Source organism: Marmota flaviventris, chromosome 17 (assembly GCF_047511675.1).
Source record: "Marmota flaviventris isolate mMarFla1 chromosome 17, mMarFla1.hap1, whole genome shotgun sequence".
NCBI classification, from domain to species: Eukaryota; Metazoa; Chordata; class Mammalia; order Rodentia; family Sciuridae; genus Marmota; species Marmota flaviventris.
The window spans coordinates 19,293,915-19,366,003 of NC_092514.1; the positions used below are offsets into that span (position 1 = coordinate 19,293,915).

At 38.8% G+C, this 72,089-nt stretch overlaps 1 protein-coding gene across 1 annotated transcript; it reads left to right on the forward strand.

Moving 5' to 3' along the window:
* The first annotated feature begins 8,914 nt into the window (after nt 1-8,914).
* LOC139702482 (uncharacterized protein C12orf71-like) lies at nt 8,915-43,111 on the forward strand. The gene is made up of 4 exons (XM_071603816.1): nt 8,915-9,106; nt 40,553-40,626; nt 41,767-42,382; nt 42,905-43,111. The coding sequence occupies exons 1-4, from the start codon at nt 8,915-8,917 to the stop codon at nt 43,109-43,111; spliced, it is 1,089 nt and encodes a 362-aa protein (XP_071459917.1).
* The last annotated feature ends 28,978 nt before the right edge of the window (nt 43,112-72,089 follow it).

Here is a 72,089-nt window from a genome sequence, read left to right on the forward strand (position 1 = left end):
TCATGGTAATTAGCTTATCTCCCACCATTCAGCATTTATCATTTCTTTGTGGTGAGAACATTGGAAATCCTCTTCTGGCTATTTTAAATACATAAAACATTGTTGTTAATTATAGTTATCCTATAGAGCAATAGAAGACAGGAACCTATTTATCTTAACTGTGATATTGCACCTGTTGATCAATCTCCTCCATCTCACCATCCCTACGCCCCTCCCCAGCCTCTCTTAGACACGATTCTACTTTCAACTTCTGTGAGATCAGATGCTTTAGATTCCACGTGTGAGTGAGATCATGTGGCATTCGTCTTTCTGTGCCTGGCTTATTCAAAAATAATGCCTGGCTTTGTTTAACACAGTACCCTCCAGGTTCATCCCAGTTGTTGCAAATACAGTATTTCAATCTTTTTGTGACTGAGTAGTATTCCATTGTGTATACAGAATATACCACATTTTCTTTATGCATTCATTCATTGATGGACACTGACATTGGGCCCTTTTCTTAGATATTCGAACAGTGTTGCAATAAACATGGAAATGCAGAAGTCTTTTTGACATACTAACTCTATTTTCTTGAATACACATCCAGTAGTGGGATTGTTGGATGATATGGAAGCTTCATTTCTGACACTCTGAGTATCCTCATGTTGTTTTCCACAGTGGCTGTCCCAGGATATGGTCTCATCAACGGTGTAGGAGAGCCCTACATAATAATATATTTTCTACTAATATTTTTTTTCTTTTTTAATTGATATTTTAAAAATAAATGACAGCAGAATGTATTACAATTCTTATTACACATATACAGCACATTTTTTTCATATCTCTGGTTGTATATAAAGTAGGTTGACCCCAATTTGTGTCTTCATACATGTACTTTGGATAATGATGTCTATCACATTCCACCATCCTTGCTAATCTCCTGCCTCTTCCCTTTCTCTCCCACCCTTCTGTGCTTTCTATAATTCATTTATCCCTCCCATGCTCCCCCTCCCTACCCCACTATGAGTCAGCTTCCTTATATCAGAGAAAACATTCGACATTTGTTTTTTGGGGATTGGATAACTTCACTTATCTTCTCCAATGTCATCCATCTATCTGCAAATGCCATGATTTTATTCTCTTTTATTGTGGAGTAATATTCCATTGTGTATATATGCCACATTTTTTATCCATTCATCTACTGAAGGGGATCTAGGTTGGTTCCACAGTTTAGCTATTGTGAATTGTGTTGCTATAAACATTGATGTGGCTGTGTCCCTGTAGTATGCTGTTTTTAAGTCCTTTGGTTATAGTCCAAGGAGAGGGATAGCTGGGTTAAATGGTGGTTCCATTCCCAGATTTCCAAGGAATCTCCATACTGCTTTCCATATTGGCTGCACCAATTTGCAGTCCCACCAGCAATGTATGAGTGTGCCTTTTCCCCCACATCCTCGCCAACACTTATTGTTGTTTGTCTTCATAATAGCTGCCATTCTGACTGGAATGAGATGAAATCTTAGAGTACTTTTGATTTGCATTTCGTGATTGCTAGAGATGATGAACATTTTTTCATATATTTGTTGATTGATTGTATATTATATTCTGAGACGTGTCTGTTCAGGTCCTTGGCCCATTTGTTGATTGGGTTATTTCTTTTTTTGTGTGCTTTTTGAGTTCTTTATATACCCTAGGGATTATTGCTCTATCTGATGTGTGAGGGGTAAAAATTTGCTCCTAGGATGTAGGCTCTCCGTTCACCTCACTGATTGTTTCTTTTGCTGAGAAGAAACACTTTAGTTTGATTCCATCCCATTTATTGACTCTTGGTTTTTAATTCTTGCGCTATAGGAATCTTATTAAGGAAGTTGGGGGCCTAATCCCACACGATGAAGATTAGGGCCTACTTTTTCTTCTATTAGATGCAGAGTCTCTGATTTAATTCCTAGGTCCTTGAACCACTTTGAGTTGAGTTTTGTGCATGGTGGGAGATAGGGGTTTAGCTCAGTTGGTAAAAAAAAAAAAAAAAAAAAAAAGATTGCAGGATACAACCCACTAGTATCTTCATAGTTAAGATTTTCAAACTGGTGCTTCTGGTGCCTTCTGTGTGGCCCAGAGTTGTGACCTGTTTTCCCTGAATTATGATTCTTAAAAAGCTAAGCCAGCTTTTAAGGGAGAGATTTCTAGGTTCTCTTAGAAAATGAGAAGATGTGACCAAACTGGCCCCACTGTCCCCTCACAGTGATCTGTGGGCTCTTTGGAAGGAACATGCTCCTGTTCTCCCTGAGTCCCCGGTGACTCCTGCTCTGAAGCTGCATTGGTCACCATCATTACCGTCGAGCTGATTTTTTTCTCCGGGGTAGACAGATATTTCTCTACACCTGCGTCTTCATAGACACTAGAAAGCTGACCCCAGCTGAGCGTCAACTGACTGTCTGTAGCATCCACCTAACACACTCAGGTGCCCTACCTGCAGTTACAGGCTTCTGAGCTCTTCCCCTGCCTCAGGACCTTCACCTCCACACTTCTCCTACAACTGGTTTCTCTAAATCATTTTTTTCTTCCATCTTTTTCCCTTTCATTTTACTGTTTCCCCTTATACCCTTTAAATGATGCCCTAAAACCTAGAATTGCCTCCACCGTGTCTTTCATTGTTTTCTCCCCACAGTTTCAAGCACAAAAATTCTTTGATTTGTTTCTCTTGATGTTTCACCTTGTCCCAGCTCTCTGGTGGGGAATTACCAGTGTGTAATTTGTCTGCAAATGTTATGAAGGGAATTTTCAAAATCTGGAAGTGTGCTGGGTCCTCAAATGGCATCATGTGCCCCTCGATTACTGAAGCAAAGGAATTGCACTTTTCCTAGTATTCTCAGTGCAGAACCAAGGAAGAAAGAGAATTGTAACTTAGGAAATGTTGCCTGAATGAAGATTCCTGACCCTGCTTAGATTAGGGGTCTGTAAACATCTTCTTCAAAAGAATATATGGATAGGGGAGGTGAGCAGAAGGCCTCTTATGGGAGTATACATGAACAATTGCTATTGTAGCATAAAAGGAGCCCTGGAGTATACATGAACAATAGGGCATTGTTCACGTATACTCCCATAAGACTTTATTTACAAAAAGAGGCATTGGCAGGCTGGGGCTGTAGCTCAGTGGTAGAGCGCCTGCCTCGCATGTGTAAGGCACTGGGTTCGATCCTCAGCATCACATAAAGATAAATAAAGATATTGTGTCCAACTACAACTAAAAAAATATTTTAAAAAAAGAGGCATTGGCCCGGATCTGGCCTGCAGCTCTGTAGTTCGCTTAGAAGCTGATGTATTCTAAAGCATTTGGAGAAAATTAGCAGAAACAATCATTCTTTCACTCACTTTCCTTCCTCTGTAAAAGCTAAGAACTTAAAAAAAAAAAAAAAGGATCCATCCAGTTGCTATTGTAATCCAGGTATTCAGTGATATTTATGGAGCCCTTACTGTCATCTAGACCCCATGATAGGTCTAGAAAATATGGCTGTAAGAAGGAAAAAGTCTCTTCCTTGAAGCAGTTTTCAATTAGGGAATAAAAACTTGTTCTAGACCATCTTAGATTCCTATTTGGGGAACTGCAAATTAGACAGATCAGTAGAAAAGAAAAAGAAAACTAAATCTGAAGAAACAAATTTAATTATGCATGCACACAAATGGAATTCAGGTAGGTGTCCACAGTTGGTGGCTTATATGCCATCTAAATAATGGGAAGGGAAGGACAGAGGGCCCCATCAGAAGAACAAATGACTTGTCCTTAGGATTAATACATGGCAGATCTGGTAGTTCTATTAAAACGTCTCTTTAGGTACTTGTGGTCTGCACTGACTCATCTTGTTTTCAGTGATAAGAGTCAGTCTTCACCGGTGGAGTGATGCCTGCACAGGAGATGTATGACAATTAAAATTCTTTGCAGAGGCTTGGCTTAGGAATATAAAGGGGGTTCAATAGAAGTTTCTTCCTGCAGCTATTGATTTTCAGATATCTTCAGCTCAAAATAAGTCTTACACCACAGTGGCACATTTTTTTTGGGGGGGGGGAGAGTGGTACTGGGGATTGAACTCAGGGGCACTCGACCACTGAGCCACATCCCCAACCCTATTTTGTATTTTATTTAGAGACAGGGTCTCACTGAGTTGCTTAGTGCGCCTTTGCTGAGGCTGGCTTTGAACTCGCGATCCTCCTGCTTTGACCTCCTGGGCCGCTGGATACAGGCGTGTGCCACTGTACCCATTTCAGTGGCACACTTTGAACTCATTCAAGAGCCTCCTGTGAAAAATGTGATATTATAGGGAGTGGCCAGGTAGCATGAGTCCCACTGTGATGGCAGAGAGACTGGGGGGATGCAGTGCCCAATGTCACAGTGGACTCACACTTGGGGCAAGCAAGACTGGGCAAGTGGGAGCTGTTGGGGGGGGTGGTCATGAAGATGAGACAGGAGACTCCTGCACCCAAAGAACACACTGGAGCCCATGAAAAGGCACAGAGGAAGAATGTGGAGGTGTAGGTGGAAAAATGCAGTACTTACCTGTATTTGAGAGGGTAATTGCTGAGCATTAGTGCTGAATAAACATCAGGCTCCTTGCTTTACTTAGCACACACACAATCACTTAACTTTGTGTTTTCTGTCTGCTGAAGTCAGGAACCATGTTTGTGTGGTTCGTCACAGCACCCTGTGCCAGACACATTTGGGGGGATGCCCAATAAATACTTAACCGCCTAACCTTTGAGCACTAGGCTTAATCAGAAAGGAGAGAAGGTGTCACCAGACACGTTTTGTGATTTTTTGCAGGATTTTCCAGAGGCCTTTGCCACAACTGGCTTCACATGCCATTTGGGACTCTAAAGGAACCCACCCATTCAACTTTTGGGCCCACTACAACACAACAACACCAGCCACAAAAAACATTCAAATTCACGTTAGAGCTTTGGTAAGTCTTATGAAGGCCCAGTATAGTGCATTGACTGCAGTCAGGGAAACAATCCATCACCTCCTCCCCAAGTCCATGTCCCTTGTAATGTGACTTCATAGCTCCTCCCATGAGGATGTGGAATTTATATACCCACCCTCCAGTCTGGCCTGGCCTATGACTCACTTTTGCCAATAGCATGCAGCAGAAATGAAGGCATGCCAGGTCTCAGCTGTAGGGCTGGAAAGACTGCTGTTCTCACCCCTCACTGGATCTACGGCTGAGTTATCGCTAACAGAAGACAGATTAACAAGAGAGAAGAATAAAAATGCATTTCAGATAAGTTTGACATGACAGGAGAGCCTTCCGAAATGAAGACCCAAGAAAGCAGGGAAATCTGTGTATTTTTTATTGCTTAGGTTTGATGAGGAGGGGACAAAGTTGATGAAATAGGATTGCACCAAGGGTGTATGATCTGGTGGTAATAAACTGGGAGATTTTAGCAAGGTCTGTCTGTTCAGACTCTTTTTGGTGTCTTCGAGGTTGACATTGTTCTTTTCTTTTAGATATAGGGAGGGCATCTCTAGAATGAGGGATTTAGCATCTGCTTCAAGGGAAGTTCCGTCTGGTGGCTTACTGTGAGAGAGAAGTGGTGACAGAAAGGTGAGGGTGACTTTCCTGCTTCTGTTTCATTCTCAAAGGCCAAGGTGCCATATTTTGGGGGAGCACACCCTGAACCCCATTGCAGTATAGAACTCCAAGTACTTTGTGTGCTTGGAAGCATGATGCATCTTGTGTGTAAGCCTGCGTGAGCTTGTTGGGTGTTGGGAGACACGTGGCCCCATCAACCTTCTGCCCTGGAACAGCCAACCAACTACAGACATGTGAGTGAGGTCCCCTTACCATTGTTCCCCACTGACCTAAAACTGAGCCTAGCACAAATCAGCAGGTCCATACAGCTGACCTGCAGAGTAGAAGCAAAGTCACTGGGGTTCTGATGATTTGTTATGTGGCAATAGCTAACTGATACAGGAAGGAAAGGGGATTCATCTGGTCTGCTTTTCCTCATAATCTATAGCCTTTTCCCCCCATAGGATGGCTTCTATTTTGCCTCTCTTTAAAGCTACCCTTCCAAAAGGCTCTCTCCGCTGTTATTCATCTTTTAAGAATCATGGTCATACTATGGAGCAAAGTTTTGGATCACTGCTGAAATTTGAAAATGGAATCTAATATGATTGAAAAGAGAATTTTTAATTTAATATTATTTCTTTTTTGGGGGGGGTGTTTACTTGGAATTGAACCCCCATTTCTTTTACTTTTTTACTTTGAAACAGGAGCTCACTAAGATGCTGAGGTTGGTTTGGAGAGCCAGGTGCATGTCATGCAGCAGCTAATTGTGTGTGCAGGGTTGAGTGACTGAACACGGCCTGGAGAAGTTTCTCAGCATTCCATCATACCTTGCCCATGAAGGAAGAAGCACAGAGCTGGTGTGTGCAGCCTGGCATGCACAGGGTGAGCTCAGGTGAGTTTCTTTCCAGTTTGCTGTTCACAGAGAAGGGGCAGAATGCTGTCCACCTTTTCCAAGTGGACACAGATTGCTCTTTGGGCATGCATCTCGTCTTGATCCAGATGAGCAAGCAGTGATCTTGTGAAGGGATCAGAAATAGGAGCAATGGGAGTTTTGGTGTCAGAAGAAAAGTTTTTTTTTTTTTTCTTTTAATGGTCAATGCATAACAACTGTACATATTTCTGGCATAAAACAAGATTCTTTGCAGGATTGATATGCAGGAACATGGTGGCATGATCAAATCGTATCTGTGGACTTAAATATTTGTCATTTCTTTGTGATAAGAACATTCAAATATCTCTTCTCACTATTTTGAAACACATGACACGAGAATGCTTTGTTAAACCCAGTTGCATTTCTGTGTCCTGAACAACCATTTCCCCCTTGAACTTCAGGACCCTTGGGTCTATGTCACTTGGCATTCCACAAAAATCTCACACCAATATTGTCACTGTGGTTGGTATGTAGATTGAATGGTGAACTCATAAGTAGTAAAGAGAAGAAATATGCGGTTGTTGCATCTTTTAGTACAGATAAAGAACTGATCTTCCCATTTCTGCAAAAACTACCATTCTATTCACAACTTAATATTTTGAAAACATTTTCTGAATATTTATAACATATCAAGAGACAAATAACAGGCTCTGACCAACCACCCAAATCATAACCAATTTAAGGCTAAGTGCCTAATTGCCGGATTATTTCATTTCTTTAATTTTATTTATTTACGAAATATTTATTGAGCATTTCCTGTTTTTTCTTCAACTATTAAGACTTATAATACATACATAAAATTTAAATTACTAATTAATAAAAACAATTGTTGGTCAGTTATATATTTATGATAATATCAGCCAAAAAAGCAGAATATGCCAAGAAACAATATATTATATTAAAATATTATTGCCGTTGTTAGCTAAGTAGGATAAATGTGGAGAGGAAAATATAATATTTCTACAGGTAGACCTTGTTAAGCATCTATAAAAAAATGACAGGCACTGCAAAAATCATTAGGAAGCTGGTCCAAATCTGTTTTTATAAACCACAGAAATTAATTAAAATAAAAGCTTGAGTTGAAACTTTGAAAGAAAGAAATGGTCAAGGGCTCTATATATGAATGGAAGGCAATGAAAGGAATTTTCATTTGCTAAGGCAGACAGACTTGAAAAGGTAGCATCTAAATATTTGCCTAGAGCTTTGTAAGATCTGTCACAGCAGGCTAGCCTAAGTCCTAGTGAACTTGTTCACTCTGTGACCTTCACTCACAGTGCCCACCCTTTCTACTCACTACCTGCTGAGTGGCTCACCTGGCTTTGTTGTCCAACCTGCTTGGATCTTGCGTCTTGTTTGCTGGAGCCCACCATCAGAGACCTCCCTCATTGGATGACCAGTCCTGCCCTCTAATGAGAGTGCTTGTACCCATAGTTTAATTGGGCTAATCCCCTCCACTTCAGACCCTGCTCCTCAATACAAGACCCAAGTTAGATCCCTGAGAGAAGGTCAGGAGAAGGAGGGCAGCAGCCAGCAAAGCCGTGAGGTACCTCAGTTGGATGGCTTTGTGAGTTAGGCATCCTTGAATTCAACCAACCTTAGATCAGAAGTATCTGTCTGCACTCAACCTGTACAGACTTTTTCTTGCCATCGTCCGTAAACAATGCAGTTGAACAATATTTACATTGCCTTTGCAGTGTGTGAGATATTAATGGTGTTTTATAAGTCATCTAGAAATGGATTAAGTCTGCGGGAAGATGTGTGAAAGTTATATGCAAATACTATACGATTTTATAGGAGAGAATTGGGTATCCTTGAATTGGTGTCTTTGGTAGGTCCCAGATCCAATCCCCCTCAACTTTGGAGAAATTACAGCACTTGAATTTTTAACTCAGTTTTGCAAAAGAGGAACTTAAGATGACCTACTCATCCTCCAAAGGCAACAGCCTGAGAAAGAACAGACTATGAAAATCCAGAGGATGAAAATTTCCATTCATTGTGCTCTGTGAGATTTAATTTAAAACTTTGGCTTCTCCTTCGAGTACCGGAAGGGGGGTCATTGTCAATCATACCCAAAGGTTTGTATTTAAAGAAAACTTCTGCCATTGAATTGTTTGGATATCTTTGGTGTTCTTTGTACCCATTTCATAACACTGTCAAGTGATGTCAGATACACTGCATTAGATAACATGGCTAAGAACAATACATTCATGGAACATAAAACAATTGCCTTTAGGGTTGGTTTTATTAGTTCTCATTGAACGTCACTTAGTTGCATCTTCAGCATTAGCTCATCAACGGGGAGTGTTGCCTTCTTTACTGTATTCTCTTTCTGGAAGGAATATTTTTTCCTTTGTAATTTTGTAATCTTAAAATTTCACACAACAAGATCCACTGAATAGTGCCTAATAAACCACGTGAAGAACCTGGAGAGAGTGGGACAATGATGGGTGCAGAGAAAGCTCTTGAACCCAGTGGATTTGATGGGTCCGTGTTGAGGGTGATGAATACAAGCAGCAATGAGGCCGATGGTAGTGGTGGTGACAGACACAGCTGGGAAAATAGGATTCAGCTGGAAAAACAGTCAAATGAACCGTCAGCTGGAAACACAGACACACTGTTTGCTGGTGGCGGATCGGTATTTCCAGCATCTGACCAGGAACGTCCCCTCCCACTCTTTATGCCCCCCCCCCTTTTTCCCCCATCATTTATTACACAGGAGTCATAGGCTTTGGACTTACCTGCCGGGCTTCATCCACCTGAATGCATGGGGAGGGGTGAGCCCTCAGCTTTGTGCTTTCCCCGCAGGCAAATGGAGATTGGGTGGAGGGGAATTTTGGCAGAATTTCACATAATATGTGCAGAGTGCTTTCTTTATAATATTTTTATTGGCCCGACCGCTCAGGAGTTACCTTTAAATTTACTTTATGTGAAACCAGAGAAACCTCACCCCCAAATAACCATTTCAGGTGTTGTTCAAGCCCAAACATTTTGGATTATCTAATGACCTTTTCACCAAAACTCATGGTCAAGGTGACATTGTGTTTCTGATCCCTTGAAGTTTCCTTCTCCCCCCCCCCGGCCAATACATACCCAATACATGTAATAAATAGGGCGGTGTGCTTGAATAGAAGGAGATTGGTTGTCTAGTTTTCCAATGAGACTATCAGAGAAAATAAAATGTTGGTCCATTAAACTGTTAATGATCATGGTGAAAAAAAAAATATGTATGCCCACTAGTGAACTAATTAGGTAATATGATATTTGAAAGTGCATGCTATGTAAAGCAACCCTTTGATTTAGAAGTTTTGGTCTTTCACCTTCACAACAAATGAGGAATGCTATGCAAACATTTCCCTTGTGTCAATGTCTTCCCCGTCATTAAACCACTTTCCTTGAGTCATCAAACACAGTTTCCCAGAAAACAGCATCTCTGCTTCCGTTTTGAGATAAAGTCCTCTTGGGAGCTGAAAATAATGATGACACCAAGGTTTTTGTCCCAGACCACTAGCTCCCATTTTTATAACATAAGTGCAGTTTTTTCTTTGGTTTTTTTTTTTTTTCATTCATCTTTGAGGGGGTTGATGATGTGTGACCTTTGCAACATACCTACTGTTTGTTTTTAAAAATAATATTTAAATGCTGGGGTTTCTTTTTAATATTTTTAAGTCTCATACCACCAGGAATAATTATTGGATCTGTTTAAATTTCTTTGCCTCTTTTCTTTTTAATAGATTTTGTCAGGTGCCCATTATTAAGATCCAAAGTAAGCTGTTGCAGGCTAATATGTGTCTTTCCCAAATCATATGTTGTTCAATTGAACGTGATTGAGAAAACAAACACAATGTCAGAGAATTTGTAAGGATTTGAAAACAACACACCATCTTTTCTAACTGACCTCTTTTGTGGGGGGAAAAAGAAAACCGGTGCTTCATATTCACATATATATATATATATATATATATATATGTAAATTTTATTTCTTATATAAAACCCAAGTCATGTATGTTACAAGAGAATTAACTTGTGTTTAGTCGGGACCCTTGGCTTCAAAGATAGAAACTTAACTCACACTAAGAAAACATATAAAGAGTCTTGGTGGGTTATATAAATAGGGAGGGTCTGGGAGAGGGGGCTCCCAACCGATTGGATCCAAAGGCTAAAAGAATGTGGTATTTCACTTTTGCTTTCCTTCTCACTCTTGAGTAATCAGTTCCTCAAACCATCTCTCTCACCTCTACTCGTCAGTATACTGGGGTCATTTTTCTCTTCCTCTGTAAAGTTCTTTTCCACCTGGCAAAACAGACAGAGCAGGCAGCTGTGTCCTGAGTGAGCAACTGGCTTCGCCATACCCAGCATATCCCAAGCCCAGAGGAGGATCTGAGGTCTCTTGTTCATGTTTCGGACTCTTCATGGTGTTCAGTCTTGTGAGTTATTTTAATTGACATAGATAAGACTATGCTTATTCCCCTGACAACTGTCTTCTGTGACTGCCAGATCCCCTAGAAGTGGGAGGTAGGGTCCCCAGAGAAAGAAGAAGAATGTTTTTGGAAAAAAAAAATGGACAGGGAATTATGGGCGTACGAAAACCACAGAGTTCATTGTAAACATTTTCATTCTTTTAAAAGCAAGCTAAGTAAAAAAAAATCTTTTAAATAAAATATTCAGAGACTGCTTTATCTTTTAAATAATTAACAAGCCATTTAATGCAACTTTCTTGCTGTGAGTTTGCATTCTAATTGTGTTGACCAAAAGTCCAAAATTTCATCAGGAACTGATTTCTGCTCTATAAATATGATTAACTTAATAACATTATATGTCTGTTTCTGTCTTAGCTTGAAAACAGGAAAGATCTAGTAATAAATTCATTCATCTTGCTCCTACTTAACTATTTTTTTTTACCATCAGACATGATTTTTTTTGAAAGCTTCTATGCTTCTATTATTCTTTAGAACCTTGTAAAAGAAATAAAACCTACCCTTCCTTACAATTTCAGGCAGGAACTAAAGTCCTAATCAATATTTCACCATATCTGTAATCAAAGCTTTGGACATTCCTTAATCTATAGACGGTTGTGTTTCACAACAAAATATAATTCTTTTCCGTTGCTCTTTGCAAAAGAATTCTTGCAACCTCCTCCATCTACCTTAGACTGCTTTTCCCAGCTGCAGGGGATTAAACAAGTTATGAGATTTTCCTAGCAGTAAACTTTCTGAAAAAATAAAACCCTACCTAACAGTTTTCCATTGTGGTGTTAGGGAATTTTTCAAAGCTTTAATTTTTTTTTCTTAGTTCTATTCCATTAGGTTTTAATTGGCAAAGTTTTATAAGTGAAATTAAGCAGGAGATTCAGATTTTCATTTACAAAAAGTTTCCAATTAGAAAGTCTTAATTAAACAATCCAGCTCTTACCTCCTTTCCCTTTACGTGGTCTGAATATAGGTATTCCTAAAAGGAAGGGGAAAATTTGAACTACCAGAATAAGATTTCAGACTTCAACATACACAGTAGTTCTAATGGTATAAAGTGGATATGATGATGTGCTAGTCATCTTCCTGTCACTATGACGAAAAATACATGAGATAATTCAAAAGAAGGGAAGGTTTATTTTGGCTCATGGTTTCAGAGATTGCAATCCATGGGCACCTGGCCTTATTGCTCTGGGCCTGTGGCAGCAGAGTACATCATGGTAGGAGCATATGGTAGAAAGGGACTTTAACCTCATGGATGCCAGGAAGGAGAGAGAGTCACAAATCCCAATATCCCCTTCAAGGGTACACATCCAATGACCTAAGTTCCTCCTACTATGCCCCGCTTCCTACACGTTCCACCATTTCCTAATATCACCACTTTCTGGAATTAAAAAAAAATATATTTGCCATCTGTGGTTGGTTAAATCTGTGGATTCAGAATTTGCAGATACAAAAGACTGACTATAATAAATAGCAAAATAAATCAAAGACTCTGATAATCCTCCATTTACAAATGTGTGAGGGTCAATAGGATTTATAAGTTATCACAGAATCTGAACCACCATAAAATACTAGGAAAATAAACAAGAATCACCCTTGCCCTCCAGCAGTCACCCACAAACTATATTTCCAGAATTTGGTACATAGTTCTAGTAGAACCTTAATAACCTATTGGAAAAGGAGTGTAAGACAGAGAAAAATGTGAGAGAAAAGAATGAAAAATGTTTAGATCTCAGTCTCCGGGATGCCAGTCCCATTCTTATGCTGGTAGTACATAGTCCAAAGCCTGAGAACATAACCTAGTTTCTGGGAAATCTCCCATCAAGTAATTCTGGCCCCTTTACACAGCATTTTAGAAGGTGATAAAAGAGACATGTCTGTCTTGCAAACTCGGTCATGCTGCCAATCTGAGTCACCATCTCTCATCTCTCCTGTAGGCCCCAAGGTGTTCATTGTGAACTAGTAGTTTCTGTCTCCCTTTGAGTAATCTTCCAAATATTTCTATATTGAATGGATAGTGTGTATCTTTGTGTGTGTGTGTGTGTGTGTGTGACAAAATTCCCATTTCTTCTTGTGAAAAGAGTTCTCCACCATTTGTGGTAATGAAATTAAAGCATCCATCAAGTTGCTGATTTTTGCTCTTCTGATTTCCTCTCTTACTGCATCCTCAGCAAGATCCCATATGGTCAGGAAGCTCCCTTGACTTTTGCCTGAAAGCTTTGGTCTTTGCTTCAGAATATTTTAAGTTTGTGAAAACAACCTCTGACTGACATTTGGCCCTCAACCTTACAGTTGCTCCAGCAGGACCGTCTTTCCCAATAAGTTTTTGAACTGGAACTACAAATGATAATCCATCTGTGTTTGTGTCTCCAGGTAGACCAATATGGCTTCTGCTACAAATCCCACGAAACTTAGCATCTCTCAGTCTTTGAATCTTTTAGACTCAGAAAGGTCAGCACGAATATTCTTCAACTTGGGTTAATGACTAGTGTTTCATTTTCAGAGATCCAACAGAGTTTGTGATCATTCTTCTGGCTTCTTAAATTTATCCCTTCCCTTCTCAACCATTTGAAGGACTAACATGGTTGACTTATTCTTAGGGTCTCCTCTTCTTTCTTTTCTTTTCTTTTATTATTTGGTCCAGATAATTGTTCTTCTAACATAGGAATCTAGATTTTTTTCTCATGTCCTCCTGCCTTAATCCCTAAATAGTAAAAGAACCTTGGTGAGTTTCTAGGCTGACCAAGGCATCATTGCACAAACAACCCCCCTTCCCCTAGAATTGCATCTGGATGAGTCAGTCCAACATCTTCCCAGGCCTGGACTCCTTCTATTGCTGTCTCATCCTCCACTTCTCCCTAGAGAATTATCTTCATGAATTTCCCTGGCACATCCTCCTGGGAAATCCCTGAATTTTCACTTACAAAAAAAAACATATCTTCTTCAAAGTCACCTCATATCATTCCAGATGTTTGACTGTGCTCTTCCACTCTTCTGCTGTTCTATCTATTCTGTTAAAAAATTAACACAGTGAAACATTTTTTTTTCCCAGATTGTAAAACATGTTCTCTTGAAATATTTAAATAATACAAATTAGAATAAGGAAATGAAATAACTGTTTAGTCAGCTTCTTCCTGGATGTGATCAAAAGACCTGTCAGGAACAGGAGGACAAGTTTTGGGGGGGCTATATTTTCAGAGGTCACAGTCCATAGATGGCCAGCTCCATAGCTCTGTGCCTGAGATGAGGCAGAGCATCATGGCGGAAGAGCGTGGAGGAGGGAAACAACTCAGAACATGGCCACCAGGAAGCAGAGAGAGCGTCTTCCCTCACCAGAGACAAAATATATAACCCAGGGACACATCTCCAGTGGTCCACCACCTATAGGCACACCCCACCTGCCAGAGTTACCACCCAGTTAATCCCTGTCAGTGGATTAATGCACTGATTAGTTTAAGGCTCTCATACCCAATCATTTCACCTCTAAAATTTCTTGCATTATCTTATATGAGAGCTTTTGGGGGACACCTTATATCTAAACCATAACATTAACATTTCTTTTGTGTATGTAAACATACGTATATACATACTTTTATGAACATAAGATCATATCATACTTTTTTTTTTTTTTTTTGCTTACCTTCAACTCTTTTTCTATTTTTTCAATCCATCCCATTCCAGGGAACCAATATTAACAACCCACCAAGTGTCCTAACAAATTATTTTCCACGCTTGTGTGATGACAAGAACGACGAAAGGCCTTTCAGGCGCCCTCCTAGGGGTATGGTAGGAGGCTTGTGGCTGAGCAAGTAGCACATAGCAGATTCTTCCAGCATGACCCATTTTTTTGCTAAGACTCAAGATTCCTTCTTCTATATGCCAAGAATGCAGTGGCATTTCAAATTCTCCATTCAGTTCAAGGGTTGGTTAGGCAACCTCACAGACTATTCATGCTCAGACAGCGTAGTTCCAAAATGTGGGTGAGAACATCTGTCAGGGAATTTTGCCAGATCCAAATTCAAATTTCTCTATCATCTTGACACCTTTGGGATCCACTCCCACACACATTCCCCAGCCTTCTGCGGATACACATTAGCGAGGATTTCTCACTCACTTGAATTTTAAACTACCTTCTCCTGGGGTAAGCCTTTCATCTCTACATCAAGGCTGTGTAGGGCTCCAACTGACCTTAGGGATCTGGAAGCAATGAGAGGTGTTGGATATGGGTAGGGCGACTAATGGTTCCAGTTTGTCAATAACTGAGGTAGTTCCTCTATCATGGGTTGTCAGTGTTAAAACCATGGGAATTCTAGGCAAATTCAGACAAGTTGATCACCCTAGATGTGGGACCTAAGAGAAATGGGCATCCTCTTGTGAGGCAACTACCCCAGGTGCTCTTACTGAAAGAGTTTTAGACCTGTAAGATTTAGTTCCATTACAATAGGGGGAGAGAGTAGCGACTGCTCTTACCTTGGAGGTTCAAAGGAATGATGTCCCAGTTCTTAGTTTTGTCCGTGTCTCCCTTCCTAGGTCTCAGGATTCCAGTTTTCCCTACTTCTTAGTGTCACCTAAGAGATTGGGTGGGGTGGAGCAGTTACTTTGAGCTGATCCTCTATCACCCTTGAACTCACAGTAAGGATTTGACCCTCAGCCCCATCTCTCCTTGGACCATAGGAGATAAATCCTTTAGTGCTTCTGTAGAGAATTCTGCTTTTCCATGAATGACCTCCATGGTGTGACCATAGCATTGACTTTCTTTTTCTCTCTTCACCATCTATGAGACTTAAGAACGAGCCTAATGTCAAGCCAAATGGAATATTTTCTTGTTTGTGCCACAAGAAATAGGTGCCATTTCTGGAGTAGATTATTAGCCAAGTCCCAACAGAAAACAGATGGCACAGTTTAAAAAAAAAAAAAAAGGATAATCCCAGTTAGAGAAACAGATGGCGAACTAATTATGAAGTGTGAGTGTAAGGGATTCACAAGGATAGTGTGGTTACCTTGAGCAAGGAGAAACTGAAGGATTAACACTCCTGCAGCCAAAGGGACAGGGGGGCAGAGAGGTGACTGGAATTTGGTAGGGGAGAGAATTGAGTGGAGTTGGTTATTATGGGAGAATGAAGGAATTTTTATCAAGGGACATAGCCAGTCCATGATGGTCTCAGAAGGAAGGATCCCATTCTTGCCCCACTTCTGATCACTCCCTCATTGGTGGAAAGCAGGAGGAAAGGGAGCCCCATCCATGGAGTTCCTACAGGTTAGACCCACAGAGCAGATTGCAGGGTGTGTAAAAAGGGATAACATGAATCCAAAAAGGCAAATGGAAGAAATCATGGTGTATTCCTCATGAACTACCATGTGTGTGGAGGGGACAGGTGCATGTATGTAACTCATTCCAACAATCACTGTTTTTTTTTAAATAGGAGAAAATAGCTCCTTTACCTTTAATTTAACCACTGACATACCCCATCTTATTCTTTCCATTTTGGTTTACATTGGGTTGGTTATTTTCATTTGTCACCCTCAGTTTTGTCCTTACTTTTGCTCTTAGTTCAAGTTGGTTTGCATGTCCATTTTTGTCTTCTCCTGGTTCCCTGGAAATCTGCTTTCAGTTTCCTTTCCATGGTTTATTACCTTCCCATATTTAATACACTTACCATATACCTTCGTATCATATAAAAAAAACCCCAAATAACTATTCACTCCTTCTGGGCAATCACATCCCCAATTGTTTTAATATCTATCTTGTGCAAACTATGAAACATTAGAATAATAGGTTTATTTCCATCTCCTTACCTTAATACTGCCCCATAATGTCTATGTTTGGAAGACACGACTTAGTGTTTTCAGTTCCAGACTATCTTGAGACCTGGTGAGTCTGCATCAGGAGCCCTGCTTACCACATACTGAAAGTTCCCTTCCATTCTCTTACCACCTGTTTGGATTTGACTGTACACAATTGTAGGTTTTCATTTCCTCATCATCTTTCTTATCTCAAAGTCTTTGTTCTAATTTGCCTCCTGATTCTTTTGCTTTGGGTCTAGAAGCATGAAGATTCATATTTGGTATTCAAAGATATCATAAGAGTATGTCTTGGATTTATGGGTTTATTTTTTAATTAAAACTAATTCTGCTTAGGACTTAATGTGCCCTTCCATTCACTAGTTGGGTCTTTTTTTGCTTATTTGTTCAGAGACTGCCTTCTCTGAGTCTTTTTTCAAAGGTATCTAGTGTTCTGTTTAGGCCTCCCGGATCTATCCTACAAGTCTTTGCTATCTTCCCTAAGTAGATTTGACTTTGGATTCTTCTTCTTCCCTATTTGCTTAATGTTTGAGCCATTTCTTCCAGTTGTTTTTTGAGTCACATGCTTTCTTCTTATTCATCTATGAGATTTTAAATTTGTAAACTGGTTAAGGTCCTGCAAGGGCCTTTTGTTTTCCTTTAGTTCTGTATTTGATGTTCTTTAAATGCCTTTGTTATTTGTTCATCTCTAAGTCTCCAGCAGTCTGCCTGTTAGCCTTGTTCAATCCCAGTGCCCTGTTTTGGTTGCTCTGCTTATTCCTCCACTCTCAGGCTGAAACTCCTCACCTGGGCTGTTATTTCCCTTTGTCTGTTTCAGTGGATGCCACAGTGCCTCATCCAGATCTTCTCTGTAGGGACATTATGGGCATCTCATGTTGCCTGTTGCCTAACTCCTATCCCTGAGAGTTACATGCAGCAACAAGAAACTGTCTTGATAAAAGTCATGGGAAACCCAAAGACAATAACTCATTGGTGTAAGGAAGATGTGCTCCTCCTGCTTCTATGAGGGATCATCCCAGCTTCAGGCTTCTATGGCGTTTGCTTTTTGAAACCACATTGAGGATCAGATTTTTCCTGTGGCCTTTCCCCTCTTCCTCCCTTCCTTATAGATAAGTTTCCCAAGAACTCTCTCCAGCAAAACTTCTGTATTGCAACACTCAATCTCCGTTTCCAGGAAACCCAAATGAAAATAACAATATATTACTCTATGTGTCACAGTGTCAGATTAGGGCAGAGTTCCCCTATTATTTTGAGGTAGAGTTTGGGGGATGAGGGAGTGGTAGATGGCACAGTCTCTTCCCCATTTGGCTGATGATGTACCAGGTGGTAAGTTGCTGGACTCATATGGGGGGGGGTCCCAGGATTCCCCTATCTGAGCCCAGGGTTCCTTGGTGGCAGAGGTCTCAATTTAGAGGAGGAACTCAAAAGACCTTTAATTTCTTTGCATCTGCTTTGTGGCCAAAGGTCTCTTGTACGTCTCTTCACTTAGGGAGATACACACACACACACACACACACACATTTCCCAGGTCTGCCACAACAAATTCCCACAAGCTGCTTGGCTTCATTAAAGCAGAAAGTTATTCTCTCACAGTTCTAAAGACCAGGTATCTAAAATCAAGGTGTTGCAAGATCACACAGCCTCTGGATTTTAGGAGAGGCTCCTTTTTGTATCTTTCAGATTCTGATGCCAGTCATTAAACTTCTTTGGTTTCCTTGGCTTGTGGCCACATCACTTCATCTCTACCTCCAACCTCACATCTCCTTCTCCTCTGTGTGTCCATATCTTCTCTTTGTGTCTTCTTGTTTTGGGATTCAGGGCCCACCTGGGTAATCCAGCATGATGTCATCTCAAGATCCTTAACTAAGTGACATCTACAACCTTTTGTGCAAATATGGTAACCAACAGGGTCCCTTTCCCCTCTACCCATGCACACAGCAAGCCCATCCCAAAACATGAGTCGATGGTCAGAGGCCCTCACTTTGTATATATCTCCAGAGACCCCTGCTCCTGTCCAGCAACAGTATACTCAAAAAAGGTCACTTATTGCAATTGAGAAAAGGAAAAAAAAATCAAATAATTAGATGAATAAGATATTCTACTTTGTAGAATCTCATCTCTCTTCTCATCTGAAAATAGTGATATTAAATTAACATTACAAATAATATCTAAAAATGCTGATTCTGCAGAAGATATACATCTCCCAAAATGTTCTAGCATGATAAAACACATTTGGATCAAAAGAGTCGCAGTTTGGTACTCTGATCCGTTAAACAAAAGTGACCACAGGTGACTCAATGGGCAAAACTTCATATTGAATTCAATAAGAGAAAACTGGCCAAAGTGAAGACAAGAGGTTATTTTTTTGACATATTTTTCATCTAGAGTACATTTTCTGATTTCAGTTATTTGGCAAGCATCTGCTAATCAACTGATAGGCAATGGTGTATCATTAGATGTCACCTAATTACCTCCACTCTCTTTTGTACCTTTGAGCTCAGTCTTGGAAAACAACATTTAACCCAGGTAGTTAATGAACATAGAATGTAACCATAATATCACTCAATGGGGATGGCATCTGTTGTAACCATCCTTGTGAGTGACACATGGTGAAAAGTTCATTCTGAACTCACTGCTGTTAGGGGATTTTATGGTTTATTTGGTAAAATGTCAATGTTGGTAAGAGCAATACTGCAACACATCTTCCTTCCTTTTCTGCTTCTCCTGTCATCCTCTTTGGAAAACAGTTTATTTCACTCTATGGAAGCTCTAATTAAAAGGAGAAAAAAAAATGTAGTCTGGGCAATTTGAGCGAGATCTATACTAGGTGAGAGTTTATGGAGATTGAGAGGAAAACATAAAAATGGAGCCTGCCCAAGTCACTGATTATACTGCTCAGGATGTTAAACTACCCTGGGTGCTGAACTAAAAAGATGGAGCTTTGCTGTTATTGTTCAGGAAATTACATTTACCATCAGCACAAAAGTTTTAGATTTGTCCTGGCATGACTGCTTAAAGCGGGAGATGAACTTGCCATCTTTTGCTTGAACACTTTCATGGGTAAAGACAGTTGCTGCCAACTGTCAGAAAGATGGACAACATCAGAGTTGAGAAAGAGGTCTGGGGAAGCAGCTCAGAGGCAGGGCGCTCACCTAGCATGAGTGAGGCCCTAGGTTTAATCCCCAGCACTGAAAAAACAAAACAAAAAATAAAGCTGAGAAAGAAAAATATTAGGGAATGTGTCCTAAGCAACATTTACGAAGAAATGCTTTGTTTAAAAATAAAACTCAAATGTTCAGCAATTCCACTATTAGCAGGGTACATACAGAAGAACTATCTGTACTTCTAGGTTCTTGGAGGCATCGTGAACAACAGCCAAGTACGGAATCAACCCAGGTGTCCATCAATACAGAAAATGTGGCACAAATTCACAATGGAATGCTAACTCAGTCTCCATAAAGAATGAAATCCTGTCATTTGTGACATTGTGGAAGGAGCTGGAGAACATTATGTGATCACTGTGTGGGCTCACTAAAACATAGAATGTAAAAAAAAGTGGAGATCTTAAAAGCAGAGAGTAGAGTGTTGGTCATCATATCAGATGCTGTGAGGTGAGGGGTTTGGGAGGTATTGGTCAAAGGATTCAAAATTCCACTTAGAAGGAATAAGCTCAAGATGTCTGTTGTACGACATGATTACTATAGTTAATAACAATGGGATGTGTTCTTGAAAATCACTGAGAGTATATTTTAAGTTTACTCATCATATAAAAAATGAGTATGTAGGGTAATATATATATATGCTAATTAGCTTGAGTCAGTCATCCCACAATGTACACATATTTCAAAACATCACATGGAACATGATGAACCTATATAATTTTTGTCCATTGAGAATACATTATTTTAAAAAGAGAAAAGCTCTATTTAGCATTATTTTAAATAACAAAGTGACCTTTAATATTGCCGTTGACAAACTAATATTCAAAGTCTAGAGTTAACGCCTATTCTATACCAACTATTATTGGTAGTGCTCACTGAATAAAACAACACACGGACTTGCTAATTGTCCTATAATAGAGCAAATCTCAAGTCTGTGACACCACAGCACCCTTCAGTAGTATCAGCTCTTACCCTCTTGCAAATGTGACTGAGTGTTCAATTCTATCCAAATCCTATATGTGTAGCAACTAAGGACCTGATCCTTTTGCAAGCAGCTTCTTCCTTCTCAGGAAGATCAGGTTACACGGGTAAGAATAATAAAAGGGTGATATTGTAGAACTGCTTTTTGAAGGACAAAGGATGAGCTAGTTTCTTTGGAAAAAACCTCTAGAGGGAGTTGGAAGGTATTGAAGCCTGAGGTCTTCAGGGAACTGTGTGTATGGGAGCCAGGAACAGACTAGTTATTGGAGTGGATGGGGATCCAGTTGGCACTGGCTTTCTGGTGGTGGTGTGGTCTAAGGACATAGTCAGTGTGTTTGCACAGTGACCCATTGTCTCTGTGGGGTGCTTTTCCTAGAAAAGCTTTTCCAACTCTTTCTCTCTAACTAGAGTTTCCTCCTCAAATGACACCGAATCTGCGAGCTTGTCTTTTGACACCTTCATATAAAAAGACCCCACCTTAATTTTTCTCCATTGAACTTTCTACTGGGCTACATGATTTGCCTTTCATTTGCTTATAGCTGTGATCCTATGAGAATCTACATGCCTTGACTTAGGTCACTGTCCTGTCCCCAGTACTTGGAATATTTATTGAGGACCCACTCACTAAAATTTGTTGAATACATAAATTACAGTGATATATTTAAATATCAGCTTTTTCCCTGAACATTTAAATACAACGGACAAATCTATTATTCCATTCATAAAATTTGGCAAATTTTAATAAGGCTTAAAAGGGGTCTTTGATTACTATTCAATCAATGCTGTTATTAATTTCATCAATATGTTGAAATGCATTTATAAAATAATATGCTCAATTTTCTAACTAAATATGTGCTTATATTAAGTGAAGCTTATCTTGTATAGTATATCTGATACTTTCAGCATAAGTTAGAAAACACAACTTTTCTTAAATATTCCAATAATGTATACAAACTAAGTGAAATTCTTTTACACCTTTCAACCAACATGAGTCAAATAAGTTACTCAGTTATGTAATTTAAACTAGGATCACAGGAAAAATCTGTAAGATGTGTTCACATGTCAATCTCTCTTAATCATTATAAATATTTTTCAAATTGTGTATGCACAGATTATTCCTAAATTTTATCAAATTCTTATTAAGGAGTTGTTTTATTGCTTCCCTCTCAGTTTCCAGGCTACTGATCCTATGAGAATCTACATGCCTTGACTTAGTCCTGTCCCCAGTACTTGAAATATTTATTGAGGACCCACTCACTAAAATTTGTTGAATAAATAAATTCCATTGATATATTTAAATATATCACACACTTTCACTAAGGAAAAGATCATTGAGGTCATCATCTCAATGAGTGAAGGTTGGTACAGGTCAGGGTGTGAAATCTGGTAGTTTTCAAGACATCAGGGTTGAGCCTTTTCAGAAAGTTCTTCCAGTGACAGAGGTCTCTTTACCCATGTCCTTGGGCCCGAGATTTATGTTACCTATTTCTTTCTTCTGATTTTATAGTGTCTCCTCCTCACCACCTTCCCCCTCACCCACTTCTGCCATCCTTCAACAATCTGCATTGATTTTTATCACTTAATCAAATGGTTCAACTGATTTGTTTCATGTTTTTATTTTGTGTATTTTACATTCTTTTTGTCTGGCTTGGATATAACTGATATATGTATATATCAGTTACATAAAAATGTTGGCTCTGTAGATACATGTATCTCCCAAAATGTTCTAGCATGACATACACATTTGGAATATATATATATATATATATATATATATATATATATATATATATATATATATATATATTTGTATTCCAAATGAATATATGTGAATTTCAACATATATATATAGTTGGTACAGGTCAGGGAGTTTATATAAATATACATACTTCAGTGGCAATCTATTGTACTTTACATTTGTGTTGCCTTTGGGTTCCTCTAAGGTCATGCTAATGAAAATTGTGGCCTACTATGCACATCCTGTGTTTCAATATCCCCATCCAACCTTTCCGTTGGCCTCATTCCTTCTCTGCCGTGCCAGCATAGTTCCAGCCCCACCTCCTGCAACTTTTCTTCCCAGTGTTTCCTCTAAGGAGCCTCTTTTTCTGCTTCCATTATTGATGAGAGCAATTCTGGAGACACAACTTTTGCTTCAAAGCATCCCAAGGAGGTCTCATTCTGAAAGCAGATCTTTCAATGAACACAAGAGAAATTTTGATCCATACCATTTTTTCCAGTTTATTTCTAATGAATGGCAGAAGGTTCAGTTCAGCTGGTGGGATTATAAGTGATTTTTATTGTCTTCTCTTCTTCTCTTCTACAGCAAGCATGCATTTGTTTTTATGATAAGGAAAAAAATATAACAGATCAAAATCTGAGTCTAATGCTTTGTATATTTTATGTGTTCAGACATGCGTGGGCATGGTTTAGAAAACAGATGGGCAAAATAGCAAAGGGTAATCAGCAGAGAGAAATGATATTTCTGAGAATAATATAGTGGATATCATACCAAACTTGTTCTGGGATCCAGATGTACAGGTTGTGATTAACTGAAACAGAGGGACTTCCCTAAATGAGTAGGAGGCACTACTCTCTGATCTCTCAAATAGAACCTGCAGAGATCACACACAGCCTTGGCACCTCAAGGGCTATAGTATAGCATTGGCATTTGGTGGGCAAGTTGGGTAGAGGAAGTGTCTGTGGTACCTGGTAAAAACCATGCAAGGAGGGTAAGGAAATATCAGATAATAGATGACAGATCTCAGTAATATTTTTGATAAAGATTCACTGGGAACAGTGAATACAGAACTTTTTTCAGATCCTATGTGATTCTTCCATGTTTCTTAGAAAAACATGGCGGACTTCACATTACAGAGGCCTGGAGGTGTTGATTCTGAAAACAGGTCCAAGAATCAGCACAGTTAATTGGATTAATCACTAGGATACTAGGATGCCATCTTTGTTGCAAAAGTGAAAAGACTGGGGAAAGTTAGGATTAAGTATTTTAGAAAAAATTTCTACTATGTTCCCAGCACTGAAATATATATGGTGGTTCAAAAGCTGATTCAGTCCACTCTTTGATTTAAAAATCTCATACTCTAGAAAGATGTCTGAATGTGTAGTCCTATGTAGTACCTTTATACACCATTATAGAATGCATTAGATTGATTTCAAATAATTGAGACCTGGATGGCACTTTCAGAGCCACTCCTGGCACAGTTGCTCAATACATATACATGAATCAATGGGTGACAGTTGCACTGTTGAATAATAAGTGTCAGGTACGTGTTGGTACTAAATAGTACAATATTCCTGAAGACCAAACAAATAGGCTGACCTATTTTGAAGCTGTAATCAGGATGAAGTAACTATGAAATGCTTTGTGTAAGTGATGTCTATATATTTTTCTCAGTAGAGAGAATAGTCTGATGTAGTCCCTGATATGCTCATAAATATATGAAATGCTGTAGGAGAGACGGTAACAAATTCTGAGAGTCAAGATAAGAAGTTCAATGGTAGAAAGAAGGAGAGGAATAAATACTTCGTGAAAACTGTGGCACCCAATCCTTCATGGACAGAAAACCTTGGCAGGGTCCTTCAGTGACATGGGTGACGAGAATGTAAATAATGCCAAAATGCAGTGAGTGGGTTGCAGAAAGTCTTTGATCTGCTTCTTGATTGCAACGTTTTTTTTTTTTTTTCACCTAATGAGACCCTGTGAATTATCAGCACGGCCTGATGCTTTCCAAAGCCCGAGCATCCCCATCCGCAGCCTCAAGGAATGGTTCTTAAAGAGATGCCTAGTTGAGTTGTGAATTTCTTTCATGCAGGTTTCTGAAGTCCTGGCAGGTAATTCAATCAAATTCCACTCTCCACCTGTCCCATTTTCCCCTCACCCTTGCCCTACCTGCCAAGAAAGAAAGATAAATGGAAACCAGAACTAACTGAAAACCATTTGGAGTATTACATTCCCATCCCAGATCGTTTCTGCCTAAACGCCTGGGGTTTGAGTTGCTTTGGGTCAACGCCAGTCCAGTTTATCTAAGGAAGCTTTGGACTGCAGCTGTTTTACAGGTTTCTAGCCTGAAAGACCTCAAGGTAGATGCAATGTGACTCCTTCCCCCTGGCTCAGGGGAAGGAATCAGGTGGAATTGTGTTATCCTAATAAAGTCCTTGCATAGACTCCCTTCTACTCCTTATTAACCACTGCAAAGCACCCACAGCGAGAATGTGAGGTCACATACCTAATGACATACATAGATTGCTTCTAGAAAGGATGAGTACTGGGCTAACAGTAACAAGCAACTAGGGGGGAGTGAAAGAAGCAAACTTTTTGTAAAGTGCACCTTGAATCATCCACGTATTCACTCAACAAATATTCATTGAATACTTATTGAATACAATTAGCCTCTGGAATGTTCCTTATTCCAGAGACGGGAATAGGCAATAAGGCGCTAATGACGAAAGGTCTTGGCTCTATGGCTCTAGACATTTTGAGTTCATCGTCTACAGTTCTAATAAAATGTTAAGTTATTAGAGGGCAATATGTTGAACAAGAATTCACAGAAAGCAGTGACTGACTCATCCTCTGGGTGTTGGGGAGGTTTCCCATACAGTAATATTTGACCTGAAGGCTAAACAGGCATTAACGTGTCATGGCAAGGGGAAAAGAAGGAAGAGCTTATGGAAAGTTCGAGAATCTGAAAGCAGCATGTAGTTCTAATTCAGGGATTAAAATTCAGTCATAAGAGAATGGGATATTGTCAGTTGCAGGAATACAGATGAGCCCTGAGGACATTAAGGGAAGTAAATCAGGCATTAGAAAGACCAATACCACCCGGCATGTTCTCACTCACATGCGGAAGCCGAAGAAGTTGATCTCCTAGAATTAGAGAACAGAATAATTCGGGGAAAGGGAGGCTGAGAAAGGGAAGGGGGGGGACGAAGAGAGGACAGTTTATGGGTACATGGGTGCTGCTGCATGGGAGGAATGGTTTCCAGTGTTCTGTGACACCATAGGGTAACTATGGCTAACAACTCTTGTATGTCGAACAACAATGCATTTCAAAATGTGGCATTTATACACAATGGAATTTTACGCAGCACTAAAAAAGAACAAGATCATGGCATTTGCAGGTAAATGGATGGCATTAGAGAAGATTATGCTAAGTGAAGTTAGCCAATCCCCAAAAAGCATATGCCGAATGTTTTCTCTGATATAAGGGGTTGACCCAAAGTGGGGTAGGGAGGAAGAGCATGGGAGAAAGATTATCTCTAGATAGGGAAGAGGGGTGGGAGGGAAAGGAAAGGGGAAGGGAATAGTAAGGATGGTGGAAGGAGACGGTCATCATTATACAAAATACATGTATGAAGATGTGAATTTGGTGTCAACATACCTTATATACCAACAGAGATATGATAAATTGTGGTATAAACGTGTATTAAGAATTGTAATGCAAAAAAAAAGAGAGACTACATGTATAATGGCATAATTTGGCGTGAACATACTTTATATACAGAGTTACGAAAAATTGTGCTGTAAATGGATAATAATGAATGTAATGCATTCCACTATTGTCATGTATGTAATAAATAAATAAATAAAAATAACTGGGACAGAGAAATTGGACTGTACCTAATGCAAAGAAACAATACATGTTGGAGGAGATAATATCTGATCTGATCATTACACATTAACACGTATACTAAAATGCCATGCCATACCGTGAATATATAAAATTAATATGTATAAATTTAAAATAAACATTAAGAAAAATCATCTTTTTGTACTTTGAGGATGGATTTTGTGCTATCGAGTCAGAAATGATGAGGCCATGCTCTTCTGTATCCTGTAGGTGGTGGTGGTGTGGGGGGAGGGGCACGGATGCATATCAAGGTGGGAGGAGGCACAATAGGTTTATGTTTTATGATGACCCATTAAAAGTCGCACAGGAAATGAGTAATGTCTGAAGTCAGGCAGCAGAAAGGGGCGGCTTAGGGGCCTGTGAGTGTGGCAAGAGAACACAGCACAGGGAAAGGCTGAATGTCTACAGTTCTGTGCACTCTGTTGCTCGCTGTTTGTCAAACTTTACGAAATCCACTTACCCTTATGAATGCCAGCTTAGCTCTCTCTGGGTGAGACTAGCATAAGCACAATACTGTCCTCATAAAGTATTATCTTGAGAAAAAGAAAAGACAGTTAATGCAAAATTACTCAGTATCTTTTGAAATGCTGTACTAGGGGTGGGGTGATTAACAATGCTATCATAGGAAACCGTCAACATAATGTTTCTCCAGATTTCAGATTAGAGAAAGGCTTGCTTTTCTCTAAAGTGGAGATTGACACATCTGTATTTATATCCTCCCTTAATGTGCCAGGACTTTGGAAACCATCGGTGACTCATGATTTCATCCCTGGAGAGTTGTTGGTTTGAACCATTTTAAGTGCCCAACTCAGTAGCTTTTAGTCCATTCACAGTGTTGTGCAACCATCATTTGTCTCAAGTTCGAAAACATTTCCATCGTATCCAAAGAATAAACCATACAGTATTTGGCAATCACTAACTTGTTGACTCTATTGATTTGCCTATTTAGATATTTCTATAAATGTAATTTATACACAAACATATGTATATAATATTCCATTGTATATTCATTTATTGGCAGGAATTTGAGTTTTCTCCTTTTTGTTAGTAATGAACTGGATGCATGTACAGGTATTTATCTGCATAATTTTTCAATTCTTTGGGGCACTTATGTAGGGGTCAATTGCTGAGTCATATGGTAAGCCTGTGTTTAACTTTTTGAGAAACTGCCAAATTGTTTTCCAAAATGGCTACACAGTTATATATTCTCATTGGTAATGAACCAAAATTTTAATTTCTTCTTGTTGTCTCCCAAGATTTATTATTTAAAGCTTTTATAAATAGTCATCTTAGTGAGCATGAAGTAGTATATCATTGTAGCTTTTATTTGCATTTCCCTAATGACCAATAATATTTGACATCATTTCATATGATATTGGTTATTTTTATATATTCTTTGGAAAAATGATTCAGTTCTTTGCCCAGTTTTTAATTAACTTTTTTTTGGCTTTTAGATATTGAGTTGTAGGAATTATTCATATATTTGGAATACCAGACCTTTATCTAATATATGATTTATAAGTATTTTCTCTTATTGGTTGTCTTTACACATCAAAATGGACTTTGATGCACAAAATTTTTTAATATTTATGTAGTCTAGTTTATCTATTTTTTTCCTTTGTTGTTCATGCTTTTAGTGTCATAGCTAAGAATCCATTGTCAAGATTATAAGGGTTTATCTCGATGTATTTTTCTAAGTGTTTCAGAAATTTAGCTCTACATTTAAGACTGAACCATTTTTACTTGCATTTTATGGGTGATGTGAGATAGGAGTCCAACTATATTCTTTTCATGCAAACAAACAGTTGTCCCTGCTATATTTTGAATAGACTATTTTTTCCCCATCAAATGACCCTTACATCCTTGTTGAAAATCCTTTGAGCACAGATGTATGTATTTGTTTCTAGGCTTTCAATCCTATTCCATTGGTCTATATATTTACCCTCATGACACTATCAGAACATTTTGACCATGGCCTACCATGGTTATGGTAATGTGGGTTTAGGGGCTGTAGGTGTCCGGTCATGTCTCTTGCCACGGAGCCTTGCCATATGGTTTGTTTGGGCCAATAGATGTGATGGATATAAGCAGACTTCTAAAATGGGCATGTGCACTAGGCTTTGTTCTCTTGGTGCCTCTACTATCATCATGAGGACATGGCCATGGTAGCTTGCTGGAAGGAGAGACACTTGAAGCAAAGCCACATCACCTGTTTGCTTAGCAAAGATCATATCCTAGATCAGATTTCCAGTTAGACCATCCTCAGACATAGAAGGAAGCCCATTCATAATTAACAAAGTGCTTAGGTCACAGATTATTAGTCCCAAATCTTATGAAATTTTGTGGTTACTTTTTACACAGAAGAAGTTAACTAATATACCATTTGAAGCTTATTTGCAAAGCTCAGAAATATTTTGGGCTTTCGTGGGCTGAGTAGTTTCAGGTGTCCAGCCAAAGGAACCTTCCTTTGCTTCTTTCAGATTTGGAAAGCAGCATAGTATAGAGATAAAAAGAATAGGGCTTTTTTAAAGTTATCATTAGAATATGCCTTGTTATCAGAAAGAGGTGCATGTGAATTCTAATTTTGCCAAATGTAAGCTCAACCATTGGGGAAAGTAGCTCTTAATTCTCCCTTCGTATTTCTGCAAAATGTGGACCAAATGTTTGTTTTAAGAGATTACTGTGAGTGTTAAATAAATGTCTGTAAGGTTTTTAGCAGGAGGCTTGATAAATGGAAAGCACTTTTGTTAATAATATCGTGGTTGTTTTTTCTTATTCTAAGGAAAAGAATACCTCCGGAGGGGAGGTCGCAGAGGCCCATCTCACAACAATAGCCCGGCAGACTTTCCAAAGATGAAAACCCCCACACTGCAGCATTGTAAAGGACCCACACAGTGAAAATCAATGCAGGAAAAGGATAACAAAAGAAGACATAACTTCAGTAGTAAAGCAAAAAAGACACAGGATGATAGTCTCTCTAGGACTCTGCTTCATCAAATTGAGAGCCACACTTTCTGGCACCATGGTGCCATCGGGCCCTTGACCTTGACCACAGTCACTCCTGCTTGTCCTCAAGGATACAGGCCTTCATAATGGCCTTCTTTCTTCATTCTTTGTTGTTCATTATTGTTTATAGGGAAGTGGAAAAGGTGAAATGTTCCACCAAGATGGCTTAACATGTAAAAATATCTTGATTTTCATTTTTAAACCTAAAGGAACAGAGACAAACTATTTTCTTTTCCTAAACTCTACTTTATGTTCTTCATATTAAAGTTCAGAACAAAGTTTTTTGCTGCTCCTAAGAGAAACCCCCCAAAGGGGAGTACAGAGGTTAATACCAGAAACACTTTTGACAAATTTCTGCCAGGTTTGTGGACAGAAGAAGGCAAACTAAACAGACCTTGGGCTGGGGAGAATGTAAAATTCCACTCCAAAAACAGTTCAGAAGCTTCTTATATCTTTTAACATACCTACCTTATGATCTAGATATTCTACTCTTGGCAATTAACCTAAGATCAATAAAAACTTTTTACCCAAAAACTTGTACAAAACTCTTTGTTGATTGTTTCCAACTAGAAACAACCCAAATGACTATCAGTTGATGAGTGGATAAATAAAACATGGTACATCCATACAATGGGCTATTATTCCACAGTAAAAAAAGAATAAAATAGAAGACACAATCGATACCATGAAAGACTCTCAAATTCATTATGCTAAGTGAAAGAATCTGAACTCAACACACTGAATACTTAATGATTCCATTTTAGATGACACTCTGAAAAAGGTGAAGCTACATGAGCAGTCAGATCAATGGTTGCCAGAGTTAGAGGATAGGAAAAAAAAAAGTTAATGTCATAGTCAACGTCTCACCACTCTGACCAAAAGATCGGACAAAAACAATTTTAGAGAAGAAAATAGTTTATTTGATGCTCATTGGTTTCAGAGGTCTCAGTTCATAGACATTGCTCTGGGCTTGAGGTGAGGCAGAACATCATGGGAGAAGGGCATGGAGTTGAAAGCAGATCAGAACGTGGCAATCAGGAAGTGGAGAGAGCACTCCACTCTCCAGGGACATCATACAAACCCCAAAGGCATGACCCCAGTGACCCACCTCTACCAGCCATGCCTGACTTGTCTCCAGTGACCACATGTTAGTTAATATCAGTGAATTAATGCGCTGATTCGGTTCAGGCTCTCAGAACCCAATCATTTCATCTTCAGACTTTCTTGCATTGTCTCACACATGAGCTTTTAGAGGATAAACTCATATCCAAACATAATGTTCCTTAATCATAGGAAATAGGAAATGGTAGCACCATGTCATCCTCCATTGTTCACTTTTTATGTGAATAATTTTTAATTGATTTTACCACACTTTAAGAGGGTCTCTGGTAAGCCCAAAGAACCTGATAAAAGAAGGTATCTGTGAATAATGGTCTTCATTCTTCAGTCTTTGCTGTTTATTATTGTTTATCCATTCATAAATGGCCTAATTGGTTTAAATATAAAAATGTGACATATTTACACAATGGAATTTTACTCAGCAATAAAAGAGAATAAAATCAGGGCATTTGCAGGTAAATGGATGGCGTTGGAGAAGACAATGTTAAGTGAAGTTAGCCAATCCCCAAAAAAACAAATGCCAAATGTTTTCTCTGATATAAGGAAGATGACTCACAGTGGGATGAGGGTGGGGAAACATGGGAGGAATAGATGAATTCTAGATAGGGAAGAGGGGTGGGAGGGAAAGGGAGGGAGCAGGGGATGAACAAGGATGATGGAATGTGATAGGCATCATTATACAAAGTACATGTATGAAGACATGAATTGGTGTCAACATAATTTATATACAAACAGAGATATGAAAAATGGGGCTGCATATGTGTAATAAGAATTGTAATTCATTCCATTGTCATGTATTTTTTAAAAAATCAATAAAAAATAAAAATTGAAGGCAATAAAACATAACTCAAGTACCCAAAGCATCACCACAATGAAGAGAGTACATGCTAACTAATGAAGCAGTTATAGAGTAGATTGCTCAATGAGCAGATGGTGGAATTAGTTGACTCATACCAATCATTCCAACTATTATTATATAATTTTATATTATATCATATTACATCCACATCCTATATTATTATAGTATATCATTCCAGGATGGACCTTTTCGCATAAAGTTTCAAAATTACAAAGACTATAAAATTTTATTTCAATAAAACAAGGATATCCCACCTTAAGTAGAAGTTAGGATCTAAAGTACATATATGCTCACGTTTAGACCTGGGATATCCCTCAAAGGCCCCCATTAAAGGCTTGGTGTTATTGAATCAATTTGGGTACTGTTGGGAGATGGTGGCAACTTTCAGAAGTGAGGACTCCTGGGAGATCTTTATGTTACTAGGGGTGTGTCCTCAAATGGCATTATGAGACCATGGTCTCTTTCTTTTGTTTCCAGCTAGGAGGTAAAAGCTTCATCTACCATGGGCTCCTATCATGATGAATTGACCTGCTATGGGACCAAAACCAATGGTCCAACAACACATGGACTGGAACCTCCATAACTGCAAAACAAAATAAACCTTTCCTCCATATAAGTGGATTATCTCAGATATATTGTTGCAGTAATGGAAAGCTGACTGACACAGTAGACCACACAAATTGCCCTGAACTTTCTATAGCATGTTATAGAAAGACCAACGTTTACCTCGACACAGTTATTTTTATTAAAAATCTCAACACAGTTATTTTCTTCCTACAGAACTGAAACAGAATTATCCTTTCTTCAGTAGCATGTCATCTGTGAAAGGAGTCACAGTGCCTAAGATTTCCCTCCTTTGCACATTATGTTCACCTGTACAGTGGTGAGGTGATAACAAAGAAGAAAATTGCAGATGCATCTCTCTCTCTCTCTCTCCTTACATTTTCTCCAGGATATTGTTCTTGGGATGGAATCACCTCCACTACCAACACTGTAGTTTCTTTTCTTCTCTCTCCTTTTGATTTGTATGTGTAATTGGATTTGTACAAGTTAAAGCTAACCACAGGGTGACTCCATAGTAAATGATGAGGTTTAAACAAACTTCTCAGAGAATGACCACTAATTAACAATTCACAGGACAATGATAAAGGGAGCCATTTCCTCTGCTATCCATAGTCCAGAGATAAGCCCTGAGATGGTGTTAGTTAACATTAATGAATTCAGTTCTAACTGAATTAAATCTCCTTCGACTTCTCTCTCATTTTCTCTTATGGATCTTCTTTCAATTTTCCTTTCTTTCTTTGCCTAAATTTCTACCAATTCTCCCTAATTCCTTCATTCTGAATTTTTTTCCTCCCTATCTCCCTTCCTTATTGATCTTATAAGAAATATCAACCCCAAATTAACATTGTAATATTCCAGCTCCTGTTTTTAAAATCCTAATCTTCTGTGAAGAAATTTTTTTTTGAAAATTCCAAGTTGTTCTGGAAAGACAACAATTAAAGTTAGTTTTCTAGAGTCAGAGATAAAACACACACACACACAAATACACACATACACCCCACTATTTTATTGAGCCAATCTTGCTCTTGACACAATTTAATTATCTAGTGCAACAAACCAGATATCTTTCATGTCTGGGCACTTTAATGGAGCTTTGACATGAGGGATTTAATTAAGGTAGGGGATTCAAAAACAAACTTAGAAGTTAGACAATCTCTTTCTGGAGCAGTAAGCATAAAAAATTTATTACTGAAGATTGACATTCCTAAATGAGGTTTATTACTTCATTTCTAAATGGGCTAAACCTTATTTCTGATGGTGATGCAGCCATTTTCGTTATTTTATCTAGTTAGGTTTTGCCAGGAAGAGCATTGGGGGATCAATTTTTTTTTCCCAAGTATTCAATTATCTATATACATGCAGAAAACACACCTTAAAAGCTAGAAACAATCTTAAGTATCATTACATTGGAGATTTTCTATATGTATTTAAAATACAAAATTTAAATCTCCAAGTGCCTACATGAAAAATTCAATGGTTGGCTCAAATCACACAGCTGTTTAGAGGTAGCAAAAGGCATTGGAACTCAAGTCTTCTCTCTCAAAACATGTCATTCTTGGAGCCAGGTATGCTGCTTAGTGATTGAGTGTTTGATTGCCATGAGTGAGGCCCTGGACCACAAAAAAAAAAAAAAAAAAAAGCCAACAAACAAATAAAAAAACTGAATTAGTCAACTTTCTGTTGCTACGACAAAACACCTGAGAAAAGTTTGAAGGAGTAAAGATTGATTGTGGCTCACAGTTTCAGTTCATCACCTGTTGGCTTCAATGCTTTCAGACCTATGGAAGGCAGCACTTTATGGTGGGTAAATATGGGTATTATGTGCATATATACTCATGTATATGTGTGTGTATACATACATAATATAATGTTCATTCCTCAACAACCAGTCTAATCCTTACATCTTGTTCCCTGATATACTATTGATTAGGCACTAAGATTGACACTGAGATCAGCTATGGACTGAGCAGGTCTTACAGGTTTTGTTTTGAAGATTTCAATCATGAATCTCTAATTCCTTTGAGAAGCAGACTTAGGAAGCCAGGTTTCTTTCTTTCTAATATATATATATATTTTTTTTATCAAGTAAGTGATTGCACATACGAGTTATGACAGGATCTGTTGGCTTTCTTCCAATATTTGTTTCCTTCTCTTTTTCAGAGAAGTAGACTTTCTAATAAAATAAATGGCTTCCAAAATACATTACATTTCTCAGATTAGCTTGGTATGAGGTATGTCTCTGAGGTCAAATTCTGACCAACGGGAAAAAAATGTCAGGTGGTGGTTTCTGAGGTCCTTTTTTAGGAGAAAACTGCTTGTCCATTTCCCCCATCCTACTGTTGCCTAGATGTTGTTTGGAACGTGAGGACATGACCCAGGAATCCTGGAGCAGAGAAGGACAGGCAGCCTGGCTCTCTGAGAGCCTTGGAAGCAGAAAGAGCTACCATGCCACCCCTGGGTTCTCATGGGAAAAGAATAAAACTTTCTATCTTGTTCCAACCATGGTTTTGTTGAATTTACATGTTCCTTCCGTCTCCAATCATAAATAACACTGTACTCCCATTTGGAGTGGAAGAAGGTGTATAGTGTGATATGTATTTGAAAGATTTTTTTTTTTGTTAGATGTTTACAGTTTAAATGGACTAAAAGACTCCGCTTATGATTGGACAGAGTAGAAATTAATTAGCAGAGGCACTAATAATCAAGAATCCAGAAAGCCAAGGCTCTTATTTAGTTTTACCTAATAGCATTCTAAAGGTATTATATGGGTGGGTTTTATTTTCCTTCAAGAAAGATACTTTAGATTGGTATCTTAGATTGTGCCAAGATTAGTGTTTTTGCTACCTAGACCAAGGAAGCCAAAGGATGCAATAATTTATACTTATATAGTGGCTTTAAGATCAAAAGCCCATCTGCTGTCTGGTGTTTCAGAGTAGTGTCTCTGTCTCGAGGATGATTTGGATATGAATATTTTCTCCATGGCTGTGTAACATTTGCTAAATTATTTAATTTCTCTCGGCTGTAATTTCCTTCTTTGTAAAACAGAGATAATAACAACCACAAGGCCTATTTTATGTGTTTTTAATGAGCATTCAAGGAGTCAATATGCAATCTTGGTACATAGCATTTCCTTAGATGAGCAGCTCCCTGTCTGTTTTCCGTCACAGCCTATCTGGAGATGCCCCTGTTTCTGTCCCTTCACCTCTGGTGGATCTCTCCGGTATCACGGTACCATTTAGATGTAAGAGTCATTCAGCTACACAGGCCTCGTGCTGGGGTGGAAGAACCCTATTGGGTCTTAGCCTTTTGCTCTAAGGCTGTCTTAGGAACACCAAGAGGTCATTCTCTGGGATGCATATGCCTCCCTGTGGTTCCATACCTCGGACCTACAAACCTATCTGATACTTTGGTTCCTACCATGTCCTTCAGCCACTCTCACTGAAGCCTCTCAATTGTCCTCATGACTGGAGGCACCCAATAATTTTCCTCCAGCCTGTCCTGTCCTCTAGCCAAAACATCATTTTATAATTTCAAAGGAAAAAAATAGGGAATAATATAATTTTTTTCTTCTCTTAAATATCTTGATCAAAATTCCTTTCGATTCCTTTAAGGACAAGCATGTTTTGAAGTCCTAGCATTATGAGGAATCTCCTATATGTTGACTTGCTTCTCTCCTGTTCTTCTTTGAGGATACACACATAATGATATGTCTACTGGGAAGTGGTAAAGACCAGAAGATAAAAGTTCTAGGGCAAATGTCTCCAAATCTTTGAAAATGTTATCCTGACAAACTTATAAACATGGTATATACAATACAGAAGTGAAATGACTTATCCAAACAATTGGTGGAAATGGAATTGTACCCATATATTTGTCTATCAATCATGTGCTAAGAATTCTACAATGTGGCTGTCAATCTTGGAAAGAGAGTGATAAGTCACTATTTAGATGACAGGGTATCCAGCAGCCTCAACACTAAGAGATTGCAAAATAGCTGTGACTCCAAAATAGCTGTCACAACATTCTAGAATAAAAGCTCATGTTCTTATCTTGCCATACTCTATTTTTTTGCTTCATTTACATACCTTTTACCTTAACTCCACTTTCCAGATCAAAAAAAAATAAAAATAAAAAAGGAAGTCAGATATTAATACTGTGCCATTCCTAGGTTTCTAGATAATCTTTATCATTCATTTACTTTTCACCTTCATATTGTTTCTTGACTCAAAAAAATCTTATAGTAACCACCGGACAGGCATCTGACAGAAGTTAGAAAGTATGGCTTTAACAGTCCTAAAATAAGGAAGTAAAAGACATTTTAAGAAACAATCTGGAAATTAGATTTTAAAAATAACAGAAGTCTGTATTAATTTACTTAACAAAAAAGATGAAACAGGTTTAAATATTCCATTTCCCCTGAGAGCAAACCAGATTTACAACACAGAGCAATTATTATAATTCATAAGAATGACACCAATCATCACTAAAAGGTCAAAGGAAGGTTAATATGGTCTGTCCACGGGGGTTCTAAAAAAATGCAATGCACTTAAAATATGAGAGAATCATTTTTTTTTAAATTTTGGTTCAAAGGACTAAAGCATAATTATCTGAAAGGCTGACTTATACATAACACCTTTCTGCCCGGTGATATTGAATAAATGAGGCAACAATTTTTAGCATTAAGTATAAAGGATTTAAAAAAAAAACTTGGGGTTTCTTAGTTCACTTCAACACTTTTTAGTAGTTGCAAACTACTAAAAGAAAAGCCTGTGTCTTGGTAAATGATTGTGAGCCCGTGGTTCTAAAGGTCAGCCTATTAATTTCCCATTAATAGGATTCCTGAAAAATGTGCATTGAAAATTTGCCTTTAAATTTTAAAATGAGGTTGAAATCATGGGAAAAGTTATTTCATATAGAAAAGTAAATGAAATCCATAGTTTCAATTACAGATACAGAATTAACATAGATAACAGTCTCAAGAGATGTCGTGAGTTTTTGAGAAAAAATTTCTGGATCAGTTTTCACAGAATCCTTTAGTTAATAGCTACTCATTCCACTGAGAAAGGGCATCTTTGGTCTAATGTCTTATAAACTGGAAATACATTTAAATAAAAAGAAAGAGATACATTGTCATGTTTAGAGTAAATAATCTATAAGTTATTAGAAGTAATAAATTTAGCAAACTACCAGATACAAGACCAATATACAAAACTCTATTGTACACTTGGCCTTCTATATCATAACTTCCCCATAAAAATATTCAGCCAACGGAGAATTAAAAAAACCCTTAATTTTTTTTTACCTCTGTAGTAAACATGCACAGAGATTTCTCTTATCATTATTACTTAAGAATACAATAGAACAATGATTTACTCTAGGATTTACATTGTATTAGAAATCTAGACATGACTTAACATATGTGGAAGACCTTGCATTGCCTATAGGACATTTTATGTAGGAGACATGAACATCCAAGGAATTTGGCATCTGCAGATAGTCCTGGAGTTAATTCCCCACAGATACTATGGGAAAACTGCATATGTATATATCCTCAACAAATAAGTGAAATATGAACTTTAAAAAAGTGATATTGTCATAATATTTTTTAAAAACTTATATACCTTAGGGCCTAGTTATCAAATATCCATAATCTTCTGTACACTGAAAACTATAAAACTGGACTAATACAGTGGTCGCTAGCCATATGTGGCTTATTAAGCGCTTGAAATGTGGGTAGGTCAAATTGAAGTATGCTTTAAGCAAAAAATATAGACTGGAATTTGTAGATTTGGCATGCAAAAAAGAACATAAAACTGTAACCACTAACATATATTGATTGCATGTTAAAATTATCATCCGGATATATTAAGTTAAATAAAATATGTTAACATCAATTTCATTTGGGTTTTTTTTTTTTTTTTGACTTTTCAAAAATGTGGCATTTTGGAGGCTGGATTTGTGGCTTAGTGGTAGCAACCACAGGAGGTACCCTTGGAATTTGTGCCTCAGGTAACCCAGGCCATGTCCAGAGAAGAGACCTCCAGGAATGGCCTCTGTATCTGAGCCAGCAGCATCCGGGGCAGGGGCCTGGTGGTGTATTCTTATATGAGCATAGGGAAGTTAGGTCTCATTGATTCTACCCATTTTCCTGTTCCCCTCTCCTCTCCCTTCCCTTGGTTGTCTCCTTTTGAAGCTCCCTTGGCCTCAGGATCACTCTGCACTTCAGTGATCTAGGCTGAAAAATCCTTCTTTCCTTCTCAAGTGTTTATATGCTGGTCAAAGTGATCCACTCATGGGTGACAGTACAATGTACAGTCCAGTCCAACTACATAGAAGGAGAGATACCGGTGAATTACCTGCAAGGCCACACTGTTTGGAGGGCAGGTTCAATGCTTTCATGAGAAGCCAGAGAAGAGGATTTCAGATGTCATGATGCTAAGGAGGAAGTTTAAAACTTATTATAAACCTTCCTTTCCCCCACCTCCTAATGTGGACCCCATTGTTCAGGACCACCCCTATGGACCATCTACTTCTCTTGTTTGTCCCTATGGAGCATGAAGTTCCCCATGGGGGAGATTGTCCCAAGGAACAGCATATGGGTTTGCCTATGGACTGGGTCAGCTCTCCCACAATCTTCCCGGAGGAAGTGGGTGCTCAGGTCCCTAGAGATGAGGGTGTGTGGAGATTAAGGGGTGGGGGCTCTGAAGGCAGATTGCCTCTGAATCCAGGTGCCTAAGGTTATGACTTGGGAATGTGAGCCAGTTACCTGACTGTGCATGTTACATGTTCTTCTGTGAAGCAGGCAACCAGTGAGACTTAGCTCATAGGCTTCTTTGAGCCTAAAAGGAGCTAACACCCAGAAAGGGGGCATGTGGACATGAGCACAAGACCCTGCATATACTCAGGGAGGCCATGGTCACTCATGGCAGCCTGGGCAGCCTGGGGGCATTTGCCAGGCTGCATCTCTTGGAGAGTAGGTGTTTCTCGCCAACCCCAGCTCTGCCTATTCATTGCATCATGCCATCAAAACTCTGAAAGAGAGAACTTCCACAAACTTAGAGAACAGAAAGTAGGTACTTGAGTCCAGTCAATAGTGAAAAATGGAAGACGGTTATGGCACACTGTAAATACTATCTTACTGAATGGAAATAGAGACATATATTTGGGAAACATCTTATGAAACTGACAGATCCCAATGAGCTGAGGTTCTTTTAGGTCAGATAGCTATTTATTGGTTTTGTTCTACTATTACATAAAGTATGTGTGCGTGTGTGTGTGTGTGCGCGCACACACACACACTCACATTTTTTTTGTTATTGTTTGTTTATTTATTTATTTAGGGGTGCTTAAATTCATATCTCTTTGTTGACAAATACTTACGGGGTCATGAAGCCTTCACCACGATTTCAGTGGAAGACTTGGAGCCAGGCAAAGTGTTGCTGGGCAAAGTGTTGCTGGGCAAAGTCCCTGTAGGTGCCCCTGAGAGACCAATCTTTGATATAGTAAATGTAAAGTGAAGCTGTGGTGGAGACCCCAGGAATTATGAAATGCCAGACAGCCAAGCTGGGGGCTGCAGAGACTTTCAGGCTAAAAGACAACCCATGAGCACTGCAACCAAGCTCTGGGAAGTAACAGCTCACCATCAAGTGACCTGGTCACTGTAGGTGGATCAGGGGGCCTCTCTGCCCAGCTGGGTCTTGGTCTTATTTTGGCCTCAGTCCTTCTGCTGGACCCTAGTCCCTCATTTTGAAATGGGAATGATTATTGTGTGCAGCTGTATTTAGGATATATGAAAGTTCTCTTTGACTTTTCCAGGGCATCACAACCCAGAGTTGATCTGAGGTCTCAGAGGAGACTTGGACTTGGCCTGAACTTTTGGGCAGTACCAGAGCTGTGGACACTATGAGACTCTTAAGAGACAAACACACTGCATCTTGCTCTGTGAGAAGGATATGAGCTATTTAGAGACAGGGGCAGAATATTATATTTTGGATGTGAGGTGTCCATCGTAAGCTCTTGTTAATGCCAGAATATTCAAAGTTAAGAGGAGTAGAGTGTGAGAGCTGAAACCTAATGAATTCATCCTAGTTTGAATGAACTGACTGGATAGAAATGGTAGGTGGTGGGACATGTTTGGAGGAAGTGAGTCACTGGGAGTTGGTCCTGGAGGTTTTTGTCCTGTGGCCCTTTCCTGTCTCAGTTTTTTGACCCCCATCTGTTGATACATTTCCTCCACTGGGCCCTCCCCCCATGATGGGCTGCTGTGAGGACCCAGAGCAAGGGAGCCAATTACCTATGACTTCTGAAAATGTGAGGCCCCAAAATACTTTCCCTTTTCTAAGTTGTTCTTGTCATATACTTTGGTCACACTGACGGATAAAATGACTAAAGCAAAGGGGATGGGTCCCTTGGTTTTCTATCCCCGTTGTCCTTCCACATTTGTGACTCTCCTGTGTTCCTCTGTTGCCACGGCAGCCAAAGTTGTCAGAGCCCAGGCTTCTGACAATTGAACTTCTCAGTTACTGGATTCAGTACCTGAAGGACTTCAGGTAGCCTGTGTCTGCCTGAGGAGTTGGAAGCTTCTCTTTCCTGCAGAAAGTAAATAGAGTCAGGTGTGACAGAGTCTATAAGGTACGTGAGTGTGTGTGTGAGAGAGAGAACAGGAGAGAGAGAGAGAGAGAGAGAGAGAGAGAGAGAGAGAGAGAGAGAGAGATATCTCAAGGGAAAGCCAATGTTTGTATATTCCTTTCCCCAATGACTTGCTGGGCATCACAGGAAATGCTGGACTACAGATGCCATCAGATGATGTCAGGATGGGCATTTAAATAGCTGTATTCTTTCTAGAAAGTAATTTAACACCAATTCTCATAATTTAAAAATATTTTTAATCTTTGATTCAATGATCCCACCTACAGGACTACTTAAAGAAAGGCAAAAATGTGTGGATAAGGTGGTTTAGTATCATAAGACCATTCTTAATGGTCTTAATTATCTAAGGTTCATTGATCACCTATGTTAATGGTCGATGAATTCATTAGGTTTCAGCTCTCATAATTCTACTCCTCTGACCTCTGAATATTCTGGAATTAACAAGAGCTTACGATGGACACCTCACATCCAAAATATAATATTCTGCCCCTGTCTCAGGTGATCACCAAAAAGAGTTAATGAGAAAGTTCTTAAGGATTACAGAATAGTCATATATGTATTTCCTGCAGGTTGTGCTACAAAATTTAATAATCTCACTGTCTTTGATGTGAATTCCCATATATATAGATGTGTGCACACATGCATATATGTAGATAAGAGGAAAAAGAAGATTATAAAGGATTGCCATTCCCCTTGGATGATGGGATATGGGTATTTATTTACATCATTGACTTTCCTATACTTTTCAAATTTATACAACTGTCTTTTATGGCAGACAGTTCTTCCCACTGTAGTGATAAGACAAAGCATGAGAGGTATCAGGTGGAGGTGCTCAGGGCAGAGGGTCATTATTCAATAAAATGAGTTTTTAAAGAGAAAGAACTGCCTCTTGTGCCCTTGACTGGAGAGTGCAAATACAGGATGCTCTTCTGCCTGAGTGGGATAGCTGGGAATGGATAAAGGAATGGGCATCATTTGGGAAAGTGCATGAGTAGCTTTCCCCATATCACCTATTAATGTTTTTCTTTTGAATTTTCCAGGGTCCAAAGAGACTGGGCATTTGAGCTCTTGGACCCCATGGACGACTCGTCCTCTGGCAGCAGCTGCCCTGATATAGAGCAGTGCATTTCAGAATCCAAATCTTACCAGAGCCTGTCTATAGGCTATTTCCCCTCCGAGGACAATGTTGCCAGTGAGGGTATCACACCCTGTGAAGATGTGACCTCTGAGGATCCTCCCTCCCTCCCTCCTGACGAAGGGCCATGGGGAACCAACGGTGTAACGGGACCCATGGGGAGAAGAAATGAAATTCAGGAGAAGCCAGAGGAGCCTGGTGAAGAAGACGTGGATGAGCCCATGAATGGCGATGTGTGCAGCCCCTTCGACTACTCACAAATGAAATGGGCTGAATGGGAGGAAGATGATGAGGAGAGTATGTACAATTGGCAAGAGGAGACAGGATGCCAGAGCGTCTTAGAACTGATTTATTTCTTGAGAGTTATTGCTGTATGTCTAGACAAGGATGAGGAAGATGACGACTCTCTGTTCTCCGATCCTCATCGGGAGGAGGATGTAGACGACTCTGTACCCCCTGAGTCTCCTCAGGAGGAGGAGAATGTCCAGCCATCCAGCAGTGTCTCTTCCCATATGGATCAGGTCAGTCCTGAAGAGCAGGAGGCTTGTCAGGACTTGCCCAAGTATCAACCAGCAGAAAATGGAGACACTGAGGCTTGAGGAGGATGAAATTGTTGAGGTGAGCACAGAGCTGCCCCCCTGCAGAGGAAGGGACAGGCCCAGTGGGGGTGCCAGGTGGGACAGCATGGAGTCCTTGTACCTGCTGTGAAGCAGAGGAGGACCCCAGTGTCTGAGCAGTTGAGCAATGGGAGAAGGTCCACAGCCAGGAAAGGGGTCAGGGAAGAGGTGTTGGGGAAATGCCAGGGAGCACTGAGAGAGAGAGAGAGAGAGAGAGAGAGAGAGAGAGAGAGAGAAGCAGAGAAGCACTGTACAGACCAGTGTGTGTGCCTGTGTGTGGCTTTAATGTGAGTGAGTCCTGAAACTTTGCATTGACAGTTGGCTCATTTTGGTTAAAAACATAAATTGGAAATCCATAAATGAGTAATATTGGCCCCATTGCTGCTGACCCTGAATGTCTCTAACTCCTCCTCTTTGTCTTGGCAGATGGAAAGCCAGGAGCCTGGCACTGCAAAGAGCTCTCCAGTCTCAGCATTGCAGTCAGAGGAGGGGGACCTGCCTTCAGACAAGGAAGGCACTTCCTGTATGAATTTCCGGCGCTTCTTTCACTGGCTCAGGAAGAGAGTGGTGTCCTCCCTGCCAGGGAGAAAGCGCCGTGAGAAGGCCAAGAAGGTCTCATCCTGCTGGCGCTAAAGAGAAGACATTTGGTTGGAGGCCACAGGCTCCAACCTCAAGGATCCCTCTAGTTAAGAACCCTGTGCACCCAGAATTTTAATTGATTCCTGAGCCCATGTTGTAATGTTAGCATGGTTTTGTGTTTTCCTAATAAATGTTCTTGTTTTCCATGTCTTCCTCCTCTTCCATCATAACATCTGGGCCAGGTTGAAAGTAGGTATGTTGACCAGAAGACTGAGGTTGACTCTGAGGACACCACAGGGAGTATTCTGCCTCCTAAAGAGAAGGCCTTCATTTCTCTCTCCCTAGGCCCCTTCTTACTGTATTTCCCCTATTTCTTATTTAATGCATTTCAACATCTTTTTTCATTAACTCCTACCTGCAGTGTCAGAGGCAGCAGGACCCCTGTGACTCCCACGTGGCAGGATGGTTTGGGGGGAACTTGTGGGTCTGGAGTGAGTGGCAGAGGGCAGTGAGTCACTGGGAAGGCCATGTCAGTCAGTAGTGTTAGACAGTCAGAGAGCTGTTCTGATGACCCTGGGGACCAGGTGGTTCTAGCATGTTATTCTAAAATGTCCTGGCATGGTGGCTGGTTCTAGCAAGTCGGCTGGCATAAGGGGCAACAAGGCGGGGGGGGGAGGTGGGGGCTGGGCATGCCACTTAACCACACTAAGCCTGGTGTCTTCATTCATAAGTTCTGGAAGATGTTATTACAGACCTCACAGGGTTGTTCCAGAATGAATGAGATAAAGCAAGCCCTTGAAAACTACTGTGGCTCGTTGTAGTGTCCATGTTCCTGCGGATCTCTTAATCACAAGTCATTCAGGGATATCTAAGAGGGACTGAAAGTCAATTCTCATGGAGCTATTTCCCACACTGAAGCCTTTTTACAAAAACTTAACATTTTCAGCAGATCTTGATTTAACCAAATCCTCTCAATCCACTGCACTGTGCTCCCTGAATTTCCTTTGCAAGTGTCAGTAAAAATTCTCCCTACACTTTAACTTCTTTGAGGCTGGCTGCACTCATCCTTCTTGTTGACTCTTTCTGTGTTGCCAGTTCACCTCCAGGGCCACCATCCTCCTCCTCACTCATCCACAGATTCCTTCGAAAGTCTGTGTCTTCCACCTTTTACCACCACCCTGTTTTACCTTCATTGTTCACATTTTGAGAAGCCTATGAGTATTTACTCTTAGAGTCTTCCTTTCCTCAATTTCAACCTCTGTCTCTCCTTCCCTTCCACAGACCTTGAGAACATAGACTTCTCACTAGTATAATATACCAAAAAAAGAATATCTAGATTTTGGGGGTCCCAGGGCTCCTCATTCAAGAGTTAAAGACACGGGCTGGGGATGTGGCTCAAGTGGTAGCGTGCTCTCCTGGCATGCGTGCGGCCCGGGTTCGATCCTCAGCACCACGTACAAACAAAGATGTTGTGTCCGCCGAGAACTAAAAAATAAATATTAAAATTCTCTCTCTCTCTCTCTCTTTAAAAAAAAGAGTTAAAGACACGTATACCTATGGCCATAAAGGGTTGTGGGTGAGGTCATCTGTAACAAGTACACGAAGTGTACTAAAGAAAGAATACTTCAGCCTGAGAGGGTTGAATGGGAAAGTTTTCATAAAAAGCATAACATAAAGTCCATTTAAATTGGTATTTTCTATGTGTATTTGGTTAAAATTTTATAAATTTTATCAGTTTAACCACTTTGAAGCATACAATTCAGATATACTGAGTATATTCCCACCTCCATAAATTTTATCCTCAGAGTAAAACAATATACTCACATGAAATAGCATTAAAACATGCATAAGGTGGACATCAAGATGAGAATAGTGCTCGTGAGGCAAGTGGGAATCCAACAGAACAGCCAAACGGCATATCAGGGGTCTAAGTATTATCTATAATAAAGTCATTTTTGGGGATGGGGGGTACTAGGGATTGAACTCAGGGGCACTCAACCACTGAACTGGTTCCCCAGCCCTATTTTGTATTTTATTTAGAGACAGGGTGTCACTGAGTTGCTTAGTGCCTCACTTTTGTTGAAGCTGGCTTTGGATTTGCCATCCTCCTGCCTCATCCTCCCAAGCTGGTAGGACACAGGCATGTGCTATCATGCCCAACTATAATATATTCTTTTTTAAAAAAAATTTTTTTTTAGTTGTAGTTGGGCACAATACTTTTATTTTATTTATAAAATAAATAAATGTGCTATGCAAGCTGTCTACTGCTGAGCCACAACCCCCGCCCTCTATATTATTCTTATTAGAAAGTAGTGAATCAAATATGGCAAAGTATTAAGGCCTGACAAACTTAGTTGTAATACATGGTTGTTTGTTTTATCATTTTTCCTACTTTACTGTGTTTGTCTTTGACCTTTTCATCTTGGCCTCAGTGTGCACTTCCAGAGAAGGTGCAAGCATACTGAAGGGCATCCCTATGTCCCTCAGCCCACTGCTCCAAGGGTGGCATCTTACAGGGCTACCACAGTGAGCAGACCACGGTGGGAACTTTGGTGCAGTACCATTGACTAGCACAGAGACAGCCCTGGAGCTGCCCCAGTTCTTCCACTAAGGTCCTTTTCCTTCTCTATGAGCTCATTAGATACACAAGTTGCACTTAATTGTACTTTCCCATGAGTCACCTGCAATGTGTGACAGGTCCTCAGTCTTCCCTCACCTTCCATGACCTGACAATAATCAGATATTTAGTCAAATGACCCTCAATTGGAGTTGTCTGTCATTTTACCATAACTGCAGTAAGGTGATGCACGTGGGCAAGAATCCACAGAGGCTTTGTTGAGGGATCCGTGCCTCCTATGACAGGTTCACAAGTCCTCTTTTTATACTTTAAAATGACATCATCATTTCATAAATGGAAACCAGGTGAAGTGGTGCATCCTGTAACCCCAACTACTCTGGTGATTGAAGCAGAAGGATTACATGTTCAAGGTCAGCCTGGCCAACGTGGAAAGACCCTATCTCAAAATAAAATTTAAAAAGGGCTATGAGAGTAACTCAGTGGTAGAGTGCTTGTCTAGTGTGCCCAAGGTCCTAGATTTGATCCCTGGCACTGCAAGGAAGGAAGAAAGAAGGAAGGAAAAAAGGAAGGATGGAGGGAAGGAAGGAAGGAAAAAAGGAAGGAAGGAAGAAGGAAGGAAGGAAGAGTATAGTATGTAATCCGGAATCTCTAGAAAAACAGAATAAGTAGGAAATTGTAGTCTGTGTGTGATAGTGCATGGTTGTAATCCCAGTTGCTCAGGAGCTGAGGCAGGAGGATCTCAAGTTCAAATCTAGCCTCAACTACATAGCATGGCACTCTTAAGTAACTCAGCAAGATGACTGTCTCTAAATAAAATATATGTTAAAAAAAATATCTGGGGATGTGGCTGAGAGGTTAATCACTATTGGGTTCAGTCCCTAGTACCAAGAAAAATAATAAGAAATGTGAAACACATAGAAGATTGTACACATAGAGAGAAACTTTTCCAAGTTATGGGCCCATGGATTTATGGTGGGTGTGAAGACCATGACCTGCCATCTGCCAGCTGGTGACCCAGGAGTGCCAGTGGTAATGTTCTAGTCTGAGTCTGAAGGCTTGAGAAGCAGGAGGGCTGATGGGACAAGTCCAGTCCAAGTCCAGAGGCAGGGAGGTCTTCTGTTTTATTGAACAGAGCAGTCTTCTGTTTTATTCAGACCTCCAATGGATTTGGAAGAGGCCCACCCACAGCGGGGAGGACAATCTGCTTTACTGGGTCTACTGGGTTAAATTTATTTCTTTATTTGTTCGTTTGTTTGTTTGGGTACTGGGTGTTGAACCCAGTGGCACTTAACCTGTGAGCAATACCCCCAACCTATTTTATGTTTTATTTAGAGACAGTCTCCTGAGTTTCTTAGGGCCTTGCTAAGATGTCAAGACTGGCTTTGAAATGACATTCCTCCTGCCTCAGCCTCCCAAGCCACTGGGATTCCAGGCTTGCACCACCCTACCTGGCTAGTGGAACAAATATTAATCTCATCCAGAAACATCCTCACAGACACACCCAGAATGATGCTTAACCAAAAAATATCTGGAAACTTAACAAATAGCCCATGGAGTTGACAACATAAAATAACCATCATATGGGCTTAACTTATAAATTAGAAGTTTCTTGTATGTATTTATGTTCCAAGTCCTATTGAGTCAAAAGGATTTCAGGAAGTGTTCCATCTCTTAAAGTCACTCCAGCTATTGACTTTAGATCTAAAGCATAGATCCACAACTTATTATCATTTTTTTTCTTTTTTTATTGATTTTATTTTTTAAAAATACATGACAGCAGAATGCATTACAATTCTTATTACACATATAGAGCACAATTTTTCATATCTTTGTATATAAAGTATGTTCACACCAATTCATGTCTTTATACATTTACTTTTTTTCTTTTTTTGCATTACAATTCTTATTACACATACATACCACAATTTTTCATATCTCTGGTTGTATATAGAGTATATTGACACCATTTTGTGTCTTCATATATGTACTTGGATAATGATGTCCATCACATTCCACCATCCTTGCTAATCCTCTGTCCCTTCCTCTTCCCTCCCACCCCTCTGCCCTATCTAGAATCATCTATTCCTCCCATGCTCCCCCTCCCTACTACACTATGAGTCAGCCTCCTTATATCAGAGAAAACACTCGGCATTTTTTTTTGGGGGGGGGGATTGGCTAACTTCACTTAGCATTATCTTCTCCAACGCCATCCATTATCATTTTTAATACCTGAAGATTTATTATGATCTTGCTTCATGAGAAGGCAGTTGATACCATTTTAGATAATCAAACTGTCATCTAAAAGAGCTGGGCCAGCAAGTCTGATTAAGGCCCTAGAAGGAAAGGAACACTGGAGGTATTGTGAAGGAGGACTCCAAGTCCCCTAATCTGTTAGGAGAGGTAAAAGGTCAGTTTTCACTGGGAAGTGACTGCACTCCTCAGCATGGCCACCAAGGGGTGTGTGCCATTGCTATTTCTATGATGCTTTAGAAAAACATTCTAAATAAATCAAAAAACATATTAAACTACAAACAGTATCATTTTTTTCTGGGGCAGGAGAAGGTGTGAGTATCTGGGATATTCACTACCTTATTTGCACATTTCAAATAGGGACAAAAGGTGTGTGTGCGTATGCTCTTTTGTTGGCTGAGAGCAATACAAAAATGCATTTCAGAGAAATGGTAAAAGTAAATAAAAGTTCAATTTTTTCTTGAGCACCTATCTCTGTTTTTTTTTTTTTTTATTTCCAAAATCTGTGCTTTATTTTCCCTTTTAAGCAGCATTACTGAGATATACTTCACATACCAAGGTCTATACTGCAAGTAAGTGGTTTCTTATATATTCATATGGTTGTGAAACCACCACCCCGTCTAACTCTAGAACATTTTCATCACCCAGAAAGAACCTTTGGACACATTAGGAGGGGATCTGTTTTTCCCCAGCAGCTCCTCATCCACTTTTGTTCTCTCTATATTTGCATTTTCTGAATGCTTCCTTTTCCCATTAAAGGAAGCATTTGATATGTGATCTTTTGTGAATGGCTTCTTTCACTGAGATCCTCTTTTCCAGGTTCATATATGTTGTGTCATGAATCAGTACTCCTTCCTGAGTAACATTCCATGGTATTATCTGCCATATATAGTTTACCCCTTCATCCACTGATAGACATTGGGGACATTATGAGTAACACTTCAGTGAACACTCATGTCCAGGTTTCTGTGTAGACAGAGTCTTCATTTCTCTAGAGTGCATGCCTAGGAGTCGCATTATTGGGCCATGTAGTTTGGGGAACTGCCAATCTGTCTTTACATGTGGTTGCACCATGATCTGTTCCCACTGGCAGTGGACAAGGATTTGGTTTCCCCACATCCTCAGCAACACTTGCTATTAGTTATCTAATTGATTGAGGTTGTCCTGGTGGTTATAAGGTGGGAGCTCATTACATTCTTGATTTGTTTTTGATGGCTAATGATGTTGAGCATCTTTTCATGGACTTGTCCCATGGAGCATGATGTTCCCCACAGGGGAGATTCTTCCAAGGAACAGCCTATGGGTTTGACTATGGACTGGGTCAGCTCTCCCACAGTCTTCCAGGAGGAAGTGGGTGCTCAGGTCCCTAGAGATGAGGGCGTGTGGAGATTAAGGGGTTGGGATTCTGAAGGCAGATTGCCTCTGAATCCAGGTGCCTGGGGTTATGACTTGGGAATGTGAGCCAGTTACCTGACTGTGCATGTTACATGTTCTTCTGTGAAGCAGGCAACCAATGAGACTTAGCTCATAGGCTTCTTTGAGCCTAAAAGGAGCTAACACCCAGAAAGGGGGCATGTGGACATGAGCACAAGACTCTGCATATTCTCTCTCTCTCTCTCTCTCTCTCTCTCTCTCTCTCTCTCTCTCTCTCTCCATACACGTGAGCGCGCACACATACACGCACATTGTAGTTTGTTAAACAAGTCTCTTCAAGTTCACATCCAGTTGCTTCTCCATGAGTACAATGCCTTTTGTTCAATAGTGTGCTTCAAGTCAGGGAGGATTTTCTATCTCTTTTTATTTTCCAGGTCAACACGTGACAAGGTAAAGGATATTCTGATACTCCCATTGCTTGTGAATCCTAATGGATGTTGAGAGGAAAGGATTTCTTGGTGAAAATCCTCCCAACTCCAAGTTATAAAATGTGGTTTCAGTCAGGAATTTGGCTCTTCAAGGAACTAAATATATTTCAATTCTTCTTGGTATTTAAAAGAGTATTTGAATTGAAGATGTTAAAATGAAGATCTACTGGGGCCACCCCAGGAGTCTAGTTCCTCTGGGACTGAGGCACATCTGTAATGTTTGGATTCACAGGTGACCACTCTCCATCCTGCTGTATTGCATCACCGAGTATCTCCAGGTCCTTCTCCACCATCTGAAAAGCAATCACCTGTTGCTTTGGTGGTGAGAAGAGCTCACCAGAAACACTCTACATAAACTGATTTCATAAAAAAAAAAGAGGGATTATTTCTCCTGCATAAAATATAGTCCTACAAGGCCATAAAATTCTTCACACTGTTTTTACAAATATTCTACATCAGAGACCGAAACAAAGTAAAAAGCAACAACAATATATGCACCTATAAAAAACATAAAAACACACTCTGCCTGATGAGAGATTTGTCAGCAGGTTAAACCACAGGGCAGCCCCAAAACACTTGTCACCTTTCTTCGTAGCCAGTTTGAGGCTCTCTCTTTCCGGCCCATCTGTAGTGTTTTTACAGCAGTCTTGCATACTTATGGAGTGAGAGCATGCTTCTTGTTTCTACAAACAGCCCTCATAAATGTTGGAGCCAAGTATGTCTAAACATTACAGCATATTAAACACCTTTAAGCATGATCCATAACCTTGTAATTGGTACCGAAATAACAAGACCTGTTTTAAATTGGAATTTGACTCTGTGCTTGCTGTTGTCAATCTGGTCCACTGGAACGCAGCTGGGAAAAGAGGTCATGAGAAAAGAATGGATGCCATTGACGCTTATGACCCTGAACCCTTGAGCCTTAAAGATCACCGGGCTAATGCTATCCTTGATCAATGAGGAACCTGACGCCTCGAGAGGTTCTATGACTTACTCAAGGTTTCCTAACTCTTTCTTCAATGTTTTTTTTTTTCTGTTTTAATATTACGCTTTTATAATAAAGGAAAACATTTCCTAGTACAAGAAATAATTTCATTCGCAATGCAGTTGCACAAGTTCAAACTGTAATGTGTCTCTGCTGTCACCGAAACAAGACAAAAAGAGGGGTGACTTTCAGTTTGGATTGATATCACCCAAAACTTTTATCTTTCCAAATTTTCTCCGGGTTCCTAAGTATTCACAATTAGAATAACTCCTTGAACCAATATCCCTACAAGCCTTGGCAAAGATGAAAATCTGTCACTAAGAGACAGGAATCATGAAGAGGTACCACAAATGTGAACATGAGTGGTTTACATTCTGGCCTTGACACTCGTTGGGTATATGACTGAGCAAATCTCTGACTTCTTTCAATCACATTCACTCTAGCCCTTAAGAAAGACCTACTCTAAACAATTTTTCTCATCTGGAAAATGAGACCCAACCCTAGTGAATGGAGCTATGAGAATTACATGAAAGAACAGAGCGTTCATCCTAATATTTCCCACATAGCAGACATTTAACTATTATGATAAAGATCAACGTGTGTTAAATGAGATGTGATTGATAATAATAGAACTATCATATAAATATAATTTAAATCTGCTGATAGGCCCGACTGCCCAACTTCTAAATTCACCACCAAGGGCACATGAAAATAAACACTGCGATCTTTGGTTCATCTCTTAATGATTGACAGAAATCGGAACATACAATGTCCTGATGCTAAATATTTAAGGTAGAGTAAGGTTCGGGTTTACCAATGTCTTGTGAATGGGACTTGGTAATTCAAAGCCTTCAATTTTTTTTTTAATCTCCATCCAGCTTTATGATTAAAAAATGCTTTCTGGATTCTTGTTTTTCTGTCCAGCAAAAACTTCAGAAAACGATGATCATGTGGAGAATGTTTAAGAGAGAAATGAATGTGCTTCCCTCAACACCTGTTTTCATTAAGTAAGGGGAAGGAAAGGGAAGGATGTTTTTCAATGCTCACCACATAAGGGCCAGGAGCATTGCATATGTTGTCCCATTTAGTCTACCTTTAGAGGCAGATTTTGTAGTCTCTGCTTCAGGAATGTTATCAGACCTTCCGCCAAGTTTTAAACTCTAAGGAAATAGGATGTTTCTCCTAGTACTAAGCTGGGAATAATAAATATAGCAACCAAGCACTGATGTGAAAAGTCACAAGGGAAAAATGTAGTATTTAGGCTGTACCAACTATAATCACATTGTTAACAACAATTCTACCAACAGATATCATCTTTTGACAGGACTTTGGACAGCTGGAAAAGTCCATAAAAAAACAGGGCTGCAGAGATGAACCAGAGCTGTTGGAGGACAAAAAGAGAGCAGCTCAGTCAATGAACTTGGAGGAACCAGGGTTTCCGTTTTTTTTTTTTTTTTTTTTTGTGGAGATGAACACCTGAGGCTATATTAGCTTGATTCCATTAAACACCCAACCAACTTCCCCCTTTTCTGATTTCATGCTCAACAAACAAACTCCTGGTTGTAATTTGACTTCCCATGGAGTTTTGCCTACAGGAAAAGAAAGTTGCTGATGACTGCAGCTTTGAGAACTCCGGTCCAAGTCTTATTTATCTTGAGACATGAATAAAAATGTCTTTCTGATTTTATACGTTTGTCTCTTGAATGGCTCATCTAAATAGATCCACCTAAACATAATCTCTGAATCGACCAAGGAGAAGTTCGAATCCTGGATGATGATGGGTTCATCATGTAGTTAATGCCAGATCTCCTTGGAATTAAACATCTCCTTTGCTCTGCTTGAAAACCACTTTATGAAATTACCCCCCTCCCTCTACCAGTCGTAATGATAAAGCTTGGACAAAAATAGAAACCAATGGCTCCAATTGTTACAGAACCATCCAAAGATGATAGAATCAGAAAGGAACTTCAACTATAAAAGTGGAGAGGAAAACCAGGTAAGCTCTAAATTTACATAATTCATCCCTCTGTGGGTACTTCCAGTTTCTCATGTGCACTCATGTGACATAGACCACAGGGAACAAGTGACAGTCCTGCTGAAGTGCACAAAAAGGAGAAACAGTGAAAGTTTGTGGCTGCACGGCTTCTAGAAAGTAATGAGAAATGTGAGAAGAAGGTGGGATATTGAGAAGGGAGCCCTAAAATTTGCGTCAAAATTCCTACGCAGACTCCTGAAGGATGCATGTTCAGGACAACAACCCCAGGAAATCCACTGGAGAGCAGCCATTGGAAAGTTAAAGAACTCCACAGAGATGTTAGCGACTGCCTGGTGTTAAGAGTTTGAAGTTAAGTAGAGGGAATTGGCAAATACCCTGAGCTTATATAAAATATACATAAAATAGCAGAGGGTCACGCATCAGGAGTGAGGACCACATAATACAAGACAGTAGAACCAAAATACAGCAATCTTTAAAAAAAGGTGAAAGTAAAATTTCTCTCCAATGAAGTGCATCTGATGGTATTTCAACCACCTGTTAGAAAAAAAAATGAAACAGAATCTAGAGGGATAAAACACCCTTCAGAGTCTCATATTAGTCTTAATATCTGTTAAGCAGCCAAGAAATAATTAGATCTGTAAAGAATCAGGAAAATGGAATCCAAAATCAAGGAGGGGAAAGGCCTATAGACAACTTCATAAATGGTTGGAGGTACTACGATGAGCATAGATAAGCACTTTAGCTAATATGAATATGTAAAAGGAATGATAGAAAAAATTGACAGAATGGATAGGCATAAGCAGAATTTCATCAGAGGAATGAAAACTAAACAAGAACTGAATAAGAAATCTAGAACTGAACAGGAATACATCCGGACTTCTGATTTCATCTCCGACAGATTAAGAACTTAGCAGTCATCAATTCTATCCTTAACACAAGAGAGAATTGCACAAGCTTTCTTCAGTGGTTATTCTTGTACCTGTTGGAGATCGGAAAGTGACACCCGAAAGCCTGGTGCCTAGGGATACATTGGAAATAGAAGGGAATTGGAAGGCCTTAGGAGCTGCCTCTGAATCTAGGTCCCACTAACTCTCCTTTGTTACCCCCCAAGGCTCTTGTTCTTTAGAACCTTTTTGTCTATCCAAAAAATCATTTGCTCTGCTTCCCTACCTCTCTCCCCCACTTCCTTCTGCCCTATGAAGAGGATAGTCAAACCTCAACCATCTGACCCTACTTTATAATACATATTCTGCGTGGCCTTCATGCACATGTGCATGATAATCCATTTACATGCCCTTTTTGCTGTTAATCTCTCTATTGTCTGGTTTATTTCAGAAGAATTATCTATCGATCTTCAGGGAATGGAAAGAAACTTCTTTTGGCTCCTACAGACACATCAGAAAATTCAGGTTGCTGAGTAAACTGGTATCCAAACACTTGGAGCAAGAGGTTCATCCAGAGGGACACAGCTGAGATCTGCTTATCTGGAGCAGAAGTAGTGAGATGCATAACCTGGCTCAGCAGGAGGCTAAGTAGGGACCAATGTGAGACAATTTCCTGCAGAGCAGACTTAGGAGTGACCTACTCACATCTGTGGGTTTTCACTCAAGGAAGCCCACAGTGAAGTTCTGAGAAAGGGCCTCTCCTGGTTGTGACAGGTGGTGCAGAAGAATCAGCATGTGAAATACATGTGTAATCTAGTGAAATAGTGTCTTGTATATACCTTGCTTTTTTGCAAGGTAAAAGATTTTGTCAATGCCACAATGCAGGGAAAGGTTATTCTCACTCCAACCCCCACATGTACCTTCCTAGCTCACCTAAGGGGAAAAAGAAAGAAGAAAACGTGATTGACAAGGATCAGTGCTTTGGATCAATAATCTGGGAATACTGCATTCAGGGGAAGAAGTAGAGGGCAAAGGGGAGAAATTCTACACCACTGGAAAAGATGCTCTGAGGTGTCTGTATGAGCCTCCCACAGCAGAAGCCCCCTAGACATGGACAGGCCCATTAAAACACCAAGATTTAATCTAATTACAGAACAACCTTTCCCCTTGACGTGTTACCACATCAGGAGGGGCTAGGTATAGTCACAATGGACTACAGCTAAAGTGTTGGAAAACATGGATCCTCTTTAAAGAAGAGTATTTGAGGAAGTCCAAAGTCAAAAGCAAAGAAATATAAATATAATTTGAAGGCTCATGCATCTAAAGCTACAACAAATATTAAACACAACCTAACCCCTAACCAAGGTACCATAAATCCTGACAATAAATGTATAATGACCTCAGTTCCTATTACCCAATACATCATGTCTGGTTAGCAATAATAAATTACAGGGCATACTGGAAAGGAAGGGAAAACCATAGTCAGAAGAGACAACATCATCATCAAAATCAAACTTTAATAGGGAGGAGATGAACTACAGAACTGGAGAAAATATTTGCAAACCATATATCTGCGAAGGGATTATTATCCAAAATATACACGAACTCAAATGACCTAAAAAGTATGAAAACAACCTGGTTTAAAAATGGGCAAGGGACTTGAATAACATATCTCAAAAGAAGACTCACAAGCAGTCTAGATGTCTATGAAAAGGGATACAACATCACTAATAACCAGGGAAATGAAAATTAAAACCGCAATGAGATGTCAGTTTAGACCCATTCGTACGGCAATTACGTAGAAAAAAAATGGCATTTGTTGGTGAGGATGTGGAGTAAAGGGAAACCCTGCTCTCAGTGGTGGGAATGTTAATTTTTTTTGACATAACTTTTTTAATTAAATTATTTATTTATTCTAATTTGTTATACATGATGGCAGAATGCAATTCATTTCATATTCCACATATAGAGTACAATTTTTCAAGTCACTGATTGTACACAAAGTATCTTCACACCACTCCTGTCTTCATACAGGTACTTAGGGTAATGATGTCTAAGTTATTCCACCATTATTCCTACTCCCATGCCCCTCCTTTCCTCTCCCTCCCCTTTGCCCTATCTAAAGTTCCTCCATTTCTCCCATGCTCCCCTCCCCATCGCCATTATGAGTCAGCATCCTCATATCAAAGAAAACATTTGACCTTTGGTTTTTGGGGATTGGCTTACTTCACTTAGCATGATATTCTCCAACTCCATCCATTTACCTGCAAATGCTATGATTTCATTCTCTTTTAATGCTGAGTAATGTTCTATTGTGTATATATATACCACAGTTTCCTTATCCATTCTTCTACTAAAGGGCATCTGGGTTTTACAGCCATTATGAAAAACAGTATAGAAGTCCCTCAAGAAATAAAAATTAGAACTTCCAGATGATCCAGAGATCCACTACTGGGCATATACCTAAAGGAAATTAAACCAGTTTGTCAAAGAGAGATTTGCACTCCCATGTTTATTACAGCATTGTTCACAACAGCTAAGATATGAAATCACATAAGTGTGGATAAAGAAGTATGATATGCAAACCATGAAATACTCTTCGGCCTTTAAAAAGAATAAATCCCTGTCATTTGCAACATGAATGAGCCTGGCTCAGTGAAATAGCCCAGAAAGATGAATGCTATATGATATTACTTATATGTGGATTCTAAAAGAATCAAACTTATATAAACAGAGAGAATGGTGGTTGCTAGAAGTTGGGAAGGGCAAGAACTGGGGAGGTGTATATCAAGGAATACAAAGTTTCAGTTAGTACAAAGGGATAAATTCAAGAGATCTCTTATATAATATGGTGACTACAGTTAACAACAATGTATTGTATGCTTGAAAATTATTAAATTATGTACTCATTATACAAAAAATGATATGTATGTGAGCTAATACATATTTATTGGCTCAAATTAGCCTTTCCATAATCAGCAAAATATCATTTTGTATACCATAAATATATACATTTTTATTTGTCAAATACAAAAAAATAAAGTAGAATACAGAAATGACTCGTGTTGAAATTATCAAGCAGGCATTATTAAGTAACTATGACCAAGATGTTAAGAGACATAATGTCAAATACAGAAAATGTGAAATAAATGGGTAATATAATTAGAGACATGGAATTTGTAAGAATCGACACAGGGACATGCTAGAAATCAATATCATTGCAATAGAAATGAAGAAAGCTCCTGATGGCCTCATCAGGAGACTCACTATAACCAAGGAAAAAATAGGTGAGCTTGAAGACAGGATGATAGAAACTTCCCAAACTGAAATGCATGGAATTTCCCAAAACTTTCGAAACGTTTCAGAAGGTCTAACATACATGCAATTGGAACACCACGTCAAAAGAAACATTTGAAGTCATAATGGCTGAAACTCCACAATTAATAGCAAACACCAAAACGTGCATGCAAAGACTTAGAACACCATCTAGATAAACACCAAACACATCTGGACACATCATATTTGAAATGAAGACCATCGAAGACAAAGGGAGTATCTTGACTAAAGAACAAGGATAAAGTTTTAGAGCCAGAAATTAGCATCATAATTTAGCATCGGAAATCATGCAAGCAGGAAGAGAGTGAAAGATGCAAGAATGGAGTGAAATATTGGAAGTATTTTTGATGAAAATACAGCAGAAGTCTAGAATTAGGTAGCCAGAAAAATTATCCCTCATAAAAGAAGGAAAAATTTTTTTTAAACTTTCAGGAAAGAAAAGAAAAACCAAGGGAATCCATTTCTGGTAGTTCTGATCTATAAGATCTATAAGGAATGTGGAAGTGTTTTGGTTTTCTTTAAGGCAAACACAGTGATACAGGATGGAAATGTGGGTCTACATAAAGGAAAAAATCATCTTTAGAAGAGGCATCTTCTATCTAACAATTAAATTCTAGTTTTGTGTTTTTAAAGGAATGTGAATTTTTTTTCTTTTACATTCATTCTGAGAGGAAGAGACAAGCAATGATATACTTAACATTGCTATCACAGTGAAGTAGCTTTGACCAAAGATTAGCTAAAAAGAATCCAAAATCAGATGCCAGAGAATAGAAAAGAGACAAAGAATTTCTGTCCATATCCTGAAGTAAAAAGATACCCCTAAGTAATGTGAACCTCTTATTTTTATTGTAGCAAATGGGCTTCAATGACTCACTTACTTCTGTCAAACCTCAGTAATTCTGCTCATTGTCTGTATGATTCTGACATGTTGTTTTGATTCTCTGAGTTTAGTTTCCAAAGACTAAAATAGTAGTCGCTATCCCAAAACATATTGTAAATATAATTCAAAGGATAACCTAAGCCAAACCTTCCCCCTAGTCCTTTGGGATCTGTTCTGGATACAGAAAAACAGTCAACCCTTATTCTGCCATCTCTGTGCTTATGAAGATAATTGTAGGGGGTTTGGGTGCAAAAATTTGACTTGAAGTGAGAGAAAAACTTTGCTTTCAAAGTTGCTTCTTGGTATACCTTTGCTTGATAGAGATGGTTTTGTAGGTTGAGCAAGCAGAAAACAAAACACTCTTTTGTATGCACCTATTTCCTCTGGACATGATTGGAAGAAGGACGAAGAAAATTGATGCTGCTGTGTATTAAAATGGAAAGCATGACCGACATTTGGGCTAAGAAATCAGTGTGCATGATGCCGCACTTGGAAAAAGGGTGTTCTCTGTTCCATTTAGGCTCCATGTACTATGAAAAATATTGTTTGCTGTTTGGAACTATGTATAAATATTTGGTCTTCTAGTTAAGAAAACCCCTAGGAATAGGGAAGGCATATCTGGACCTCATACAAGAGGAGGAAGCACTTTGAATAGGATAATAAGGAAGGGATCAAAACTCACCCTGACCTTGTCTAATACACTTTGGAAACTCCTAACAGAACTGCTCTGAGGAAACAAATGTGATGTTATTTTTCAATCCATAACTCAAATTTTTGGAAAATAGGTTACTGGAGACCAGTGTGGTCTGTGGTTTACCCTGGAGGAGGAAAATGATCAATCTGAGCTGAGATCAACCCTTATAGACTGAAGGTGGGATTTTCCAAAGTCAAGTTAGCATTTTGCAATAAGAGTTTTAAAAGGTGCTTGTCTCAGAGGGAAGGAAGGGAGATTCAGGACACTGGGGGAAAAATGGTAAGAACTGGAATGCTTTGTATAGAGTAGGGGACAGGATGAAGGGTATTTCATCATTTATCCCTCTATCCATCTAGGCACCCATCCATCCAACTGCCCACTGTCATCTGTTTGTTTAATTTCTTTTTGTGGGGGACTTGGGAACAATCACATGAAGTTTTATGTTATTGTTTCCTCTGCTGAACCGGAATAGTGATCCCCAACACTACAGTAATATCTGTTAAAAAGACTTGTAGGGTGGTGTGGAGAAATTAAGAAATACAAGTAAACATTAAATTTCATCACTGTGACAAAACACCTGAGAGAAATCAACTTTAAAGGAGGAAAGACTTATTTTGACTCATGGTTTTGGTCCATGCTCACTTGGCTATGTTGCTTTGGGCCTGTGGCATGACAGAACCTCATAGTGGGGACCACATAGTGGATCACAGCTGCTCACCTCATGGTGTCTGGGAATCAGAGAGAGAGGAAGGGGCTGGGATTCCAATATGCCCTTCAAGAGCAGGACCTTACTGCCCTAGCTTCCTTTAGCAAGCTTTCAACACATGGTCCTTTGGAATAGAAGGACCAAACCATTTAAGATCCAAACCATTATAAAGAAAAAAGAAAAGTGTCACTCCATATTTCCCCATCCCCTGTGACAATAGAAGTAGCATTGTCTCAAGGGAGGTCACAGCCCAAGTGTTTTAGGTGGTGGTTGACAGCACAGCAAATAAAGTCAAAGAAAGAGCCAAGAGTTGTAGACAGAAGTCTGCACCCCAGAGACGCAGCAGCCAGGAAGAGCAAGCAATGGTTTCAAGACAAATTCTCTTTTCCCAAAGTATGGAAAAAGACAAACCTAGGCTAATACTTAGGTTACATATGGATTATGTCAGATAATATATATTCTGTACATAGTAAGCACTGGATATATGGTAGCTATTAAAATAATAATAATAAATCTAAATGAATCCCACCTGGAACTATTTATCTGTGGAGGAATCTGGAGAGAGAGAGAGGTATGGCAGATCAGAGAGCCTCTGGGAATGAAATAATATTACTTAAAACATCAACAAATACCAAAAAACATGGAAGCATTGAATGCTGGAGCTGGGAAACCTCAGATTTATTTTAGTTTATCACTCTCACTTTAAAATATGTAGACTGAGCCTGCAAGACGTGAAGCAACTGGCCCCAGATCACCCAGCACCGGTCACAATGGGGCTGGACATGCTAACTTCCAATAAAGTGAGCATTGTTTTTACCTTTTCCCCCAAGAAATCCCCTATAACATCCATAAATAAATTCAAGAAAATTGTAAATATTGTGTATCTTCTATTTATTTTGATGGGGGAGTTTCAGGCAGGCATCTTCCGACTCCCGGCTCCCCAAATGGTTCCATTCAGTGAAAAAAGAAGCTGTGTTAGAGATTCAAGTGATAAACATCAGTCCTGGGGGAATAAAAGATTTTCCCCAGAAAGGACCATAAAATTGGTTCCATTTCGTGAGTGACCTGTAAACCTCATTTTCTGTGGTCCGTGATTGTACACGCTGAAAATCTTGTTCAGATGGTAAAAAGGATCTATCCACCTTCTCCACTCTGCAAAGTTGATACCTTTGGGAGTAGGATAAATGAAGGGACAGAAGCTTGTGTGACTAGTGCCAAAATAAGGAGAGAGTGGCCAACTGAGCATGCCCCGCTGGGGTCAACTCACGCAGAGAGGCTGGGTGCTTTAGTGACATCCACAATCCTTTGTCTCCATTTGAAATCTTCCAAGTCTATCATCCGTCAGTAAACTCTCATCCTGGGAAGCAACAATGTGCTTTACAATTTGGGCAATGCTCTCCCAGGCAGAAGTTATGGACTTCAACTTTCAGAACCAAGATCAGCACTTAAGATTTTTTTTTTCTTTGGTTCTTAGATCCTTCTAGGAGATCAAGATGTCATACCACCATGGTTAATTCCAGGTTAGGAAAGGCGCGTGATGACCTTATGGCTGTGGTCAAATGGTATACTGACTTTGCTCTTCAGATCATTAAAAAATCTTATCCTATAGTAACAGAGAGTATATCACATCTATTCATTCATTTTTCCAAATCTGGATTTGGATGAATGAAGAGTGGCCCAAACGAAACTGTTTCGAATGTCTATATTGTTATTCTAATATATGTGGTTGCCATAGAAATTGTGTGCATCTGAGATCAATAGGTTCTTTCTCCTATGGGATCTCCAAGAGTTCTTCTATAAACTAGTCTTATATCCTTGAGAGTTTAGGCTTTCTGTCAACCATCTCTCTGGGTCAATCCTCCTTTACAGAGAGCTTGATTTAGAGGTTACCTAGTAACTGCTCCAAATCGAGTCAAGAGTCTTATCAGGAGAGCCCAAATCCCAGATCCAGGTGAAGGAGCTATAGATAAAAGCTGAATCTAAAGTGGCATGGGTGGCACTTGAGGCATGGCTCAGTATTACCAGTAGCCAGGACAGGGAATCTGCCTGGCTAGGCTTGGCCACCTGCCACATAAGTAAGCACATGATGTCAAAAAGAAAAATAAATTTGTATGCAATTTGATCAAATGGGGAGAAGCAGTTAGATTGCTTCTTCTTAAACCATTTGATACACAAGTAGATTCATCTAGTCTGTGCTGGAAAGGAAACATATAAGTCTTAGCTTTTTTTGGTGCCTTGAAGGTCTGGGGTAGTTTTGATTTTCAGCACAAGGAAGTTCAATACCTCTATTTTAGTAGGATGTGCACTTAGCATGTGCAAGGGCCTGACTTCAACCCTTGTTCCTTGTGGTCCCTACCACCTCTCTGTCTTCCAATCTCTCCCTCCCCCTCCCCCCTCCCCCTTTCCCCCTCCCCTTCGGCCTTTTCCCCTCCCCCTCTTCCTCCTTCTCCCTCTTCCTCTCCCTTTCTCTCTCCAGCCTGACTCTGCCAGGAGCTGAGTAGCTTTCTTCTGCTGGGTCCTTCCCCCCAAGGTCCTTCACCTTGGACCCAGAGCAGTGAAGTCAAACATCTATGGACTGAAGCCTTTGAATCCATGAGCACCAAATAAACTTTCCCTCCTCTAAATTGTTCTTATCAGGTAAAGTTTGGTCACAGCCATGCAAAAGATGAGTAAAAGAGATGGCAAAGGAATACAAGAGAAGAAGAACTGGAGATAATTCCACTGTTTTTTTGTTTTTTTTTTTTTTTATCTAATAGAGAAGAATACCAGTTAAAATGTATGTGTGTATATTTATGCATACATCAACAAGTCTGTATAAATATGTGTATTCATGTGTATATATGTAAATATAGAAGCAGGCATAACTACATTATACTTAAATATCTTTTATTTAAATATGTTTGCAAGTAAACTTAAAAATTCTCACAGCTTCTAGAGCCAAAGCTCTGATTCACTCGTGTATATGATCTGCAGTTCCTATGAGACATCAGAGCAAATTTGTTCTGATTTGCAAGGCAAAGGCAGCAAAGCACTCAGAGCTACAGCCCTTGTTGAGAAATCAGCAGCTGCATAAGGTCTGGACCCTACCTCCTCATGCAGTATTGTCATCCTTAGCAAACAGTCCCAAGGTTTCCCATGTCAAGCAAGGAAGGGCTGTGCTTGCTAAGATGTTACTGTCTCATTTACATCTCAAACTTTTCTGGAATTCAGAGAAAACCCTACAACCTCAGTGTGGCTTTTGTGTCTTCCTAAATCACAGCTCAAATGCTGCTCACGGCCTTACGAAAGGACAGACACACAAGTCCATGCCCGTGTCTGTCTTCTTTTTTCACATTTCCTCCAGCCAACTGCTCTTTGTAGCATCAAAATATGGATTATATCAATTCATTTGACATTGGATCCTTGTTTCCCCAAGGGAAGCTCAGTGTAATTGAGTGTGGATATTAGTATTGTATTATCAGCAACCAGATGGTCCAGAGACTGGGGGATTTTGATGCAAGTGGTCTCTGTCCTTCAGAAGGAAGTGATTGCTGCTTCTCACACTGTCTGAGATGCCACAGGTACTAACAGTACTAACAGCCCACTCAGTGCAAAGCAAGAGTGATGTATAAAGAGCATATCTCATCCTGAGATGTGCGCCCCCTACAGTCCATCTGCGATCCAGCAGAACTCTGGAGAGAGAGAATCCTAGGGTTGTAACAGTGTCTTCGGTTCTAGTTCAAATCCCCTCGGTTTGCAGATGGATCTAGATCTACTGAGGTCTAGATAAGCATTCCTTCGCTCACTGACCCAGGACATAAAGTACATACTTGTTCACAAATAACCAGAATTTAGATTACTTTTAGGATAGAGCTCAATCCCCCTCACCCATTCTGGATTGTGAAAATTAAGATTCACCTTTGTTTGGTTTATTTCTATGATATAATAAAAATGAATATAAAACAACATAAAGAAGAACATGAGGGCTGGGGATGTGGCTCAAGCGGTAGAGCGCTCGCCTGGCATGCGTGCGGCCTGGGTTCCATCCTCAGCACCACAAACAAACAAAGATGTTGTGTCTGCCGAAAACTAAAAAATAAATATTAAAGAATTCTCTCTCTCTCTCTCTTTTAAAAAAAAGAAGAAGAAGAACATGAGGATACAGCAAAGAGAAGAGGAAAGGTGGTTATACTTGCACTTACTCACAGAGGAACACTGCTTTCATAGAAGGAATGGGGAGTCCAACAAGCAATGTGAGCTAGGTGAGATCTGGCGTCACATTCTCAGAGTATCCATGACTAATGGAGTCACCCGTGAAATTCTCTGATTCGTATCTAAGTGGAGTCGACTGAGAGCGGGTGCTAGCAAGAATTCTTGACTTGGCATGTCTTATTGTTGTCTGTGTTGCCTAGGTGCAATGGTTTGGTTGTGGTTTGTCCCCCAAGGGTTCATATGGTAAAAGCGTGGTTCCCAGGGTGGCAGTGTTAGGAGGTGGTGGAATCTTTGAAAGGTAGGGCCTAGTAGGAGGTTTTAGGTCATTAGAGGGTCTTCTTGGAAAGGAGTAAGGCAATTTTCTTAGGATTCCTGAGTTTATCCTTGCCCAGAGAAAGTTATTGTAAAAACCTGAGCCTGAGCCCTAAATGGTTCTCTGGCTTCCTCTCTGGCAATGTGATCTCACTTTCTCACCCATTCATGCCATATAGTGCCATTTGCTATGAGATGCTAAAGCCAAAGGAGACCTCACCACAGCTGGGGCCATGTTATTTGCATTTTGCAGCCTCCCAAACTATGAACTAAACAAGTCTCTTTTTTTTTTATAAAGTTACTTAGCCTCAGGTATTTTGTTATCATAACAAAAAGCTGACTAATATATGACATATATCCTGGAAATTTGTAAGAGAGTAGGATTTAAGAGCAGGTGGTGTAGTTCAATGTTAGAGTGCTTGTCTAGTATGCATGAGATCCTGGGTTTGAAACCCAGAGCTGCAAAAAACACAAGCAAGCAATAGAGGGAGAGAGAGTAGAATTCAATTGTTCATGTAAAGAAAAAAAGTAACTACATCCAGAGATGGATATGTTCACTTGCTTCACTGTAGTAATCTTTCATTGTGTATATGTATAACAAAACATGTTTTACACCTTAAGTATATCCTTTGATTTAAAAGAATAGTCTATGAGAACATTTGAAGTAGGGCATTGAACTGCATGAAAAAACAAAGTCATTCTTCAACAGAAAACATCATGAAATTTTAACTTTAACTCATTCATCCATTGGGCAGGCTTACAAACTTGCTGAGGGATACAAAACTTTAGCTTTAAAGTCAATATTTTTCATAACCTTTGAAAGCTTGGTGAAACTTGTCAGATAAACTTTATCGAGTAGCTTGATCGAGGAGAACTCTGTACTAAAATTTGAAACGAGTATGGCATGGTTGAGTTGTAGAGTGTGGTAGAACCGTATGAGGAGGAGGCAGTGTCTGAGAAGGATGGGCCATTCGGACATGCCAGTTCAGAAAAGAAGTGCTCCTTAAAAGCTTTGTAGGACCAAAGAAACAGTTCTGAATTGATTATTTGGAATAGACTTTGGAAGAAGGCAAAACTTTACATTGAAAGGAGTTAATGATGAGAAATTTTTGAGCAAAGAAATCAGTGGGAACAATGGAGAGCAGTTTTGCTTATGGAGTCAAGAAATCATGAGTAAATACATTTGCTTTGTGCAAAAATAAAGAGTGTGGTGTAGTACAAAGCACTGTGATAGCCCTTTCTGTACATTATGCCCTTTTTTAATTACAGCAGCAAAAGATTGAGATCCTACCTTAGAGATGCCAGGCCTGAGGTTTAGAATATTTTAAAGACTTATAAATGATGATATAATTAGTAATGGCTAGAACTGAAGTATAGATGAAGCTCATTTCTATAGCACCTCAAGACTAATCAAGATTTGAATGTTCCTGTACTGTACCAGCAGGGTTTAAGAGAGGAACGTCAGATGGAGTCCATCAACTGGATGTACTATTCCATACTTCAAAGTATGGTACTTTGAACCTTTCATTGTGTACATGTATTGTAAAACATGCTTTCCACCTTAAATATGTACTTTTATATGTATTTTATATATATGAATATTCATATATCTATATCTATCTATCTATATAAAACAGCTGTTTGAATTTGTTTGAGGTATGGAACATACACAAAGATTCATCATATGCTATGCTACAAGTCTCATGAAACTTCAGAGGAATCAAATTATACAAATTTCTACTCTGTCCAAAATGATTTTGCAGTAGAGGAAAAATAAAAGTAAGAAACTACAAAATTCTCCAAACAAACAAGAAAATAAGCATGAAATAACCTGTGGTGAAAGAAAGACTCAAAAGGAATTACAAATACTTTGATTGGGATGATAAATCTACAACATATCAAATGTTAGTGTACAGCATAAACAGTTATTAGATTTGATTATATAGTAACAGACTAAAAAATTTTAAATAAAGGTCTTAACTTCTCTAAATATCTAGAAATATCAAGAGAAAATTATACCTGAAATGAGCAGACATCAAATAGAAAAATTATTCCCCAAAGTTTACTTTTGATAAAATGAATAGTTCATCACTGACAACTATAAAACATTGATGAGTTAAATAATAAAAACCTAAATTAAAAAGAAAAGTTGCATTTTTTACATTAGATGATTCAAATATTCTCAAAAAAAGTATATTTGCCTCAACTGAAATAAAACACTTCTTTGAAATTAAAAAAATATATATAGGAATTGACAAGCTGATTCTAAACTACTAGTGACCCAAGAGACTTCAAATAGAATTTCTTTTTTTGGAAAAGAAAAAGAAAGTAGAATTTATATTAATTTCAATAGTAATACAAGGGTACAGTTACAATGATGGCATGGTATTTAAGTAAATGAAGTCAAAAAGATCAATAAAATCAATAAGGATTTCAGAAATAAATTCCTACATATATGTTCAACTGATGATTGATAAGATTGACAAGGAAATGGATAAACAGGTTTTTTTCCCCATAACATTGTGATAGAACTGAATAGTCACATGGAAAGAAAATTAGCCTTGATATCTACTTTAGCTCATATTCAAAAATTTATTCAAATTAGATAACTGACTTAATCATAAGAGGTAGAGTCAAAACCCTATAAGAAAATTTAGAAGAATATTCACAATGTTGGAGTGGAGAAATATTAGACAGAAAATACACTCAGTAAAAGAAAAAAATTGCTAAACTTGATTTCATTAAATTTTAAATTTCTGCTGATAAGGAGAGATCATTAAGTAATTGAACAGGCAAACCACAAACCTAGACAAAATATGATCAATACATATATCTGAGAAAGAATTTGCATTCTGAATAGTTAATAATGAAAAAAGAAAAAACATTTAAATAAAAACAAGCACAGATAAGTGAGACACTTTAAAAGAAGTTATATAATAACCACTAGTGCTTATAAACATATGAAAAGCTTTTCAATATATCTAATCATTAGAGAAGGAAGTTACAAACACATAGCCACAGGGCAGTATAAATACAAATATTTGACAATAGCAAGTGTTGGATAGGACATGAAGCAACAGGAACACTTACATAGCTGGTGAGATCAAAAACTTGGTGTAACTACTTGGCAAAATTGTTTGACAGGTTTTTATATAGTTAAAATAGCCCTTCTATTCAAAGTTATTACCCTAGGCAATGATTCTAAGCTATAAATAAATAAATAAATCACAAAAATATTCATATATATTATTCAGAATTGCAAAAAACTGAAAATGAGCCATACTTATGATAGAAAAATACCCACCAACAATTAGGCAATGAGAACGATTGAATTATTGCACATCAGCAAAGAGAAACTATGTTCATTGAAATAAGCCAGACTCAGAAGCAAACTTACTACATGGTTCCAGTTATATAATGGCCTATATGAAGATTAGCAAAACCAAATTATGGTAATAAAAATTAGAATAGTGGTTACATTTGGTGGTGGCAAGGGATGGGTGGGAGGGGAGGTGACTTGAAAACAAGGGAATTTTTGGCTTGATAGACAAGGTATTTATCTTGTTTGGGGTGGTAGTTACCTGGTAGTTATACTTGATTATAAATCTCACCACACTGCACACCAGATAAGTGAAACTTTTGCTGATAAATTATATACAAATAACAAAATAATTCACATTGTGAAATGTTCTTTACCAAGTTCAAAGTCTAAAAACAAAGACAAGAAAAGAAAAAGAAAAAAACAGGAGGGTAAATGTATTATGCATTCCATATGTAGAAAGTTAAATATTACAGAGATTTTAAAGGTTTTTTTTTATTTTCTCATTAACCTCTGAATTCAGCATAATATCCATCAGAATGGAGACATTTTGGTGGACTTTGAAAAGTGTATTCTAAAAACTATAAAAATAAATTGCCAAAAGTGAATCTGCCGTGTTTATATGGCTTTTCTTTGATACAACATTTATATTTTGAACACTTTCTGTGTATATTATAAATCAACAAAAAAGTTAAAATATTCACATTTTGTGAAATTCCAATAATAAATGTCTAAAAGAAATACTTATATATGTGTACAAAAATCTATACAAGAGGATGTTGATTGCTTTATTGCTTCAAGTATAAAGAATTGGAAATTTTCTAAATAGGTGTATTTTAAATAAATAGAGGTATCTCCATATTATAAATTTCTATGAACCATTTATGAAGCAGAATCTAGACTTACAAATTCTGATGTGAAAAATATGATTATAGAACTATGGTTTGATTCTCATTACAGGTATGGAATATTCACATATAGATCTACAGAATATATTTTATGTGTGTTAAGGTTTTATTTCTTCATAAATAGATTTACTAGATTGAGTTATTTTTGCTGGTGATAAGGAGAATACAAGGGTTTTCATATTTTCTTTTCATTTTTCTTCTTTTTTCTCTTGTTCATATTGGATTTCTATTGATATATCTTTAAATTTACTCATTCTCCTGAATTCCCATTCAACTCTTAAACCTAGCCAATAGATATTCTATTTAGAAATTGAATTTTTCTTTTATATCTCTTATCTATCTATCTATCTATCTATTTATTTATTTGCAGTGCTGGAGAACAACCCCATGACCTTGCACATGCTAGGCAAGCATTCTACCACTGAGCTACCTCCCCAGTCTTGGATACTGAATTTTTTAATTCTAAAACCTTTAATTTGATTTTTAAATGAGAATTATGAGTTTATAAAACTTTCTGTATTTTATTCTCCATTAGTATATTTTTCTTAGTGTCTTTGGGCATAGTTAAAACTGGCTTTAAAATTATTACTTGATACGGGCTGGAGTTATGGCTCAGCGGTAGAGAGCGTGCCTAGTAAGTGTTGAGGCACTGGGGTTTGATCCTCAGGACCACATAAAAATAAATAAATCAAATAAAGATATTATGTCCATCTACAACCAAAAAATATATTTTACAAATTATTATCTGATAACACTGACATCCGAGTCAACACTGTCAACAGTCAATCTGTGTTGATTGGCTTTTCTTTTGAGAATGGGAAGCATTTTAAAATTTATTCATAATTTATAATTTTGGATTATATGTTGAACATTTTGAATGATGTATTGTAGGAACTCTGGATCCTGTTATGTTCTTCTGAAGAATTGAATTTTTAAAAATTGGGCAATTAACTTCAAACTTCAAATGATCTCCCTTGTTCTAGGAAGCTCCTGAAATGCCAATTCAATTCCTTAAGCTCTCACTGGGCTTCTTGGACTCTACTTTGCAAATGTGTGGGTCATCAAGCTCTGGGCTGATACACAGAATCTGGGGCTTCTCACTGGGCAGCTTTCATTTCCAGGATTTCCCCTATATTTTCCAGTGGATATATTTACTCTAAACTCCATTCATTAAACTTCTACCCATAACTAACAGTGCTAATCCTTTGCTCTTTTTTTTTTCTTATAGTCCTATATGCCTCCATCTCTCTACATAAAAATACTATATATTATAAATTAAAATTGGGTTTAATGTACAGATACATACTTTGTGTCATGTTTTTAGCAGTTAACTTTACATTTTGATTATTTTCTGTTATCATTACACATTCTAAACAATTGATCTTCGGTTGTCTTGACATGATGCTATTATAAATGAAAACAAACTCAATTTACTGTACACTAAAGTTTGTCCACATTTCCAAAGAGTATCTTAATTCATAATCCTAGAAGTGGAATTACTCAGACTTGAGTTAACTAGTAAACTCCACCATCCTTCACCTCCCAGGCACTCTGGATCACCATATAATGTTGAAGCACCTGTATTCATCTTTCTCAAGAAAAGGAAGTCCTAATACAAATGGTCAAATTGTAGGTCATTTATTGGACTATATATTCTAGAAACTAGGACTCAGAGTGTTAAAATCCCCTATAATGTACAGTCTACTTTTAGGAAGCCTTTTTGTATCTTGCATGCCAATCTATTCCAAACTTACCAGTATTTTTTTTAACACTCTCCTTTTTTTCTCATTCAATGACAATTTGGCTTGTCATTGCTTTGAATTCCTTGTACCATACAGACTGCCAGAGGGTGCTAAGATCTTAAATCTATAAATACAAAACTTAAGAATTAGAGGTTCCTCTTATGCATTGATTCTGAACCACAAACTCTAATCCAGCTTTCCCAGATGGTTTTATAGGAGGTTCCAAGTCTCACAATTAATAATAAAATGTTAAATAATATGCTTTAGTTTTTTACAGATATAAGGAAAACCATATTCCATAACAAAAGCATGTCAACTGGGTTCATCATCTCTAACAGATGATGCAATATTTTGTCATGAACTTGTCTCAATTATACCCAAGTATTTCAACTTTGGACATAACTAAGTGGCAATATGGAGAAACCAATGTCACTGAAATGAGAATTTATCACTCATATTTCCTGAAAGAAGGGAGAAAAACCGTGTCATGCAGGGTCACATGGGAAAAATGCAAGTTCTGATTCAGGGTCAGAAAGGAGTGAAGGAGAAGCCCAGGCTAGAGACTTTCTCACCAGGGTGATGGTAAGTTGTTAGGTTGAGGATGTTCCCTACCCAGAAGGAAGTGAAAGAGACACTGGGTTTGTGGTTGGAGGGTTTGTCATACCCACAGCTTTATATGACAACTTTGATATAAGCAACTTCAGCTGTTATTTGGCCCTGCAGCTAAGGGGTGCCAAATTAGACAAACACATCAGCTAAGAAAACACACAACACTTGCTCATAATGGAAAGGAAGCAGTTGATACCCAAATACATTTGAGAAAATGTTTCAAAAAACTGAAGAGAATTGAAAAGGCTTTACATGACCTGCCCTATCCCACTCAGACCTCATGTGCTACTACTCTGCAGTTTACTCTGTTTTTCCCCAACCTGTTGGAGATTCCGGGAACAGAGTCAGCATGTTTTTACCCTAGGTATCTGCAAGGTTCCCTCTCTCCAACCATCACCTAGAAGTCACTGGATCAGTGAGGCTTTGGGTCCCAGTTCTTCTAAAACGGTAGCCCCACGTGACACTTCTCCTTTTCCCACCTTGTTATTTTCTTTGGAGCATTAGTTACCATCTGGTGGCCATATATTTTACTTTATATTGTATTGCTGCACGGGAACATGTGTTTCATGTAGGGCAGGGATGTGTGGGTTTTGATCATTAATGTTTTCTCAGGACCAGTGTCTTCCAATGTATTACTATTTTTTAATTTATAAATGTATTTTAATTAGGTATATATGACAGCAGAATGCATTTTGATTCATTGTACACAATTGCAGCACAACTTACATTTCTATGGTTGTACACAATGTAGCGTCACACCATATGTGCAGTCATGCGTGTACCTAGGGTAATGATGTCCATCATTCCACCATCTTTCCTGCCCCCTTGCACCCTGCCTACCTTCCCTCTCCTTTGCCTAACCAAAGTTCCTCCATATTTCCCATGTCTCTCTCCTCCCCGTTATCCTTAAGGAGGAAATGCTGAGGGATAAAGAAGAAAATATTATTAGGAAATGGAGAGAAAGCAACCTTTCCTTATGCAAAGAAGACAATAGGTTTAACCATCAAAGAAAGCAGATATACATCTAAGCATATATATCTATATCTATGTCTACATATATGTGTATATATAACATATAATATATAGTTGTATTATATTTATTAATATATGAGTATGCAAATGTACTTAATATACATATCATAGTATATATTCATATAAAATTACATAAAATATGTAATATATGCACTTGTGTGTATATATATATATATATATATATATATATATATAATACATATATAAATATATAATTTTTTTTAGAAACTTCAGCATGCCTTGACTTATGCATGTAACTGTCAAGTTAATTTGAATCCTAGGATGCATTATCACTGAAAAAAAAATATGGTCTCCCTTATGGCTTTGGGAAGAGAAAAGGGGGGAAAAAAGAAAACAACTAGCAGCTCTTTTCAGTTTGTTTCTTATGACAGTGAGATGTTCAAGGATTCTAGGACAGTTTCATCCAATATATTAGTGTTGTCTAGCTCGGAAGGCCAAGGTTTTATCACCTTCCATCTTAATTCATGTCTTCCCTCTGTCTGAGTGTCTTGGTTCCCTTTGGATTTGTGTGTGGCTCTTCCTCATGCCCAGTTCAGGTGTTGTTCAAGGATGCTTGCATTGACATCCTTCCCTGACGGCCCCTTCCTTCCCTTCTCCACCCTCCCTCCAGCCCAAGTCTGGCCGAGGCACCCTTTCTTACACTCCTGTTCTCATAGTATCTGTTATCCTATTTTGGCTGTAGATGGGTAAGCTTGTCATTTGATTGTCTCATTCGCCAAAGCACTTT

Coding starts and splice junctions, on each gene's coding strand:
- LOC139702482 (XM_071603816.1), top strand. CDS start 8,915: ATGGGTGCAGAGAAAGCTCTTGAACCCAGTGGATTTGATGGGTCCGTG. Junction 9,107..40,552: donor TGTTTGCTGGTGGCGGATCG/GTATTTCCAGCA, acceptor TTGCCACGGCAG/CCAAAGTTGTCAGAGCCCAG. Junction 40,627..41,766: donor CAGTACCTGAAGGACTTCAG/GTAGCCTGTGTC, acceptor TGAATTTTCCAG/GGTCCAAAGAGACTGGGCAT.